Source organism: Mercurialis annua, linkage group LG4, assembly GCF_937616625.2.
Source record: "Mercurialis annua linkage group LG4, ddMerAnnu1.2, whole genome shotgun sequence".
In the NCBI taxonomy this organism is placed as follows: domain Eukaryota; kingdom Viridiplantae; phylum Streptophyta; class Magnoliopsida; order Malpighiales; family Euphorbiaceae; genus Mercurialis; species Mercurialis annua.
In genome coordinates this window covers 14,287,342-14,359,430 of record NC_065573.1, presented here as the reverse complement: position 1 = coordinate 14,359,430, position 72,089 = coordinate 14,287,342, and the positions used below count along the sequence as shown (strand labels likewise).

Below are 72,089 nucleotides of genomic sequence, written 5' to 3'. Positions count from 1 at the left end.
TTCTGCTGTTGTTAGAAGATGGGAGAAGCCTTCTGCACACAACACAAATAAAAGTGGAGATAAGGGGTCTCCTTGTCTAATTCCTCTGGAAGGTTTGAAGTAATCATGGGGCATGCCATTGATTTTTATTGAGTAGCTGACTGTTGTGACACATTCCATTATCCATTGAATAAATTTGTTTTCAAAGCCCCATGCAACCATGATGTTTTGTAGATATCCCCATTCAACTCTGTCATATGCCTTACTGATGTCTAGTTTAAGCGCCAAGTACTCATCCTGTCCTGTTCTCTTGTTTTTGAGAAAGTGGAACATTTCATGTGCTATTAGAATATTGTCTGAGATTGATCGTCCTTTTATGAATGCATTCTGAGAATCATTCATAATTTTTGGTAGCAGCTTTTGTAATCTGTTTGCCAATATTTTTGCTATAATCTTATAGAAAATAGAGCACAAACTAATTGGCCGAAGATCAGATACCTGTGCTGGGTTTTTGACTTTCGGAATCAAGGCAATCAAAGTATGATTCATGCTTTTAAGTAGCTTGCCACTTCTGAAAAAATCTTTGACAGCTGCGCAGACGTCTCGCTGAATTATATTCCAATAGTTTTGTAGAAAAAAACCAGTAAAACCATCATATCCTGGTGCTTTTGAGGGGTGTATTGAGAAGACTGCTTCTTTGATTTCTGGATCAGTGATTGCAGTTGTAAGGTATGTGTTCATTGTATCTGTGACCTTTACTGGAAAATATTGTAGGGCCTCGGTGTTGGATTGAGGATGTGTTGTGGTGTACAGCTCCCTAAAATAGGAACAGATAACAGTATTAACCTCTCTTGGTGCTGTACACCAACTGTGGTCATTTGAGTAGATTCCTGAGATTGTATTCTGTCTCTGTCTCTGTTTTGTTGTGGCATGGAAGAACCTGGTGTTTCGATCCCCCCATTTTAGCCAATCTTGTCTTGCTTTTTGAGACCAATATATCTCCTCTTCAGTATAGGCTGTCGATAATTGATGTTCAAGCTCTCGTATTTTATCCCAGTCCCTGTCTTCATCTGATGCTTCTTTTTGCTTGATGAGTTTTGCTGTCAGATTTTCTATCTGAATTTTGGAATTTGTTTTGTGGTGTCTATTCCAGTTTTTGAGCTCTTGTCGTATCTTTTTCATCTTCTGATGAAGTTGATACATGGTGGTTCCGTGGAAGTCCATATCCCATATTGCCTTAATCATATCTGTCACCTGTTGATTTGTTGCCCACCGTTTGTCAAAAGAGAACTGTCGACTTGCTTTATTTCCTGGTTGGCCAAAGCTGAGCAGTATTGGTTTATGGTCCGACCCTATATCTATTAAATGTTCTACTGTTGCTGTGGGGAAGCCCAGACTCCACTCTAAATGTGCAAGGGCTCTATCCAATCTTATTTGTATCATTTTTGGAGCTGCTCTTCTGTTACACCAGGTAAATGGTTGTCCTATGTGACCCAAATCTATAAGGTTCATGGTGTTTATGAAATATACGAAATCCATGTTGTGTCTAAAAGAGTATTATGCTCCTCCTTGTTTTTCAGAAGGGTCTATTGTTGCATTGAAATCACCACAAAACAAGTACGAACGAAGAAGATTCTTTTTATTCTGGATAATAAACTTCAGTTGTTTTTTCCTTACATAGGAGTTTGGACTTAGATAACAAAATACACAATCAAAAGCTTCTGTTCTAGGCATTTCTACTGAAGCTATAATGAAGAAAGTACCATAGTACTGAATTTGTAGCTGACATTCCTTCTTCCAAAATAAGGCTAGACCTCCTGATGTGCCTTCTGGATTTACAACAAAATGATTTTCAAAGTCCAGTTTTCTTGTTAGCTTAGAAACTCTCTGCTCCGTGTTCTTAGTCTCCATTAAGAAAAGAATCTCCGGGGAATTAAAGGTGCATACCTTTTTTAGGTAATGGACTGTCAGGGGTGACCCCAAACCCTGGCAGTTCCATGACAGAATTCTCATTCTGTAGGGGGGGGCCTTTTGGGGTCGGCCTCCTGAACCCTCAGATATTGTGTATTGTCCGCTGTCTCTTCCTTTCCTTGAGATATTGTGTATTGTCCGCTGTCTCTTCCTTTCCTTTGCTTGTGCCAGCCTCTTCTATGTTCTCCTTGTTGTGCTCAGGTTGGACATTTCCGGTTGCATCATCTGCCATAAATATGTAATCCACAAATTTGGACTTTGGTCTGTCCTTGGAGTTCCTTGTGGTGTTCAGGTCGAAACCGTTGTCTGGGCTCTTTCTTTTCCTCTCAGTTTGGTCTGTGGCTGCTTTGCTGGCTTGTTGTTGTTCAGTGGCCGTATCGCTGGTTTGCCCCGCCTTCCTCCATGAGCCTTGATAAGATTGCTGTTCATTGATGGTGTTGATTGTATTATACTGCAGTTGGTTATAGTCCGTGAGTGATGACGGGAGGGAAATGTTCCCTGGATTGATGTCCTCTAGGAGAGCTCGTATCTCATCTCTATCAGTTTGAGAGAGATAGTGGTCTTCTTGACTATTTTCTTGGAATGTTGGGTTGACCAAGTTAACTGCCAATTCATATTGTTCCTCCATTGATAGATCATGATCTCTGCCCTTCTTTTTGTATTTCTCTTGCAGTCTTGGATTGAGCAGCCTCAGGATACCCGGTGGAAGGCAGCAGGATGGATGGTTAGCCGTTTGGTGTGTGTTCTGATGATATGTTGTATTGTGTCCTCCTTCTAGTGAATTGCCTTGTGCCACTGCTGATACCAAATTTGGGGATTCCACGTAGCCTGCTTGGAAGAAGCTTGTGGCAAGACCTCTTGAAGACATAAGAAGGCCATTTCTCTCTGTGGCAGTGATGTTGAGGTTAATCTCTTCTCTAGCAGCTTGCCCTCGAAGAATATTCTGTGAGCTGTGACCCACGATATCATCAATATAGACTGATTCCAAGATTCTCATGTCACTATTGAATGTAGCAGTTGTGGTTTGTTGATCCGATACTGTTGTTCCCTGATGTGTTTGCATCTGACTATTACTTTGTTGTTGTTGATTGGTCGTTGCCAGTGGACTGCTTGCCTGTTTGGTTCTCAGTTGCACCAAAGAGAGTTGGCTGCTGTGTAGTAATTTAGTCGCTCTCATCTTCAGACTATAGTTTGGTATGCCAGTATATGGGATCCCTGCTTCTTCCTGTTCAACTTTTGTCTGGCATCTGTGAATGGAATGTCCGAACATACCACAATAATAGCACAAATCTGGTAGTTTTTCATATTTGAAATCCACCCATTCCTTGATACCATTGTCTGAGGTGTTAGAGAATCCTCGTGGTAGTGGTAAGTGAATATTAACTTCAGCACGGAACCGGAGTATATGTTGTCTCCAGAGAGGAACATGAACATTGATGTCAGCTTCCACATAGGCATGGAAGAGGCTCCCTATACTCCTTGCATTTTCCTCCGTTATGTCGTCTGGAGGAAGGTTGATCGCTTGAATCCAGAAGGGGTTGGAATCAAAGCGCACACGAGCTAGAGGTATGTTACCGGGCCATTCTTTTATCAAAATCAGCTGGTTCTGTATGTTCCATGGCCTCTCAGCCAGAATGTAGTCGTAGTCTTCCTTTTTAGTGAGTTTCATTGTGAAGACATTTTCTGGATATCTAGCTATGGTGATGTCGCCTCGTAGTTTCCATGCGTCTTCTATCATGTTTTGGATTGCAAATGTGCCATACTTTTTGTTTTCAGTTATGATTTTTGCAGCCAGCATCAGTCTTTCTTCTTGAGCAACAAGTTGTTGGTTTCGCTTGAGGGTCAAGCAGGGTTCAGTGATATGTATTTGTTGTGTTCGGTTGATGAGTTCCATTATTGGCCCCTGGTGCGCCAAATTAGATCCTGCCCGGATGTTTTGCCCTCTTGTATTGATTTCTGACTGGTTCATAGGCTGCTGAGGGGCCTTTGGTGGTTGGTTTAAAACCTTGTGGGCTGGGGCAACTCCTGTTGTGTTTCTATTGGAGCTTTCTCCTCTGAACAATGGTGGTCTTCCCACCATCGCTGCATAAGTTATCTTTTCTTCTGAGCCTCGTGGGAGGGCCACGCTGTTTGGGACTGCTGTTGTTTGGTGTTGTTTAGCTCCGCTTTCTTCATTGGCATTCTTGGTCCTCCTTGGTGTTGTATTTCTGGGTTTTGGTGGAGCTCTTGGTTTACTGTCTGTTTTTGGGGTAGTCTTCCTTGTTGGTCTGCCCTTCTTGGGTTGCTGAGTGCCTGGAATCTGTATAGCATAGAAGGTGGTTACGGGGATTTGTTGCCTCATTTCAGTTGTCTGGTTTGGATTGTTTAAAGGGATTTCTGTGGTTGCTGCGTTCAGTTGAGTGATGGTGATGGTATTTGGATCAGTAGGTGTTTGATTTGGGTTAAAACTGTTTTTCACATCTGCTGGTGGTGAATCGTTTCTGGGTATAGGAAAAGGTGGAGCCATATTAGATGTATTGTTGATCTTGTGGGTGTTGTGATTTGTTTTTGGTTTGTGGGTTATGGCTTTTATACTTGAGGCGATTAGGATGAAGAACAGAAGGGATAATTGTCTTTGAAATTTGTTCAGGTGTTTGAGTATAATCTGAGATTTCCATGATTGAAAAATTTGTTCATGCAGAAGGCTAGCCGTAATTTGTTGAATCGATATGCCATACATCTTCCCTTGATTTAAATGTAGCTTGCACGAGTTGATCTTTCCGATGCCCAAGGTCTGATGATTAAGTGCCTAGGTTATCTAGAATTAGGGGAATAATTAGAAAGATACTGGATGTGGATCTTTTGTTCCTTCGGTTTCTGGTAGTGTAATTAAGATACCTGCACTGCTGTAGATTTACCCCCCTCGACTGGATCCAGGTGTAATTGCCGCACCTTTTCCAAATTTGGGAAGATAAACAGTGTAAGATAGGTAATAATTGCTTTATTAGATGATGATGCCTGGAGATAGACTCATTGAGTGTGGGTGGGTGGATCTTTAATTGTTGAAGGCGGTGGTGGATGGCGGATATTGATCTGAAGAGAAATTTCCTTTCCGGCGATAAACCCTAATTTTTAGGGAGAGAATTTTTCCTTCCATCCGCCTGTGTAGCTTGCTATTAAAAAACAATTCACTTTTTTTATTTAATTTACATGATTGAGGAAATATTAGTTGTAAGATTGATTCCTGTTTTTCACTTTTTCACAACAAAATAATTTTTTTGAAGTTCCATGTGAATTGGCGAAGTTTGGTCTCATGAGGGTAGAGTTGAGTAAAATAACAGCAATTGTAAGAAAGAATAAAGAGAGTTATAGGCAAGCTAAACAAAGTCGGGTTAGAACAACTTCCCTTATGAGCATCTCCAAAGTTCTCTTTAAAATTGTCAAACTCTTTAATTTAAAGAGTTTGACAATAAATTAATAGTCCGATGGACTACTCCATTATTTAAATTTAGAAAGAGTCGTTTTCACTCTTTCATTTCTTGAAGGATAAAATTTCAAATTTTAAATTAAGTAGGTTACTTTATCTTTTAAAATATAATACTATCTCTTTTAATGTAAAAATTGAATAAATAAATAAGTTAAAAACGAAAATAAATTAATAATATTAATATTTACTATTTATTATTATTATTTATAAAAATAAAATAAAATAAAATAAAGAGTCAATATTAGAGAGTCCATTGGACTAAAATCAAAAACATTACTCTTTCTTTGTACGATGCTCTTTATTTTACATAATCTTTAAATTAAAGAGCACTATTGGAGATGCTCTATGAAGATATAATGTACGGCAAATTGGCTATTGTTAGAATAGGATTGAATAGAAGAAATATGTACCTTAAGAATGGAAACTTAGTAATGTAATCAAATTAAATATATGATTGGTGTAGTCTATTAGGTTTCTAAGAAGATTGGAGACATAGCAATCTTTAAAAATAGTAAATAAATCTACTTATTTTCTAGGAAAATGCTGCAAATTTTGTGATCTGCCGTTCGGATAAAGAGAATGGATAACTCTTTTTCGATCAAAGTGAAAACTTAGACATGTTTTGAATTTGTTTTCTAAGGTTGCAAATGTTTTATGATGTCTTCTTCTTTCTTGTCTTGTGCAAATTGCAATGGGTATTTGGTTTCATAAATATGCAGTTTTAGAGTTGATGAATATGCTACTTAATATTTTGATTTGGTCAGGCATTTCTCTAAAACAAACCAGCTTTTGGAGCAAATGGGAATTCCTCCCATAGATTGGCAGCTATGATTTTTGACAATTGGCCATGGCTCCATTTTCTCGCTCTAGCAGATGTCATTTCTGTAAATTTTGCTACCTTACCCTTGTACTCTTGTTAACGTTCAATTTTATTTTTACCCTTACAAATTTATAATTAAATGGGTTCAGTGTGTAAAAGATGCTTTGGATGACTAATTAATTGTAATCAATACTAATTATTTTTCGTTAAATTAATATGCAAGTTTAAACAAATTGACTCAAGATTGGTTGAATTGACTATGATTAAATTAATTATAAACCATAGGAATTAAAGATACAAGAAAAGAGCTGTAAAGTTTTTATATGTTTGAAAAGTTCTAAATAGGGAAAAGGTGCAAAGACATTAGGCAACCCTAATGTTATGCTCACTTATGTTTTTTTTGGGTGTTTTTACACGAAACTAGAAAACTAGAAAATATTTATAGAAAAACTACCTCAAATTTCATTTTACAAACAATATTATTTTTTAAAAGATATTTACAAAAATACTATTTTTTTGTATATAAAAATTTGATTTTGTATACAAAAATACAATTTTATATGTATATAGTACAAATTTTATATATAAAACAGATAATATATATACACAATTTTGTTGTATATAATACGAATTATATATGAATGATATATGTTTTTTTTTAAATCAGATCTGAGATATTAGATTTGAAATTTCAAATCTGACATATCAAATCGAACAAGCAGCGTCGATGTAGTGGCAGACTAGCGGCGACGAAGTGAAAAGAATGGCGAGAGGCGACGTGGAGGAGCAGCAGGCACAGTGACTGCATGGAGGAGCAGTTAACGGCGACGGTATGGAGGAACAACGAGCAGCGACGACAGCGTGGAGGAGGTGACGAGTGGCGGCGGCGTGGAGAAGCAGCGGAAAAGATTATAGGTGAAAGTTGATGGTGGTGGTGGATATTAATGGAGAAAGAGAAAGAAATTAGGAGTTAAAAAAAATAAGTGATGATGAAGATGAAGAGATGAAGAAGAGATAGTACTTTTATAAATGATTTTAAAAAGTAATATTATTTATAGAGAAAAATAAAATAGTAATTTTGTAAATATTTTGCCTTTTGTAGTATGGGGTGTAAATTTCCCATGTTTTCTTGGCTAAAAAATAACTCTAATGTTTGATGGAATAAGCGAATAAAATAACAAACTAGGGGTGAGCGCGGATCCTAAATATCTCCAAAACCGAACCAAAAAACGAACTAGAAATATCCAGGACCGAAAAATATCCGTTGACCATTGACTTTCTCCGAAGATAACCGTACCGAAAATTTTATTGGTACGGTTTTGGATCTTAGGTAGATAACCGTACCGAGAACCGTACCGAACCGAGGAACCGAACTTATAACCTAAGAACCGAAATAATATATATACTATTTTATTTTATTTTTAATTTAATTATATATTCATATTACATTTAAATTATTGAACATTATAATTGTTTTGTAAGCTTAAAGAATATAAGTCAATCTACTTGTAATCTATGTCTATATAATTATATATTTGAAAGGGCCAGAAGAATATTCTTATGAATTTTCAATTTAAATAAAATACTTTATTTTATTTTTTAAGATTATTATTAATAGATAATTTTTATTAGTGTCTTAATTTGAAAAAAATATTTATACTAAAACAACATTTTTTATGGCTTTGAAATTGAACTATCCAATATCTATAAGCTAATTTATCCAAAAATACAAGTTACTATAAGCTAATGACAAAAATAAAATTGTATTATTAAATTTAAATGAAGTTCGTAGTATAAATATTATTTTAAGATAATTATTTAATAACTATAAATAAATGTTATTGATATTATTTAATTTTAAAATTTTGTAAATTAAAGTACTATATATATTTCTAACAAAAACGATTACTAACTTGAAATTGACTATAAATAAAATATTGATATAATTATAGTCAATTTAATAAATAAATAAATTGATGAGTCACGTGTGTAGCACATTAATACGAAATTAATTTGATAAAAAGAATGGAAAAATAAAATACATATTAGTATAATTCATTCAATGGTTAGTAGTTTTGCTTTTCTTGCTGGGAACTGAGCAGATTTATTGTTGTCCTTGGATGATGAAACAAGTGCTATTTCTTTCAATTTTTTGTCATTGTTAAGGAGCTGAAATGATTCTGCATTTTAATGAAATGTGATGACGGAATATTTAGATCATAAAAAATAGTGTTGAAATTGAATAAAAAATAAAAAAAAACAAAAAAGAACTATATTGTAGATAAATTAATATCCGTGGTTCTAACGATAACCGTACCGTACCGAACCGTTAGGACCGAATTCCCGCACCGAACCGTACCGAAAAATAAAATCACCTGACCAAACCGAACCGACTATTGGTACGGATCCGGAGACTCCATTTTTGATATCCCCGGTTTTTGGTTTGGTTCCGGAGATTTGCCGATCCCCGGACTCCCCTGAAATCGTGCTCACCCCTAAACAAAACATATAACATATATACTTTTCAAATCATAGATATCGTATACATTGCAAACATGTTAATATTCATATAGTCGTCCGTATATAAAAATACGCGGTTTTATGAATATTAGTGAGCAATTAAAGTGTACTCGCCACTTGCTTTTTATTTACTCTTAATCAAACGAAGCGATGGTCTCAATCCACAAATCCTGAGTCCCGTTGATAGTCGCTTCACCGGGTCTACGCAATTATGATAATAGCAAGAATTAATATAATTCAAGCTATAACTATTTATTTACAACGTTGGTTTTCTAGCCAACTTTGGCTATTTAAAATGCATACTTAAAATAGTCCGACCTCTAAAAAAAATTGGCATTCTGATAGTTTGGAATGTCATCTACAATATTCATTTAGGTCTCAGACTAAAACTATCACCCTAAGGTGTCAGAATCTTGCCCAGAAGTAAGACCTTAGGCTGTCCTAAATGCAGAACTATTCTGAACAGTTTTGTGTTCTGCTAAATATAAACATCCTAGAGACAGAATTAGAAAAAACCAAAAGTTATACAATTGTTGAGGACACTTTCAGGTTTCTGTACCAACAAATAGAACCTGATTCGGAGTTATACAACTCCAGATATTGCCCTTGCAATATTACTATTCTGCATAACAGCTTTCTGGAAATTGTCAAACAATGTTCATCATTCAAACTCATTATAATTCAGGTCTAACAACTTCTTTTCAAGCTCACAATCAGAAATTTAATCTTCTCTTATAAATCCCTAACCATGGCCGAACCTATCCTCTCAATTGCATATCCAATTTCAACAATCACTTAAACATAACAATCAATTCTATAACTATAAACATCATCAAGCATCAAACACCTTATTCCTTATGCAATTGCTGAATATATTGATCAAGTCATCATCCAAAAATCAAATAATTTCAGCAAGCATCCTTACCTTAGTTGAAGTTCCAAAGCCGAAGGTCTTACCATCCAATCTATCATCAAAAATCATCAATAGAAGCTTAGAAACACCTAAGAACACCATTCAAACACAACCCCCAACTTTAGCTTATAAACCCTAGGATTTCAAATCATGAAATCAGCCAATTAGACCATGAAATCCATCAATTAAGAGCCTTACCTTGATTACCTTAAGGAATTGTAATGATTAGCATCGAAATTTGCAAGAATTGGTGAAAAAATCATGGAGTTATGAAGAGAGGGTGGGGTTCGGCAAAAAATGAGAGAAAACGAGAGGAAATGGAGTCTTTAGCTTATGATAAGGTAAAGGGATATTCATTCCCATATAAGGGAATTTTTGGCAAAAAGGCCACTTTGACTCGAAACGGCTAATTTTCACTTTAACTCAAATTCTTAATTAATCGTCAAACTTACTTCTAAAACAGTTTCGTATACTTACGAAACTTTGACGATCATTTATTAATAATATTTCACGGACCTTGGCGTGAAAATTATTAATTCGGCTTTCCAATTTATTTATTTCCTTTCCTAGTTTTCACGATTGTGTCTCGTGGCACCATATGTAATACTTTAAAATTCAGGTTATTACGTTAGCTTCGTATAGGTACTTATCTAAAAACGCCACAAGACTAATATGGGCCCAAATTGTGCACATAACAATACCCTTTCTTTAAAGAACCTTGCTCACAAGGATAACCTGTGATACCCCTGATGTATATCTCTTAAGGTATCTTCCTATATCATTGAAGAAAAACTTTGATAGTTGACTGGTTCCATCCTTTCACCATCTACTATCCATAATAGTCGTAGGCACTGTAGAAACTTGATGTAACTCGGACAATTCATTCACAACTAATGTAGAAGCTAGAATAAACTTCTTGAGCTGGAAGACAAGAATACTGGGTAGATAATGGATTGTGGAGGTAGCCTGAGCTTGTATGTTGTTGATCCAATCTTATCTTTGATGCAGTAAGGCCCATAAAAATGAGGAGATAGCTTCATATTATGTCTTGAGACCACACTATGTTGCTATGAGCGGAACGGGGTTCGGGGGCCGCTCGCCCAGACTTATGGCTGACTTCTTGATCTAAAAATGGTTTAAAAATGGAGTCGCCATCTAGTTAAACTAGGAAATGCCTTTTATACCGACTAGATAACCTTACTCGCTTATGGGTAAGATTATCGTTCATCGGACCAAAAGACCGGGTTCGTGGACCTCCCCGAGACTCGTGTGCTTGACTTATCTATTACTGGCCTTATTTATCGGACATATTCATTTTGTTCTCATCTCAACATACAATATTTGTCCATTGGATATAGTGCTGGAAATAAACAAGATTGGAAAAGCAATAAACACGTGTAACGCGCATATGATTCGATCTGGACTGGTCATGCAAAGTAACTAGCACTACTAGAATACAAGCTTTTAGCGACGGTATTTAGCGACGGACTCCGTTTCCGTCGCTAAATAGCACTATTAGCGACGAACTTAGTGACATACACAGAATCTGTCGCTAATATATTTTAGCGACGGCCAAACTGTCGCTAATCCGTCGCTATGTTGGTGGGAGCTTGGCGGGAAGAAATGGCGCTGTTTTTTGCCAAATTTAGCGACGGAAATAACATTCCGTCGCTAAATTGAAGGGTGATGAAAATAATTCATGGAAGATTCTCGGTTAGCGACAGATTTATTCTATCCGTCGCTAAACTTAGCGACAGATAATATAGTCCGTCGCTAACCAACTTAAATGAAACGAACCGTTTTCAATTAAGTTGATTTTAGCGACGGATTAGCGACGGATGCTAATCCGCCGCTAAAATTGATTAAAATTTCACCCAGAACCCTTTCTTCCTCATTTCAGTTTTTACTCTCCAAAATTTTAAGAAACCGCGGTTCCCCCTTCTTCTCCATTGCAGTCCGCCGTTTCCCGTTTAATTCTCCGATGCGTTCACTAGTACATGTTATTTCCCCTACTATATTGCTTTACATCAGTTTTATTACATTTCATTTATGTTTATTTGTTTTTTTATTTTAGGAGGCTAAACCGCTGCCACCGCTGCCCATTCCGCCGCCGCTGCTGAAGTCCTCCGCCGCCGTTCATTTTCTACTGTTGCCATCCATTTAAAGGTTAGGGTTTCTAAAATTTATTTTTTTATTTAATTTTCATTAATATTAATTAGTTTTACATAATTAAATTAGGTTAATAATTATTGTTATATTAATTTATAAATTAATTAAGTTAGGTTTAGGTTGTTAAATGTTAATTCTGAATTACATAATTAAATTAGGTTATTTATTTAAATTGTTATATAATCATATTATTATTTTAGGTTAATTAGCTTAATTAGATTAAGATATTAACTAAATTAAATTAAGGTTAGGTTATTTAATTAGGTTGAATTTTCTGTTTTTGAAATACATTTTAATTAGGCTAAAAAATTATAATTAGAATTTTTTTTTATTAGTAAAATTATAAATTAATAATTGTTCAAATGAAGAAAATTAGTTAATTGATTGTATTTAAAATATTAATTAATTAATGTTTATTGTAGGTGAATTAGGTTATAATTTAGGCTTTGTTAGTTTAATTTTAAATTATAATTATTTAATAAAGTTAAAATTCAATAATTATATTATAATTATTTAATAAAGTTAAAATTCAATTTAATGATTAAATTGTTAGAATAATTTTTAGGTTCACTATTATTGTTTTTAATTTATTAGGTCGAAGTTTATAATTAGTTGATTAAAGTATATAATTAGTTGGTAGAGGTATATAATTAGTTGATTAAAGTATTTATTAGTGTTAACTTGTTAGATTTTTAATTATTAGGTTAATTGTGAACTAAATTATTTATTGATTAGGTTTATTGTTAAGTTAATTATTAATTTTTGTATAGTTTAAATTAGTAAATTAAGTTAGGTTATTAGTTTATCTTAATTCTATAATTAAATTGAATTTTAGTAGTATGTTGGTTTGTGTATTGTAATATGGTGGTTTGTGTATTGTACATTACTTGCAGGACTTCCCTGGAAAATGGGTGATACTCATTTTTAGGGGAAGTGCTGCCAAAATTTTAGTAGAAAAGCGAATTTGATGAATATTAACATATAATTAATTTGTTAGGTTTGCATTCGTTGACTGTTGCTGGTAGCCGTTTATTGCCGCTCACAGTTGTTCAGTTTTATCCTACTGTTTCTTTGATCTTTTGCGGTTCTGCGCGTCAACAAGTAGGTGCTTATTGTTTTTTATGTACGGTACATTGAATTATATCATTCAACCTAAATGGACTTCAATTTTATTCCCACCGAATAAAATAGTAAACCTAGCCGTAGATTTTCCGTCCCGTGTGTTCAAGAGATTGAACAACACGGTATTGTACAGTTTGTACAGTTAGCAAAACTGGTCCTCCCGTAACTCGATTACAAAAGCCATATATGTCATATTGGGTAGTTTTCCAGCGATTGTTCTCTGGGTGGATGTATAGTATAAGTTTTGTAACGCTTATTCCTCGCGGAATATATAATTAGCGTTACAGCGCATATATTAAATATCGCACTTAAGGAGAACAAAGCCAGAAGGCTACCGAATATTTTTCTCCATTGCTAGGCATATATCGTGGCCAAGTTAAGGGGCGCCAGTTTTGGAAATGGGATATGTACATACCTTTAAAGCAGTCAATTATATTGAATTTGCTATTTTCGAGCGAAAACCTCTCCTAATTATCCGTGGTACAGAAATGGATACAAACCGAAATTTGATGTATATGCGGCTCGAGGGCGGGTTGATGTACCCAAGTTTTGACGAGAGCGTACAAGAGTTTGTGAATTTTGCTTTACGCCATCTAGCGTGTATTAGTGTGCCCGAGATTAAATGCCCTTGTCCTAGGACGGGATGTAAAAATACGAGTTACCGAGATGTCGAAACGGTGAAGCTGCACATTTTGCATAAAGAGTTTGTGAAAGATTATCAAGTCTGAGTTTTTCATGGGGAGGGAAATGTTTTAAATTCTCGTCCCGTTGCACAGCTTCCGGAGTATGATGTTGGCATGGAATATGAGGGAGGGTAACTAGGGGTGAGCACGGTTCCTGGATATCTCCAAAACCGAACCGAAAACCGGACTGAAAATATCCAGGACCGAAAAATATCCATTGACCATTGACTTTCCCCGAACCGAACCGTACCGAAAATTTTATTGGTACGTTCTGGATCTTCTATAAATAACCGTACCGAGAACCGAACCGTACCGAACCGAAGTACCGAACTTATACCCGAAGAACCGGAATTATATATATATATATATATATATATATATATATATATTATTTTAATTTTCATTTGATTATTATATTTATATTAACTTTGAATTACTAAAAATTAAAATTGTTTTATAAAATTAAATAATATATATTAAAAATATTAGTCTATATATAAAAAAAAATTTATTAATTTACATAAAAAAAATACTTATATATTTCAATAAAATTTATATGAATTTATCAAATATTTAATAATTATTAAAAGTATTTTTTATAAATTAATATGAACAACACATTCATTATTTTCTATCATTTACCAAATTACATAATTTTAACAAAAATGATATAATTTTAGACTTGAGAATATTTAAAAGTACCCTTATCAAATAATCAAAAAATTAATATTAAATCGAACGATAATATACATGTTGTGCCTTTTTATTTTATTGATGATTATTTACTTGTGATAGTTGAAAATATAAAAAAAAAGAATGAATGAGTAGCTAATTTTAAAAGTCAAAATAATATATTATAATATACTAGTAGAGATCACATTTTAAATAAAATAATATCCGTGGTTTTAGTGATATCCGTACCGAACCGTACCGAACCATTAGGACCGAATCCCCGTATCGAACCGTACTGAAAAATAAAATCTCCGAACCGAACCGAACCGATTATTGGTACGGATCCGGATATCCAATTTTTGATATCCCCGACTTTTGGTTTGGTTCCGGAGATTTGTCAATCCCCGGACTCTCCCGAACCGTGCTCACCCCTAAGGGTAACGAGTTCAGCTTCGTTCAGAGAATGGTTAACAAGTTCAGCTTCGTTCACGGAGGAAGAATCGAATAATGAAGTTAAACATTTTTATGATATGATGCGTGCGGCCGAAGAACCTGTATGCCCCGGTAATAGCAAACAGTCTCCCTGGTCTGCAGCTGCTAAAATGTTGGACATCAAATGTCGACATAGTGGGTCAGTAGCTTTAGTAGATGGTGTGACCGAATTTATACAAGAGCTGCTCCGAGAGGACAACGAGATGCTAAAGAACTTTGCTGAAATAAAGAAAATGGTTAAGAGGTCTTGGGTTGCCGATTGAAGTTATTGATTGCAGTTTCCGCAAGTACATGATTTGCTGGGGGTCAGACGCGGAGTTAACGCGATGCAAAATTTGCGATCACGAACGGTGGAAACCGCCCCTAAGGAAATTCTGTGAAAAGACGAGTTAACGTCCCTTATAGGAAAATGTTTTATTTTCCTATAACTCCGAGACTGCAGAGGTTGTATGCTTCTAAAGCCACCGCCAAGCATATGGCGGGGCACGCAGAACACGAGATGGTTGATGGTAAGATGTGTCACCCGTCAGACTCGCCAGCGTGGAAACATTTCAGTGAATTGCATACAGAGTTTGCGGAAGAAGTTCGAAATATAAGATTAGGCCTGTGTACTGATGGGTTTCAACCATTTGGGGCATTCGGGCAGCAATATTCATCATGGCCAGTAATTTAGACATCCTATAATCCCCCCCCTAGGGATGTGTATGAAAGATGAGTTCATGTTTTTAACTGTTATTGTCCCTGGGCCTCGAAATCGTAAACACCAAATGGATATTTTCCTGCAGCCGTTGATAGCTGAGTTGAACCAATTGTGGGAATTTAGAGTCCATACATTCGTCGTTCATAGGCGACAGAATTTCCAAATGAAAGCGGCAGTTATGTGGACAATTAATGATTTCCCCGCTTATTCCATATTGTATGGCTGGAGCACATCTGGGAGACTGGCTTGCCCACATTCCATGGAAAATACGGATGCTTTGACGCTTAAAAGGAGTAGAAAACAGTCGTGGTTTGATTGCCACATAAAGTTCTTGCCTCGTGGTCACCTGTACCGTCATAATACTACTGATTTTCGAAAAGGAAAAAGAGTAAATAAAGTATTCGGACAGCCGAAAACCGGAGAAGAACTGTTGGCAGAGGTGGAGCGTCTGGGGTTTATGAAAGGATATGAAATTGGAGCTTAGACAAATAATGCGATGAAATCGACAGATTATGGTTGGAATAAAAAAAGCATCTTTTGGGATTTGCCGTATTGGAAAATGAATCTCATTCGTCACAATCTCGATGTCATACACATTGAGAAAAAGATATTCGACAACATTTTCAATATTGTACTAAATGTTCCCGAGAAAACAAAGACCATACAAAATCTAGAGAAGAGTTGAATGACATATGTGATAGGCCTGAATTAGCAAAAGATCTGGTTACTGGGAGATTTCCTAAAGCGAAATTTGATTTGGACAGGGACGAAAAAAAGGCTTTTCTTGAGTGGATTAAGTTAATAAAGTTTCCAGATGGCTACGCGTCCAACTTGTCCAGATGTGTCGATACAATCGGTCTGAAAATGCATGGAATGAAAAGTCGCGACTGCCACATTTTTATGCAAAGACTTCCGCCAATTGCTCTCCGTGAGCTATTACCGAAGGAATTGTGGGAGCCTTTAACAGAGCTGAGTATCTTCTTTCGGGAGTTAACCTCCACGTCTCTAATAGAGAAAAATCTAGATCGTATGAGGCTGGAAATCCTAGAGATATTGTGCAAGTTGGAATGTATTTTTTCGCCCAGCTTTTTTGACTCAATGGAACATTTACCCGTATGTAATATCCCGAAAGATTTAATTATTTAATTGGACCACGTGTCCAGTTTCGAGTCGCCGAAGTGGCGATATCGGAAAATTTTTCGAGAAATTTAATTAAATAAAATTTAGTAGGTCGGTTTCGGAAAGTTTCTTGCGAGAAATTTAATATTATATTTCAGTTCTAAAGTTAGAATTGAAATTAAAAAGAAGAAATGTCAAGAAAAGTTCCAAATAAAGTTCAGGGACTAAAGTGGTAATTTAGCCAATGACGTCTCAAAAATGGAAATTTTAAGTTTTGACGGGAAAATATAAATTCTCGGGATGTATTATTTATTGGATATAAATAATACATATAAGTTATAAATTAAAGAATTAATTAATTTAGATATGGACTAAATTGAACAAAAGAAAAGTTTAAAGGATAAATGATAACAAACAAAAAGAACAAGGACCTAAGTGGCATTTTTGCCAAATTATATAAAAAGGAAAATGTGAAGAAGAAGGATCCAGAGGTATTGAGAAACCTATCGACCGATACCGTCATTTTGCTGCTGTTTCTCCGTTCGGTGTCTGATTCAAGCGATTTTTGCGGTGATCTCTTCAGAATTGGAAGCTCTATCGACCTCAAGCTTCGTTTCAAGGAAAATATTCGAGAATTATAGTTGAGATTCTACCTTTTGTCACGACCCGGTTCTCGGATCGAGACCGGCGCTAGGGAATGGGAGTTGTTGCTCCGAAACCCATAGCAATTCTTAAAATAAAATATATTTTTTCCATTTAAAAACAATTGAATCTTTCTTTAAAAGTTTTCTCATCTTGAATTGTTTCAAAATTCACTATAAATTTTTCGCGGAATGAAATAATTCTTTTTCAATATAAAAACATTTCCATTCGGTCAACCATTTCATGGAACCGTCTTTTCATTTTCACAACATGTCAATATCACTACCCTTTACGATACACCTTAAGGTAAGACATGCAATCCACATATATGCCACGTTGGGCCCACATTAGACTTTCCGTCTCGATGCCAAAAGTTTCATTACTGTTTTCCACATTTATCTCAGTATCTCAAATACTCGAGAGGCATCACAAAACAACACTGATAAGCATGCATTCAAATACATAATAATAAAGCGATGAAAATAAACAAAGTTATAACGTGGCAATTCATCGCAAAATAAAAGCATGCTAAAAGTTCCGTCTAACTAGACAATTCTACTACAGCGCTACGATAGGAAAAATATACATAATACCACCGCACCATAATAAAGACTTCACTGATCAAGGAAAATGAAGTCTCGCCAAAAAGACAGTCTACGTACCTGAAAAATTATACAACAACGAGGTCAGATTAACTGGTGAGTTTGCAAGTTACAAACACACATTAAATAATTTAACACGTTATAAAATAGATATATTAGAATATTTACCACCGGTTTAATCACAGAAACGTAATGCTTTAAATGAACATTTCTTTTCCATTTTTCCTCTAAGTCTCCATACAGACATAGGGTAATAAACTAGTCGGCAGAGCCCGTACATTCGCTCGTTACTAGTTTATTTTTCACTATCCTTTACAGCTCTAAGCCGTACTTTAGGCTGTTTCCAACAGTTCTCATAAACTCAACGACCGATAACATTTAATGTTCCATGATGCCGTTAGTCATTAAATCAATCGGCCGAACTCTATCGTTCCATCGTCGTTAACTTGTTCGGGGTTCTAGACCGTCGTCTTAGAAGCTCTCCCGCTCTGGGCCGTCGTCTCATACTTACCACTTTACGCATAAAAATAAATATGCATGATTTAACTAGTGATTACATAGTCCTATTATAGCCCAAATAGGATGGCACGTTTCGTAGACTCATTCCATAATAATTTTATTTACTCAAAATAAATATACGATATATTTAAAATGCTTTATGACATTAATTTTCACATTAAAGTAATGATAGTAATTTTATTACTTTAATGTATGCATGTAAAAATGCAAACTCACAGACTATCGTTCCACAAATAATTTTACGTCACGCTATTCCACTTTTAGCTCCTCGGCGTTTATTCACTCAACACCCGTGGATGCATCTCATCCAAGATTGACATTTCGTCAAATCCTTTAACGTTCGATAATTTCAACGTTTCTCACGTTCTACCTTCAATTCTTACGATAAATATCGTAGTTCGTACATACGGAAAATCTTTCTACGTATCGGGTTCAATCTTAGGAATCCAATTTAAATTTAAAGTTTAGTCCATTCTACATTCTTATGTAATTTTACCATTTTACCCTTTCGGAAAGATTTTCCATAATCAAAAATATAATCGGAATCCTCAATTTCCGTATTATAAAATACTATTATTTTTAAATCTATTTTATAAAAAAAATATTCTTTAATTAAAATTCTCCAAATTTTAATTAAATAAATAATTAATTAGTTACTAATTAATACTAACCCATTTAAAATATAAATCTTTTGGATATAAGCCCAAATTAAAAGTTTAAAACTTAAATTTTTTTAACTAAAACAATTTAAGGCCCTACATGCCTTCCAAGTCCTTCAAAATTCTATTTAGAACATATTAGTCCTTATACTTTTAAATTTCCCGTTTTAATCCTTTTAACCAAATTTTAATTTATTAACTTACCTATTAAATTAACTTTGGGTCCAAACTTATTTAGTTGTCTAGGTCAAATGGTCCAATTCTAATTTCCGGGATCTATTTACACGGTTTTGGTCCCACTTGACCCCGGGTCCTTAGAGGTTTAGGTTTTAACCTAACCGAGTCCCGGCTCGGTAAAATAGAGCCACCGTGCTCCGTTTACCGGCCGGTAGTGGTTCGCCGACCACTACCCCCACTCTCTACTACCTATACACCAAAAGTTTGATTAATAAAAATTTACACAAATTAATTCTACATAATTCAATTGTCATAGATCACAATAATATATAGGCACCAAAAATACCATTAATCAAATTTTAATCTATACATGTATAACTAACTCATGCATGTATTCAAATCATTTATCAACCTACTAAATTTATCTCAATTATATTCGGCCAACACATAAAATTATCACTTGACTAATCTTTTTATCAAATAAACATCACCAAAGCATTCTTATAACAATTGAATCAAATTAATTCTAATTTCATGCTTAATAACTCAACATTAAGCAAAGCAACTAAAAAATATATCTTTTACTCTAACCTTTAAACTAATTCGGTTTATAGCTCAAAATTAACATTTAAACATTTAATCCATACAACATACAATCATGCTTTTCAATTAACATTTAACCATCAATTAAATCATACAACATTATACATCATCACTCCTAATAAAAAATTTCATTAAAATTTCCTAATACATTCGGTTTTATTTAAATTAAATAAGTCATGCTTTTAAATTTCTTACATCATCAACATTCTAACATATCACACAACACAATTTAGATAGCATGAAAATTTCTATAAAATGTGCCATAATAACAATGGAAAAATCGTAAACATAATTCGGCATTTTCAAACAAAATACCAAATAATTTCTATTTTAAAATCTCAATTAAATTTCACAAATTTTAGCTCATATATTTTGATCTCAACACATAATTCCACCCTTTTAAACCAAATCATAGTTTAACAAAAATTAATTTCTCCCCTAATTAATTCGGTATCTCTTTTTAAATACCCAAAATTCAATCTTTTTTCCGTTTTACAATTTCATAGTCAAAATTTGTTTAATTTGTGACTATCCTTAATTTATTATTTTCGGCCTCATAAAAATGCAAATTTTCAAATTTTAAACTTTTAAATCATAAAATTTTCTTAAGAAATTTACCAAAATTAAAACATAAATTTCAAGTTCTACTCCTTGAATATTTTGTGAAAATATTCGGTTTTTAATCTCAAATTTTTTTACCTCTTAATTCATTTTTCAAAATACTTCATCTTTCTCAAAATCATCTTTTAATGCCCCAAAAATACCCATTTTCAGCTTTTATTTTAACTACTAAAAATTTATTCAAATTATAAAAAATTTAGAACACAACCTCATAAAAGATTTTAAATTTTCCAAAAATACCTTCTACCCAAGTTTTATCTTACTTTCTAAAATCATAATCCACAATTGCATGTAAATTTGAAACCATAAAACCACATTTTTATTTTAAATCCGATAACTCCCCAAATTAATTAACACCCATAATTTTGATCATCTTAAAAACTCTTATTTTGTAAGAAAATCATATTTTTAACTATGTTTAGAAATCACCCACACAATCAAAAAGTTTCAAAAGAGAATACCCTAAATTAAAAAATCTACTAAAAACACACTTAAAGTAATCTTTATTCTTACTTAAAAAGCTTGAGTTTTTAATAAAAATGAGGTTTGTTCTTTAGGTTTGGTTTTGCTAGAATAAAGGAAGAAGAAAAAGACTTTTTATTTTTTTGGCTAATTTTTTTACTCCAAGGAAAAAGAGAGAATAGAAATTTTCAATAATAGAAAATTATGATAAGAAAATGAGATTTAGTTTTCCTTTTTTGTCTAATCATTAATGAGACTCTTAGTCACATGACATCACATTGCATGAATATTGACATGTGTCTACTTAGGTGTCCTATTCATGAATGTTCCTTTTATCTCAAGTCAACAATTAACATATTTCCATTATTATTTTTACGGTTTTCGAGGTTCCGCAAAATCTTTCTCGAAAAATATTTCCGCATTAATTTAATCTCTTACAAGGTCAAATCTCGTATAAATATGTTTATAATTTATTTTTTTAACATTTTAATAATTTAAAACGATTTTATTCTTTTATGGCCAAAAATTACGAAATTGTCACTCATGCAAAAATTAATCAAATCACGTAGCCATGCACATGTAAAATTTAATAATTAAAATCTAACATTATGAATAAAGCAATCACACGAAATTAACAATTAAAAATTAATTTCTAGGTCGGTATTCCACCGCTACTAATTTCTGATTCATTGCATTTCCAAAAATTCTACGTTTTAAAAATTAGGGATATTACAGATTCGAGTTTAGTGGGCTGTTTTATAATTGTTAAGTTAAAGAATTGGAATTGTCGTATTTAGCTCGAATTTAGCGTGTTTGAAGAAACGGAGATATAGATTTTGTGTATAAGGATGTGTTAGCATGTCGGGAAGATCGGAAACCCCGAAAATCGAATTTCTGAGGCTGTGCACGTGGTGCACAACCGTGCACCCTCCAAGGTGCACGAACATGCACTAGAGGTGCACGACCGTGCACCAGGGTTGCACAATCGTGCACCCGCCGAGGCACACGAACGCGACCCCCGACTCGCACGAATGTGCATATGGACCATATATCGACCTAGGTATTTGATGTTTTCGAACATTTGACCCTAAAAATGAATTTCGGACCCAAGAATCATGAGTTTCGAGATCAGCTCGACATGTTGAACAATTAATGATAATAGAAATCATTAAGTAAAATCTACGATTCTTAAATATGAGAAGCGAAGTTCGATATGTCGTAAGTACGACTAGGAGTTATCAAATACAAGAATAATAATTAGAATGAAACCAAAACCTAAGCTTTGAAAGTATTATACATATAAACATAAAATCTACATCTAACAATTAAACGTTAATTATTTTGTATCAGACGCGTCAACGAGCAGTGAGGACACCAGACGTGGTCTAACACAGGGATATTATCATAATGACCTCATTATAGAGTTGATAGCGGTCACTGTGAGTTGCACTTTACTTTCGTGTATTATATAATAAAGTTATTTAATATTATATTTTATGTACACGTGTATTGTTTATACGCATCGCATTATATATGATTTGATTAAATGTTATATGTTTCTATCAAGTTTATATCTGAGGAACTAGTATGCGATCCGAAGAAACCAGGTACCTTTTGGGTATCAATAGATTGTGTGATCACCAGTATCGAGTCCGTCTAGTGAGTTGGACTCACACTTTGGGATTAAGAGATTGGTCGCGATCGACGTGGTAGAGTGTGAACACTCCCGGGTCGGACCATTTGGATCAGCATGATTTGAATATTCGTAAGATGTTTCACATGCTAGGATATTAGTTTCGAACGGATCAAATACTTATTTATATGTATTAGTTTTGTATTATTGTTTTATTTGAAATGCGATGCTATGTTTTTATATTAATACCGTTAGTAAAATGCAAACTCACTCAGTACTTTCCCAAATACTGACCCCTCACTTTGATGTCTTTCAGGTGCTTAGTGTCTGGACCTAGCTAGAAGCCAGTTTTGGGATCCGGAAGTCAGCTACATATGTGTAGTTCTTTGACTTCCGTGGTGCTGCAGTAGTGGTCCTGCGTCGACAGAGTCATAGCCTAGACAGCAGTATATTTTGATTATATATATTACTTGCTGTCTTGTTTATATTTTTGTAGGCTACGTATATTATGTTTTCTTCACGGCACCAGATGCCATTCACATACATGTTTGATTCACTAACTTATGTATATAGTACCGCGAGGCCAGTTCGTACAGGGTACGGTAACTAGAGCCCGCGAGGTTATCCGAACAGTTTGTGTAAATATTTGATTATATATTATATATGTATATTAGCTTTCGTATGTGAATGTATTGTATTATATTTGCGAAAAATTGATAGTGATTTTAGGCTTGCTACGGGTTCCGGAGCTACCACTCCCGTTCCCTAGCGCCAGTTGCGGCTCAATAATTTGGGTCGTGGCACCGTACATCTACCGTACGAAGCTTTGATGGCAGGGCCGGTTCAGTATCGCTGAATGTATCCATTTGAAAGGTAATATTACTGAAGTTTCTCAATTCTGTGTATCAGTATATTCACATGTAATGTTTACTAACTGTGGCATGTGGAATCAGATATTTGAGAAAACCGGAAAAAAAAGCCAGCAATAAAGGTAGGGTGGAAGGAAGCATCAGTAGCGGATACTTGAATGAAGAAACCGCAAAATTTGCAGCTTATTACTTTTCAGAAGGTGACCCAATGATACCTAAGCGGCTGCAAAGGAATGACGTTTGTGACATTGAGGTCGACGACAATGTTGACAGACTATCTATTTTACAGCCGCACGACCAATCAGTGGGAGCTTGCCGCAAAAGATATCTTGAAGATGCTGAGATTGTTGCTGCCCGGACATATGTTTTGTTAATTGTTCAGAAATTTAAAATTACAGAGAGTAAGCTTTAATATAGTTGTCCATGTAATTAACAATAATGATTTAGCTTCCAATTATTGTTTTCTTCTTAACTAAAGGGTTTTCGAAGGCGAGTTGCACAGAGGAAACCCTGAAATCAGCACCTCGCAAATTGAAGCGAAGTTCGAGAGTGACTTTGCCTACTGGTTTCAACAATATGTAAGTATTTTACAAAATATATTTCGATTCTTTCAATAAAAAGTTCCGATTTATAATACACTTTTACGCTACAGGTTCAAGATCCAACTGTCTGTACCAATCCCTTCATTCTTAGACTCGCTAAAGGACCTCTTAGATCAGTCAGAACATTTAAGGGGTGCCGTGTAAACGGATTCAAGTTTCAGACTCAAGCTTATGGGGACGAACAGCTTACAATGAATAGCGGAGTCTGCATGAAGGGAACTTAATATGTCGATAGCGAAAATGACTTTTATGGAGTTCTGACATATAATTGAATTAGAGTATCGGACGCTTCCAATGAAGACGACTGTCTTATTTAAATGCGAGTGATTCTGTCACGACCCAAATTATTGAGCCGAGACCGGCGCTAGGGAATGGGAGTGGTAGCTCCGAAACCCGTAGCAAGCCTAAAACCACTATTAATTTTTCGCATTTAAAATTATAATATCATATATAAACCTTTTTAGAAAACTCTTTTACATAATATAATTGTAGATATTAAAATATCATATTACAGTTTACATTCAAAACTAACTATTTGAAATCCAGATGTCTATCTAATACTGACATCTACTGACTACTGCAGCTCTAGGAACTCATGCCTGTGCAAGTCCAATGACTTCTGGCACAATGGAGATGGTTTGTCTGATCCGACTCTGCTTACCTGCAAACATCAGAGTGAGGGGTCAGTATTTGGGAAAATACTGAGTGAGTTTGCAAGTTACTTATAGTATTATTAAAACATAGCGTTACACGCTAAATACATATATAAATTTATGATTTAAACAAACATTATTAATTTTCAAAGTGTGAGTCCAACTCACTAGATACGGGGACTTCCAGACTACACCGTAGCCGAGTTCACTCTGCGTATCTAAATCATAAAGTGTGAGTCCAACTCACTGGTGGCCCAGCCACTGGTGGGCCCAGCCCACTAGATACGGGGACTTCCAGGCTACACCGTAGCCGAGTTCACTCTGCGTATCTAAATCATAACATATTATACATAGACATATTTTAATTCTTAATCATAAAGTCAGATACTTTAGACTGACTCACCAATGATCATGCAGCCTATTGACACCCAATAGGTAGTTGGTCTCTTCGGACCGCACATTAGACACTTATCTCCAAAACAACGAGTACAACAACATTCATATAATCAAATCTATTAAACAAACAGCTTATACGAGCAGATCGTATAGATACGAGATATTTAATGACAATACTCATAATATAAGAAAATAACTTTCATAACAATAATACGCGAAAGTAAATTGCCACTCACAGTGACCGCTATCCAAAATTGCGCTATTATAATCCCGCAAGCGTAAGCTCCATGCGTCGTTCTATCCCTTAGCTATTCTGGCCCGTCGATCCGGTATTTCCCCGATACGCCAGTTACTTATTCGGGTGACCTATACGTTAAATCCGTAAACGTAGGTTTAGTATCAAAACCCTAAGTTATAAACTTAGGTTATCACGATCGTATCTCAAATACGACTCTCAACTTTATCTTAATCACACCTCTCTTTTAAACGTCCTAGTTTATGTTTTGATATTCAATCAAATCGTGATTGTTTATGCGACTTGCAACTGTCTGAAATCAAGTTTCCGCGTCGCGTCAGGGTCCAGAAGGCCCGATTCGAAAATCCCCCTTTGGCGAAGGACTGCACGTTCGTGCAGCAGTGTACTGCACGTTCGTGCAGTCGTGCAGTACGCTGCACGATCGTGTACTCCACGTTCGTGTAGTGTCCTACACGAACGTGTGCTACACGTTCGTGCAGTCTGCTACACGAACGTGTACTGCACGTTCGTGCAGTCTGCTACACGAACGTGTACTGCACGTTCGTGCAGTCTGCTACACGAACGTGTACTGCACGTTCGTGCAGCAAACGGCTGCCGATGTGCAGCTCCGGGGTTCATTCCCCGGGCCATTTTCGACGTGCTTAAACGTCCTAACTCGATCCCGCAACGTTTAATAACATCAAAACTCAAGATTTAAACTTAAAACGTCGAATTCAAACTCAAAATCATTAAAACGGTAAAACCGCTCAAAACCCAAAATCAAAACGTCAAGCTTACCTCAATTTGAAGCTTAAAGATGATAGAGAATTGAATTCTTAATCCATCGGCGCGAGAATCACTCGATTTGGACGAGAAACGGCGAAACCGCGACGGATCGAATCCATCGTCATCTTCCTTCTCTCTTTCTCTGGATCATCTGATCCTTCTTTCTTTCCTTCTTAAGAAACATATATATATCTTGGCTAATGTACCATTTTGATCCTCCATTTCTTTAACATAAACCAATTCCCTTTTAAACTTTCTAATTTAACTAAACGGTTAAATTATTCTTTTATACGTATTATTTATATCCAATTAAATAATACTTGGCCCGAAATTATTATTTTCCGTCAATACTCTTTGAATTGCTATTCTTGAGACTTACTTGGCTAATTTACGTTTTGGCCCTAGAACTTTTCAAAAGTTACAATTTAGCCCAAAACGTATCCGCGTCCAAATTTTAAAAGGTCTCCGATTGACCCGAAACTTTTACCACATATACTATAAAACGTTTCGCGGACCTTGGCGAAATAATTTCCATTTTAAGTCATAGTGGCTAAATTACCACTTCAGTCCCTGTACTTTATTTTGCAACTTTCTTAACATACTTCCTTTCTAATTCCAATTCCACTCTAGAATTGAAATATAATGTTAAATTCTTTGCTATAATCTCTTTTAATACCGATCTACTAAAACTTATTTATCTTACTTTTATCGGAAGGCTTTCCGATATCGCCACTCTGGCGACTCAAAACTGGACACGTGGTCCAATTAGATAATTAAATATTTTGGGGTATTACAGATTCGACCCAACGTAAAATTCTGGCACAATTAGTAACAAAAAATACAACATGGTGGATATTAATAACTGTTGGACTATTGTCCTTTCAAACTCATTTGTTTTGACTTTGACAATCAACTATGAGTGTTCTAATATTATTTATTAGTGTATAGGAACTCATAGAAACAATCGAAAGTCGATTCGGAGCCTTCTAGCGAGAATCGAGTTTTTTTTGAACTCAAACAAATTTCAAACGGATAGACTAGCAGACAGATAGCACACAGATGACCGTCTATCTCACAGACGATAGTCTGTGAGAACAGACGATCGTCTATGCTGAAGACTTTGAATGAGATGCTAGCCGTTGGAGATGGACGATCGTTTGCCTGCTTTAGACGATCGTCTGTCGGGTTTTGCTGAGTAGATTTTGAGTTGCTTGAAGCCAAAATAACGAGAATATTCATCATTGGACCAATGGGACTTATCCACCTCAGCAAGAAGACTCTATATGTGAGTTCTATCTTCTTTGGGAAAGATAGAAAAAATATAGCAAAATGGAAAAAGCTCTCTACAACATTCCTTTTGTCATTTCCTATTTTAATTGTGCATCAATTGTGTTAATCATTGATTGCTTTCATTTGTTTCTCTTGTGGGTTCTTGATTAGCCTTGAAAAATCAAGTGTAAGTTAGAGTTTAGCTTTGAGAAAACTCAACCTCTGTAAGTTAGAGATTAGCTTTGGAAAATCTCAAGTTGGTGCTTAGCTATAAAGCACTAAGTTTGAAGTTAGCTTAGAAAACTTCTTGTGAATCTCAATTAATGGATTCTAAATCTCAATCCTTGATTGAGTAGTGGAGTAGGATCGTTTTGTGATCCGAACCACTCTAAAAATCTCTCGTGTCATCTTCTAAACCCTTAACTCTTTTTAAATTCTTATTTCTGCTTTAAAGAATTTTAATCTTTCGATTTACATTAAAAAACAATGGTTTTCCATACCCCAAAGGGTCTTTCATTTGGTATCAGAGCAAGGTGCTCTTCTTTTCGCTTAATTGCTAGAGTTCTCGATCAAAAATGGCAACCGAAATTTTTTCATCACTCTCAAACCTTTGCTTGATGGGTCAAATTACAAAGTTTGGAAATATATGATGGAAAATTATCTTGATATGCAAGGGGTTGATCAATGAAGTGTTTTTCTAAGGGGATGGACACCTCCATGTGACAAGAATGGAGTCCTTTTGAAGAGAGTAGAATGGTCTAAAGAGCAAGAGAAGGAAAATGGCATGAATAGAAAAGTCATTACTACTCTCCTCTCCTCAATCTCTAGAGAAGAACAAGGTAGAATTCAACACTTGAATTGTGCTAAGCAAATGTGGGAGACTCTAGAGAGCTACTATAAAGGTACACAACAAGCCATGGGTAAGAAGTTTGAGTTGCTTCTTGGAGAATATGAAGGCTTCAAGGGCTTGCCAAATGAAGATGTAGGTATGATGACCTCAAGATTTCTTAAGATTGCTCATAGTCTTAAGCAACTTGGAAAATTCTTCAAGCTCAATGAAATCAATGGTAAAATTCTAAGATCCCTTCCTACTCTTCTATGGCAACCTAAGACTACCGCCATCACTGAAACTCATGATTTGTCCACCTTGAGGACGGATGAGTTGATTGGGAAACTTCTTCTCCATGAGATGTCTTACATCAAGCTTATTCAAGCCGAAATGGCAAAGGAGAAAAGTATTGCTTTCAAGGCTTCAACAATTACTCTTGTAGAAGAGAACAAGAAGGAAAGCAATAAGGAAGAACTCTTGAGGCTCACAAAGAGAGTGAATAGGCTCAAGATGAAGGGAAATGGCAATCATGGTAGATCCTCCTCTTCAAGGAAGAGCTCAAAGGGGGGTTCCAAGACTTTTTGGGATGGTGATTCTCAATCGGATGGTGATAGCCACCATGATACCAACTTGTGCCTCATGTCTTTTGAGGAGAAACCAACACTAGAGGTAAACCCCCAATCTTTTATATCTTGGGATGGTATTGGTGTTGAATCACATGATGCATGCTTAAATATTAAAAATGATATTGTTGTTGATAATATTGTTGATGATATTGTTGTTGATGATGATAATGATGATATGTATAGCATGCTTGATGAACTAGTAATTAAATATGGTGATTATAAAGCCAAGATGCTATTTTTCAAAAATGAAGCTTCTAAAGCTAAAGATGAAATGCTTGTTTTAACGAAAGAATTTCATGAGCTAAAATTATCTAATGAAGCTCTCAAGTTATCGTTAGAATCTATCCCTAAGCAAGGCTTGAATGTTGATAACTTGCTTAAGGAAAATGATCAACTAAAGAATAAAATTCTTGAATTAAAAGACTCACTTTCAAGATTTCAAAAAGGGAAGGCTACTTTGGATACAATTCTTGTATCTCAAAGATGCCCAACCATAAAATTTGAACTTGGCTATAATCAAAATGCTTCTAGTTCCAATGGGACTAAATTTGTGAAGTCCACTTTGCCTCAAACTTCTTATATAGAAGTTCCTCCTAAATTGGTCAAACCAATTGAGGCAAAGAAGGTGCATGCTCAAACTCCTAGACCTAAGCCATTCTTGGATCAAAAGGCTAAGAGCAACAAGGGTTCAAAACCTTTAAGGCATGGCTATGCTTCCAAATATAGCCAAAAATGGAACAAGAAAATTAGAAAGAACTCATATGTTCATGCATCTTGTCATGTTCAATCTTGTTCCCATGCTTGTGCTTATTCTCATAAGACCTTTAGAGGCAAGCTACCTCAAATGAAATCAAATGTGAACCATAGTACTCAATGTTTTTATTGCATAAAATATGGTCACACTAATAATTGCTATGTGAGAAAAGTTCAATTAAGGTTAATTCCTTTGAACTACTCAAGCATTAACTTTCAAGGACCCAAAGTTATTTGGGTACCTAAGTGATTTTCTTTGTAGGTGCAATTGATGTCCACTAAACCAATCTCAAATCATAAGGTGGATGATCAATGGAAGCTTTTAGAAAATGGCAACATAGGTAAAATTGTATCAATCTCTGTGTTTTTCAAAATTGTTGTTTTGAGGGGGAGAATCAATTTTTCAAATCTTATTCTCCTAAAAAGTTTTGATATGCTTTAAAACTTTTTTTAATGATTGGACTTTGTCTTGGTATAATTCAATTAAGGAATTATTGCATATTTTTGATCATTTAAATAAAATTAGTTCAATCAATTGAGTTTTTAGACTTGATGATATCAAATTAATGTCTAAGCGCCTCAATTGAAGGAGAAACTTAGATTCATTTAAATTTGATTTCAAGATCTCTTTCAATTAGCTCTTTTGTCCATGTTTTAAACATGCTTTGATTCTTTTTGTGCTTGACAAAGGGGAAGAAGTTTCTATGCTAAAATTGCTAAGTATTTTCAATAATTTCTTGCTTATGCCTTACATATTGCTTTTATCTTTTGTGCATAAAGTGAGGGGGAGCCAAAATCCATTTGACTCTTACTTAGCCATTTTAGCATGTTGATTGTCAAACTCAAAAAGGGGGAGATTGTTGGACTATTGTCCTTTCAAACTCCTTTGTTTTGACTTTGACAATCAACTATGAGTGTTCTAATATTGTTTATTAGTGTACAAGAACTCATAGAAACAATCTAAAGTCGATTCGGAGCCTTCTAGTGAGAATCAAGTTTTTTTTTTTGAACTCAAACAAATTTCAGACGGATAGACTAGCAGACAGACAACACACAGACGACCGTCTATCTCACAGACGATAGTCTATGAGGACAGACGATCGTCTATGCTGAAGACTTTGAATGAGATGCTAGCCGTTGGAGATGGACGATCGTCTGCCTGCTTTAGATTATCGTCTGTCGGGTTTTGCTGAGTAGATTTTGAGTTGCTTGAAGCCAAAATAACGAGAATATTCATCATTGGACTAATGGGACTTATCCACCTCAGCAAGAAGACTCTATATATGAGTCCTATATTCTTTGGGAAAGATAAAACAAATATAGCAAAAAGCAAAAAGCTCTCTACAACATTTCTTTTATCAATTCCTATTTTAATTGTGCATCAATTGTGTTAATCATTGATTGCTTTCATTTGTTTCTCTTGTGGATTCTTGATTAGCCTTGAAAAATCAAGTGTAAGTTAGAGTTTAGCTTTGAGAAAACTCAACCTTTGTAAGTTAGAGATTAGCTTTGGAAAATCTCAAATTGGTGTTTAGCTATAAAGCACTAAGTTTGAAATTAGCTTAGAAAACTTCTTGTTAATCTCAATTAGTGGATTCTAAATCTCAATCCTTGATTGAGTAGTGGAGTATGATCGTTTTGTGATCCGAACCACTCTAAAAATCTCTTGTGTCATCTTCTAAACCCTTAACTCTTTTTAAATTCTTATTTCCGCTTTAAAGAATTTTAATCTTTCAATTTACATTAAAAAACAACGGTTTGCCATACCCCAAAGGATCTTTCAATAATAGAAATAGATACAATAAGTATGAACCGTTCATCTTAGCCGAACAGGCCAACCAAGTTCATTACCTGCCATATCCGAGTAAAAGAAGGGATAAATTAAATTGGTGGGCAGTTTGTAGGATAAAGGCGCGATCAGAACTTGATATGCGCGAGGGGATTATCCCGGCCTTTTAAGATGAGATAGAAGAAAATCCTCTCGTTGTTGCAACGGAAGACAATCCGACATATTTGGCTGATCAAAATGGAGAAGCTAAGAAGATGCGTTGTTCGTGTCTCCTGAACAAGAAACAGAAGATGAGTTCATCGCATCCTCATCGGACGAAGATGAAAGCGAAGAACTTTAGTAGTTTAGTAAATTTTATGTATTAGAATTTTTGCAACTATAATCAATTGTAAAAGATGATATATTAATGCTGAAATTATGTTACTTAATTATATTATTCAAGTGTATACTTGTTGAATTTGAATTTATATTTCTTAGTTTTATGTTTCACAAAAGACTGTATAATTTTATTAATATAATGTGTTGGCTATTTGTGGAACATTTAAATTGTCGTATGTGCAGGTATGAGGGGTCGAGGATCAGGCACAGGCCGAGGATCAACCACAGGCCGAGGACGGGGAGACCTTATTCCTGGCGATGACGACGTTGCAGAGGAGCAGCAGCAGTCGGAGGCCGGAGGACCTGTTCAACCTAGGCAGCAGCGTGAGCCTGGCGAGCCCCCAGCTGTTCTGGATGACCAGGGCAGGACGAGGGTTCACCGGACCCTAGCAGGTATGATTACAATTTAGTTCTTAATGTGCGTATTGTAATATGTATATATATTAAACTATGTTTATAAAATCACAAGACGATATTGATCGACTCTGGGCCTCTTTCACGGGCTATGCGGGAAATTTTTAAGAAATGCTGGCTCAATAATGGAACAGCATGGCTCTTTCTAACAGCGGAGCAGAGAGAGTTCTATTTCCAAGAGTTCCAGGTAAATAAATTTGCAGTTTAATACTTGTAAGTTATGATTTTTTTTGAAAAAACTAACTCACAACACATGTTTTTACTGTTTGCAGAAGGAGTTCTGGTGGGATAGGTCAGCCTACAGCGAGGAGGTCATCAGACAAGTTTTCATGGCCCACACAGCCAACCGCTACAAAGACAACATCCACAAAATGAGAAAGACAAAACAAAAGCATACCTCTGTGACCCAGGATATGTGAGATGCTTGAAACGCGTTCTGGGACCCAGAGAAGGACATGAAGAGGTCAGAAGTCGCCCGAGAAAATCGGATGAGCGAGCCAGCGGACGCCGGTACTGGACCTGTCCGCCATACTGGTGGATCTCGCTCTGCTCTCAAGCATATGAATGTGATGGTTTGTTTTAAAATTCAGTAATTAAAATACTTAAATAACGTATTTGGTTTATTTTGATACTAATTAAATTCTATTTTTTTATCGGAAAGGGAGCTGGCCAGAGACCGAGTGCAATGGAGCTGTACACTCGCCTTCACTCCACGAAGGCTGACAAGAAGCCGGTAGACAAGCGGGCTCAGGATATGACTGTAAGTCCTTATTAAACTTATAATTTTCTAAGTTGAATTTAACAATTCGGAAATAATATATTAGATTGAAAATGCTTGTCTGTTATATGTTAAATATGTTAGGGTAGATTGTTTATTTGAATTTAACAAGTTAGAAATGCTAGATTATATAGAACATGTTTATTGGTTGGATTATATATTGTAATTTGCTTGCAGCATTTCCCTGAAAAATGGGTGATGCTCATATTATAAAAAAAATGTTGTCGAAATTTCGTTAGAAATTAGGTTTACTTTTTAATATGTTATGCATTTTTAGTTGTTTTAAAACTAAACTGATATGTTTTTTGTTGTTTTGTAGGACGCCATCACTGAGAGGCTTGCTGCTGCGACACAGTCTCCGACCGGAGAGGGTAGCTCCTCGAGTCCAACGGCAGTGGACGAGACCTAGGTGTTTCTGGACATCGAGGGCATCAACAAGAAGAAACATGTGTACGGCTTGGGATCCGCGAGCAGCAGGTACGCGGGGACAAGTAGCATGGTGCAGCGAGGCATCTCCTCTAGGTCGTCGCAGCAGACGGACGAGGAGGTCGAGCGCCGTATGCAGGCCGACAATCAAGAGGGTCTGCGACTGGCTCAGGAGCATAATGGCGGAGCAGCAGCGTCAACAGGCGGCGACCATGGCCCAACTGATCCGTGAGGAGATCGCCAGGATGATGCCTAACCTTCCTTCAGAGTTTCGGCTACAGCCCCCACCCACTCCACCAGACGATGACGACACTATAGATTTGCAGTGTCGTGTTAGCTTATCTTATTACAAACATAATATGTTTTTTTTCTTTTTGACGTTTATATGTATACTTTGATATATATATATATATATATATATATATATATATATATATATATATATAAAACAGGTTTGAAACGATAGGGAAAAACAGAAAAAATAGCGGAAAACGGCAGAAATCTGCCGAAAAAAGGTTAATTTTGCGACAGAACTATCTGTCGCAAAGCCCTTCCATTTGGAGTCAAATGGTGAGGCATTTGTGACGGATGAAGTTCGTCGCTAATTAGCGACAGAATAATGCCTCACCAGTTGACACCAAAAAGCAAGGGATTTGCGACGAATAGTTCCGTAGCAAAGTATCATTTTCCGTCGCAAAATCGTCTCCCATTTCGTCTTGTTTGGAGACATTTTTGCGACGGAATTTGGAATTTTGCGATGGAATTATCCGTCGCAAAATTTGCAACGGATTTGGTTTTTGGTCTCTAACACCGTCTGCGACCGAAAATGTTATGACAGATTGAGTCCGTCACAATTCCGTCGCAAACAGTGTTTAGCGACAGAATATAGGGCTTTAGCGACGGAAAATTCCGTCGCTAAAGCCCTGTTTTCTAGTAGTATAGCAAGTACTCCTAAGCATACATCTAAACCTGGCGGTTTCTAGCAGAAGTCTAAGTTTGATTGATTTTATTAGGTTATCTTGAATGCCCGATACAACCGTTACTACATTTTCATGTTAGTCCTAAGATGTCTAAGCGACTAGCTAGAATTGATTTGATTAGCTAAATTAAAGTGGTTAGTCCTTTAGCCTGTTAATATTGGCATGCTTTTGGAAAGCGGTAAACATTGCAAACGAGCCCATATTAGCTTGGTATGCATACAAGGTGAGAAATACTTTTAAACCTCGTTGACTTTTGAATACCCGGTACTCGGGCAGGTTTGACTGTCGGTATGGTCAGAACTGGTTCTTGGTCATAACACGGGAATTTTCCGTCTTGTTAATATGGTTCTATCAGTTTGAACCGCAGTCAATTCCGAGTTCGATGAACCCGGAATCCGGTCTGGAAGTTGTTGAGTTTACTGGCCTCGGGCTCGTGGACCCGGTTTATACTTTATGTTACATCAGTGGACTTCAAGGTCCGGATTACATCAGGTCTAACCCGTTACAGTGCACAAAATTAAAGTACATGAAAATCCTACGTCTGGATTCTTTATGGGCATAATTCCTAGCCCAAACGAGCCCAGAAATCTAAATTGTAGTTTGGATCGAAGTTTCAAAAATCTAGAAAAAATAGTTATGGGGAGGGGGAAGAACACGACAGTGACGCCACCTTTAGTGCCAGCGGTGGCACCGTAAACTGTCAGCACCAACAGTGTACCATGTCGGCGCCACCGTATATTGTCGGCACCAGTAGTAGGGATAAAAGCTTGTTTTCAGCTACGTTCTCACTCGTTTTAGATCCGTTTTTTGTGCAAAAGCAGTCAAAACACATAAAAAGAACAAGGAAAACATATATAATAGTCTGGAAGTGTTTAAAAGCAATTAAACACCAAACACATTGATTTACAGCAGATTTGAGGAGTAAAAAGTTGATGGTAAATAAGCTAAAAATACAATAAACATGCTCTCTAGGTGTTCTAATTAAATTCTGAATTTAGGCATACAAAACATATTAATCAGCTATTAACATGTTTTTTCATCGAATCCATAACAATTTGATAAAAATATTAATTTTAGCTAATATGACAATTTTATGGCAAAATTAACAAATAGTCTAAACATACACCTAATTCATACAAATTCAGCAAGTATGATAATCATGGCATACAAATTGATATGAGATATACAGAGAGTCCTCACAATTACCGGTCTGAGTCCTTGGCTCGTTTGCTGGCGAAATGGATGCAAAATTCAGCTTCGAATCTGTGCAGGGCTGTGCCCCCGAAGTCCTCTCCGCCCACACTAGTGTATTTACACCATAAAAGTACTACAAGTACACCATAAATACACTTTAAAAATACACTATTAAGAACTCCACCAAAAATATAAAAATTAAATAAAAATTTAAGACGTTAAACAAAGAATGTAAAAGAAAGTATTTTTGAAATTAGAAAACTAAGAAAGGTCATTTAGATAATTAAAAACGGTATAGGATGTAAAGTTATCACAATAATGAATACCGCTGTAAATAAAGTTGAAAAGAAGGTAACTCAAGAGATTTCATTAAATAATTAATTTTTATAATAATTTTTAAAAAATAAGCGTAATGTATTAAAAGTTAAAGCAACGCTTATTCAATTTTGCTAGTAAGGAATCTAAGCGGAAACTGGAAATTCAATTATGATATAAATTTGTAAAGTTGAGAGACATTTGGTATAAATTGTAAAGCTATGGGACTATTAATGAAATTTACCCCGAACCAAAGAGCTTAATTTAGATCCAATTTTATTAACTTAATTTTGAGCTATGAAAAGGAAATCGAAGTCCGCTGGTGAAAAGCCCTAGTTTTATTGGAAAGAATCGTTTAGGATCAAATTCATTCCTTTTCCTTAAACCCTAGAATTTGGGACAGACATCACTGGTTGGTTCTTTTACTTGCTTATCGTCTTTTAACAAACTAGTTTTTGCTGTCTGATGTCTGATTCTGAGATGTGAATTTTAGCTGATTTTTTGCTGAGCTGACCTAATTTCATTATTTTGTGTAGAACTGAGCTAGTGGCAATTTGATGAAATTGGAGCACGATGGCAAGCAGCTATTCTAATGGGTCTGTCTATGTTTGTAATTTGCCTGAGGGCACTGACGACAATATGTTGGCTGAATATTTTGGCACCATTGGCTTGCTTAAGGTATATTTACATTTCTTACTCTTTGCTTTAGTTTATCCAGTTTCTGTATTGTTCACTCTTATTCTGGTCATCTTTGATAGAAAGATAAGCGGACCGGCCGACCCAAGATATGGCTGTACCGAGACAAAACCACAAATGAGCCTAAGGGGGATGCTACTGTCACCTACGAGGATCCACATGCTGCTCGAGCTGCTATTGAATGGTTTAACAACAAGGATTTTCATGGTAATATAATCCAAGTTTTCATGGCGGAGTCCAAAAATAAAGATGACAACACCTATAATTCTGGGGCTGATGCTATTTCCGGTGCTGATTTTGGTGGCTTGGAGGAAACTGCTTTGGATACGAATGACGATGCTGTTGGAAGAGGTAGAGGCAAAGGTGATGCTTCAGGGAAAGCATGGCAGCAAGAGGGAGATTGGCTGTGTCCAAATACAAGGTCTGTGATGTGAGATCGGTGAGCAGCTCTTTCTTGCTCTTATAAACATGGTTTCAATGTTGGTTATGATGGTTGTTGTGTTAAACGCTTCTCATGCACCGCTCTTGTAGCAGTTGTACCAATGTAAATTTTGCCTTTCGTGGTGTGTGCAACCGTTGTGGAAGTGCTCGACCTTCTGGTGCCTCTGGCGGAAGTGCAGGAGCTGGTCGAGGGAGGGGTCGTGGTGCCCAGAGTGTTGGGGCCCCTGGTCGGGCAGTTACTGGTTCTACAGGGCTTTTTGGCCCTAATGATTGGCCTTGTCCAATGTGAGATTTTCCTTTCCTTGTTTCCATTTTCTGTGTGCTTGTGATCCACAATGACATATTGAATGTGACTAAATGCTTGGATGCATAATTGCTAGAGTATTTTTGCTGCTTGCTTCACAATCAAATTATTTGTCAGTTCTCGTGTATCTTATTTTGCAATAGCATTACAGTTAATTTTTTTATCTAATTGTAATTTAGAGACACTGGTGAACCAATCATGGGGTTTCAATGGCTTAATGAGTCTATATAGAGAGGGACATGGACTTGTCAAGGTGTAATTAAACATGAGTTTTGAATAGATTAATGTTGAATCAAGGCTAGTTGATCCTCAAAGTGGCGCAAGAGAGTTCTTTTTCCTTTTTCTAACTTTCTTGTTTAGATGAAACAACATATTACAAAGCATTAAGTGTTTCCTGACCTAGTATAAAGAAATTATAATCGAAAATACTCCACAAATCAAGTTTTATGCAAATACTGATCGAACTCTGACGAGCATTAAAAGTTCTTGGAGTCCAAATTTATAGATCTAATGAAATTGATTGCCTTCCTGGAAATCTTATTGTTTCCCTCTGAGCTGCCAATAAATAGTAGGGTCAAGTTGTAACTTCTCTTATTCTCAGTAAAGGAATGGAACCTCTTATTGCCTTTACCTGAATGTCCATTTTTCTCACCTCATCTTTTAAACACATGCTCTCAGCCCAAACATCCTTTCATTCCTGGAAACAGTATCCTTTCATTCCTGGAAACACTAATGGTTCGCATTTATTAATTTTACTGGCAATCTTCTGCTATTATTACCGGTCATCAGTTCTGATGCTTTGTTCTGTCACAGTTATATTATATTTTTTGTTTGTTGCATGTTCTTGCATAAAAGAAAAAGATGATATGTATGCTTTTTCTCATCCGTCCTCCGCCTAGTTCCTTAGTTTTTTGATCTAATTCATAGTACATGTTCGACAAGTTGGAAATCTCATAATACACATGAGAAATAATAGAATGAGAATTGTGTAGCCTGAACAAAAATGAATTTCTAAAGGAAAGCCTGGTCGACAAGTGGGTTTCTGTGCTGGGTAAGTAGCGATTGCCAGAAATAAAAAGAAATAAGCTTGCAAGTCTAGCTTGTCTTTGATGAACTGGGTTTTTGGGAAGAACATGTCAGAGGCAGACTGAGCCCTGGTTACTTAAACTAGAAAGGGAAAAGGTGCAAAAATGACCCTCATGTATACCTCATGTATCTTATTGGCACTTCATGTATTTCGGATCTCAAATATGACCCTAACGTTGCGAAAAAGTATCAAAAAAACACAAAACATGGACGACGTTAAACATATGTGTACGGCCTTAAACGGAAATGTTAACGGAAGGGTCATTTTTGACACTTTTTCAAGACGTTAGGGTCCTTTTTGAGATCCGAAATACATGAGGTGCCAACATGAGACACGGGCTGTACATTAGGGTCATTTTTGCACCTTTTCCCAACTAGAAAAGGTGGAAAACTAGCGCCTTAGGCTGGGAAACAATAATTAATTAATGATTGCCTTAGGCAAAGTTAGGGTGTACATTCCTCTAAGTTTACGTTCGTTTTTCCCCTCCTCCATAATTATTTTTTCATCCGTAATTATCCAGTGTACATAAGGAACATTATGGAGATCCCTTGAATACCATGTTACATATAAATTAGCCAATTCGCATCTTTACTGCTTTTGGCATGGCATCATGTTGTTAAGTGCATATCTATTCCTTGCACCCTGTGCCTAGTTTGTACAAATCTTTTGCGCCTTGCATCTTTGATCACTATGATGTGCAACTCTACATGAGATCTAATAAAATACTGATTGTCGTAGAAAAGAAAAAGATGTTTGGCAAGTGACTTGTGAGATTGAAGAAAACCGACGCTTTTAGGAGGCTGGTTAATTTCCCTTTTGGATAATGATAAAAAGTTTCAGTGTTTAAAATAGAATTTTGGTGAAACTCTACCAAGTACCAAGTACCAAGTACCAAGACTCTTGAGTGAGGTGATATTTATCCTCTGATCAAATTCTGGTAATGAACTGCCACAGTTTATTTACTGGGTTCTTGGAAACCTTGGAAAATTATTCTGTCATGCCATGGTTGGTTTGCTGAAGTTTGTCAGCAGCTTTAATAGCTGCTGGAATTATGTTACCTTTTATATTAGGAATAAAAGTTGAGGTTGGAATGACGGCTTATGCGAAGGAACAATGTTTCTTTTTAATGTTTTGTTGTACGGGAATATAAGTCAAAAGCAGATTCATTGGTGGTGTTTGTAGTTATATTCGCTATTTGACAAGCTATGTTGTTTGTAGGTGGAAAATTAGTTTGATTTTACTAGTTAAAAGTTTTTGGAATTGAATAGTAAAATCGGTTACCACATTTTAATTTTCAAATCTTATATTCTTATTGCCTTCTATTTATGTAATTTTCAGGTGCGGCAATATTAACTGGGCAAAACGCTCGAAGTGCAACATTTGCAATACCAATAAACCAGGTCATAATGAGGGTGGTGTAAGGTTTGTATTGTTTTTGCCTGTTTTTAAATCTATTCAGTAATCTTATTTGTAAGTTTTAGCAAATTATTTGGAGTAGTAAGTACTGAAGTGTCTTTGTATATCTTAAATTCATTTGTTGACTTGGGATAGCTAACAGTTTATGTGGCTAAGAACTTGGACTTCCCCTCAATTCGGATTTGGTTGTACGAAAAGTAAAGAAGATAAAGTAATTAAGATTTTGAGCATCACAACCCTAACTGTTTAGGCATCACACAAGTTAGAATTGCATCACACAGAGTCAAAGATGAAGCAACTGCTCAAATCTTATTAACCGATGTTTACTTTTGAAATTACGGAGCGAGATTTTGGGATTTTCAGTCATTCTAAGCTGTTATTTTCCCCATATCTGGAGGTAGATGTATTAATACGTTTTGGCATGCTTTTTAAAGAACAAAAATCGTTAAAATCCTGAATGAGCTCATCATTTTTAAAACACGTTTTTGTCTGATTCTAGACTGTTGCACTTCACTCTGTTCTTTTTTTTTGTTCTTGGTAACTAATACATCACCAATCTGATTGTTGTCAGCTGAATAATACTACCCATTTAAGGTTTTTTCCTCATTTTCTTGATCCTCTATAAATCTTGGTTATAATCTTGTATTTTTGGATGTGGTCAACCTTGGATGTGCTTTGTCTTATTAGCTTCACTCATGTGACTTAGATGTGCTCACCCCTGTATTTTTGGTATTCCTAGTCTTAATTTCACTACAAAAGTACAAAAAATGAGAAGAATTCTAACTGCTTTTTCATAAAAATTACCAAGTCATACGAGAGAAATTATAAGTACCAAAATATCTTAATCCAGTTATTCCCTCCGTTGCGTTTAGGAAGTCCCTTTGACATTTTTAATTGTGCCATTTAAGAAATCTCATTGTACCTTTTTTATATATTTTTCCTTTTTTTATCCTTGTTTTATCTTAATAGTAGAACACATTCAGAAGATAATTAATGATATGTATAATTTCAAAGCACAATTAATAAGGGCAAAATAAGAAAATAATATATATTTTACGTCTTCTTAATATATGTGTAAAACACAAAGGGATTTTTCTAAATGGGACGAAGGGAGTACATGACTCTTTGACAAGGATCCCAATCATCTGAATGGACTGATTCAAAAGGATCGTTTATCGAGTCTCAGCCTCAAACTAGTATGATAGTGTTTAGCAAACTGACATGAGTTGCAAATTAATGAAGTAAAGCTACGAAAATGATGACCAAGTTGCTTTATTAGGGGAAGAGAAGGATGACCCGACGATGTGCATTAAAAGGAGTTACTATTCCTAAGCAAGCTACGGTCTTCTTTGTGTCAAGGATATAGACCTCCAAATTCATGTACTTTATCAATAATCTGCTTCGTCATAAGATCCCAAGAAACACAATAATCAGAAAACAAATAAGATATAAGGTTTCTTACAAAGATAAGATTTTAAAAAAAAAATCTAGACCAACTTAAAACATATAACAATGGGATTAAAGGAGTTGGAATTATTGTGCCAGGAAAAGCTGAGGTGCAGACTAATTGTGATAGAAATTTTAAATTGTTACGCTGTATCCACTCCTTGATATATGCTAATCTTTTTTAAGGCTCTAATATTTCTTCTTAGTAGTTGTAGATATTCTTGAAAACTTACTTTTGGTCATTAATTAAAATGCTTTCTTGATATTGGACAATAGAAAGAGTCAAAGAGATATAGACAAGTAAATCCTTTATGATATGAAATCTTAAATACTAAAAATTTCTCTATCAAAAGGAAGTAGACTACTCGAGAATTTCACATTTTATTTAGCCACAACATAATATAAAGGAACTGAGTGATGCTTTGGTTACCAATGAATGATTCAGAATGCAACCTTTCAATTTTCGGCCTCTACTACATCGCATTTTTGCACATGCGTAGGTGATAGTGAGATTCTTGGCCAAAGGCTTAACCCCTAGTTTTTTTGGCTTTCCGCTCACTTGGACTTCATGTGATACAACCAAATTAAGGCATGACTAGTGCTCAAGAATTTGAGTAACTTGCTCTACATATGTTTCAGTAGCAAAATAGTGGGAGTGAACCTCAAATCAGAATTTCAGGTCTGGAAGAGAACAAGAAAAAGAAAGATGAATGTTCTAAGATTCACATCTAGAAGGGTTAATGCAATCTTATCTAAAAGGGGGGCAATAGCACCTTGTAGTGTTTCATTTTCATAGATTCGGAGAATTAATAAAAGTTTCAGCTTCATGCCCTTATGCAATCTTATCTAAAAGAGGTCTAAGGCCATATAGCTTCATGCACCTAAGGTTGTGAATTGAATCAGCACAATTGAAAAGGGCATGAAGCTGAAATTTTAATTAATTATCCGAATCTATGAAAATAAAACAGTACAAGGTTAAGTATCTACGAGCCGAAAATTATAGAATACCCTTTGTTGAAGTGGGATAATCCCACATTGGTTGGTGTGGAAAGGTTACAGCAAATTGTATGCTATCTAGCACAAAAAAAATCACTTAGGTGACGTTTATTCCACCTCACTACTAATCTAATCTTACTAATCATCTAATATCCACATATATCTTTAGTTTCTTTTAGCTACTTTTCGGTTTTTCCCCTTTGCTAGAGTTTTATTGTAAAATATGCTTATGCTGCTTATGTCTCCCATTGCATAGAGGAGGACGTGGTGGAGGTTACAAAGAGCTTGATGAAGAGGAAATAGAAGAAACTAGACGACGAAGGAAAGAAGCTGAAGAAGTAAGATCTACTTGTACTGACTTGACATTGGATTTACTTTAGGCTTTACGATTTTGTTGTTTTTGAAATCCAAAATCAGGACGATGATGAGTTATATGATGAGTTTGGGAACCTGAAAAAAAAATTCCGTGCCAAAACTCAGCAAGCTGAATCTGGACGGGTGCTTCCAGGTGCTGGCCGTGCAGGATGGGAGGTTGAGGAACTAGGTTAGTGAGCATTGCCCTGACTCTGTTTCCTTTCTGTTTTCGAACTCCGGCTCTGTTTTTATCTTGTATATGTTTAAGGTAATTTTCATTCTGAATTTATAGTTGGAACCATGATATTCATATGCATGTCCCCTTATATCTTGAACTACAGACATTTGTTTAAAGACTCGAATTTAATGCATTTAATAGCATGTGTGGGAGGTTGAGGAACTAGGTTTGTGAGCATTGCCTAACTCTGTTTTCCTTTTTGTTTTTGAACTCCAGCTTTGTTGTATCTTGTAAATGTTAAAAGGTAATTTTTCGTTCTGAATTTATAGTTGGAACCCTGATAGTTATATGCACGTCTCTTTATATCATGAACTACGGACATCTGTTTTAGAACTAATTGCATAATGATAGCATGCATGTAGCAATCTGGCTGTCAATATGTTCTTTCTATCACTTGGACATGTCTCAGTACAGGACTAATATTCCATCTGCTGTCACATGATGTTGATAATGGTGGTGCTAGAAACTTTAATTGGAGGGTGTTTAGGGGGATATAATATTTATGTTCAGTAGTTGATAAATTTTATGCTTCACCAATAATGAAAAATACAGAACTTTCACCATTTTTTAGTTGTCACAAACTTCAAAATTTATCAATTACATCACATGCATAAACTTGCATATCATTTGAATGTCACCAGCTGCTGACTGGTGAAATTGTAATTGCTTAATGAGGAAAAACAGACTATTACCCAGAATTCAGATAATACATTTTTTTTTTTGTAAATATCAATCCTTTGGGTTAGAAAAAACTTTCTACTTCTTCGGGAGCGCCTTCATTTCCCTTATTGATTTCTTGCCCTATCCAACATTTTTCTCATTTGGAAACCATGTTACTGGATCAATGTTTAATCTTTATGCCATGGCTGCATTTCTAAAGACTCCTCTCTTTTCCTGAAGTTTATTTTTGAAATCAATAATGTTTAATAACTCTTCTTTAGAATATCTTATTACTTATACATTAGTCTCAATCCTGAGAGAAAGCCCCCACCCCAAAACCCAAACACACAACTTCTCGTCTTTCTCATCTTAAGAAAAGAATTTCAGTTTTCAACACAATAATCTCATTGCTTATAAAATGTGTTGGACTTGCGCAACTGTTTATGTAATAAACCCAAATCTGTTATGGTCGAGCAGCGTATAGACACATTTGCTTCTAGGAGTCTTGAAAGGCAATTTAGCCATGATGAGGGACAGGTATACCTATTCTTAGTACAATGGACATTGCAATATATCATTTATATTTTAATTTTTTGAACATTTTAAAAAATAGTCTCTTAAGAAATTCATGGTTTTTAAGAAAATTATGTTATAAATATGTAGTTCAGTTTTTTTTATTTTTTAAAATTTAAAACTAAACCAAACTGAAAATCAATCGAATTGTATTGATTGTTTTTAGTAAGGAATTGGTAATGGTATTTTACAGCCACAGAATTCAGTTTTTTTATTATTTCCTTTTTGAGGGTAAAAATCATATTTCTGGTATTACTGTCCATCGGTATTCAATCCACTTTTGTATTCTTGATTTTGAACTTCACTGGGAACCTGGTAAGTTATAAACTTATAATAAAGGCTGTAAGTTTGAGAGGTAAAATGAAGTTTATGCCTATTACTTCGAAAATGTTACAACATCATATGATTAATAAATTGTAATACTTAATTTTTCTACTAGACAACGACCATTTGTGTTAGTTATTCTGTCGCCACCAATGCTGTACATGAGTTTTATTTGATTAATATTTCGTAATGCTAACATCTGCTTTTATACTATAGGGCATTATAGTATCGAGGTATAAATATTAAGATGAATGAGCTTAAAGATTTTCTCAGATTGATATTGAATATTTGCGTTCTTCTATTTTTAGTGTTCATTCTGTTCTGAATCTGTGTTATTTTTTTAATATAATTATGTGTTTGCTTCAGAAAATTGAATTGTATTGTACTGCACCCTATAGGTTGACTTGTTGCGGAGTTTGTTATTATGTTGATGAGAATTTTTTTTTATAATGGCAGGATGTATTTTTGGTTAGACTTGGATGGTTATTATCTAGGTTGATGCTAGTTGTTGGAGGAGTGATTTACTATGCTAATGAAAATATACACTTACAGGTGTGGTTGACAGAGATGGCAGAGACAGAGGGAGAGAGAGGGATGATAGGGAAGGCTGTAAACATGATGGCAGGGAAAGACGCAGAAGTCGAAGTAGAGAGAGGGATCGAGAACGGGGTTATGATTATGATCGAGATAGAGATTATGGTCGTGACCGGGACCGAGATCGAGACAGGGTTCGGTACCGTTTTTAAGGATGGGAAGGATGTTCCAGTAGAACTGGTTTTGATTTTTCGTTTTTGTTTATTTTGAAGTTGTGGTTTTTGGCTTGTCTAAAATTCAGATGTTTGAGCTGCAATGCAACCTGTAACAGAGAAGTCGTTTTTATATTTCAATTACTTATTTAATTTATTGCCCAATGAATTTAACATGATGTTAAACACAATCATTTCTTGTGCATTTGTTATGTTGGGCTTTGGGTGGAATTATTATTGACAGGATTTTATATCTTTTTTCTAAAAAATTGGTTATTATTTTGTAGCATCCATTAATTGATATTTAAAAAGTGTTCGTAATATGGCAATTTAATGGAGTTTTAATATGCTTTATGAGATTTAAAAATTATATTTGTATTAATTTGCATATAATTTTAGAAGTACACTATATTTGATAGACCAATAATTTTGTATTAATTTTGATATAGTTAATCAAAGTTTATCAATAACTTAGTGGTTAATAGTGAAATCCAATATACAAGGTTTTAGCTTAAATTTTTGGGCTTTTTACATATATACTTTAGGGTGATTTACAAAAATATCAAAACTATAAATATTTGTCAGAAATACCTCAAAAACTGAAAATTTATTAACGTACCTAAAGATTTTAAATATTTATTTTTTTACCCCTTAGTTGCAAACAGTTTCAAAAAACACAATTTGAAACTGTTTTACGAAACGTTTCAAATACGGTTTCTAATAGAGTTTCGAATACGGTTTCTAATTGGGTTTCAAACGGTTAATAATTGTTTTTTAAAAAATAAGTTGAAATTATTTTACAAAACGTTTCATATACAGTTTCTAATAGTTTCAAACGGTTTCAGAAAATAAAATAAAATTTGAAACATTTATAAACCGTTTCAAAGACGGTTTTTAATTGGGTTTCAAACGGTTTATAACCGGTTCTTAAAAAATAATTTGAAACCGTTTTAAAAAACAGTTTCAATTACAGTTTCAAAAGGTTTCAATTTTTTTTAAAGTAGACATCTTTGAAACTGTTTATAATACAGTTTCAAACAGTTTAAAAAAGAGTATTTTTACAAAAAAATTCAGAGTAAAAAAAAAATTCGGAGTAAAAAATAAATTTTCAAAAAAAGGTAAAAAAAATAATTTTTTAAAAAATGGAGTATTTTTGCAAATGTTTTTAAAAAGGAATATTTTGTGCAAATTTCTCTATATTTTATTTAAACTAAGTGCTTGCATTTATCTCTGTGAAATAAAAGTTTGCAAAAATGATCTTTTTATTTCTTTGTATATTCAAATATACCTTCTTTTTCTAACAAAGGTACAACTGTTTTATCCAATCTCTCCACCATTGAATAAAATTCATTTTAAAAAGTCATATAAAAAAATTAAGCAATTGTAATGACAAGTGTTTATTTTAAAGACAAGTGTCTAAACATTGATAACAAATGTAATAGTAAGATTAATCAAATTTTATTATTCCAATTCATTTTAAAAAGTCATATAAAAAAATTAAGCAATTGTAATGACAAGTGTTTATTTTAAAGACAAGTGTCTAAACATTGATAACAAATGTAATAGTAAGATTAATCAAATTTTATTATTCCAATTTTTCAGAATTAATGACATTTTTATCTTTAAAATGGGAGTTAATGAAAGTTTTCATATTTTGAAAATATGAAAAATTTCACATGGCATTGAGCTAGTAACACGGCTGCTCGGCATTATAGTGGTTGCATTGACACCGGCCTGCAACTCAATATAATAAAAGCTACGGTATTTGTGATTCTATACTCAATATAATAAAAGCAAAAAAATAATAAAAAAGCGGTGCGAAATCATGAATCTTGATTATCAGTAAGGAGTCAGCATCTTAGAATATACTCTTCACAACATCAGTTAACAAAGAAATTTGTGTTTAGCAAAGAAGTTAAAGAACACGTATATGTGCAAATCCAACTTTAAAAGGAGCACGCTTGAATATGAAAAAGTTGGAAGAGTATTTTCATAAATAATTTAAAAAAAGACATAGAGGGAGTAATCTCCTCTTAAATCTTGCTAAAGATAAGTTAAGGAATTAAAAAAAGATTATTGAAAAAATGAAGGCTATTTGAGGAATGAAAACTAGTGTGATATTATTGTAACATTGCTTGTGTTCGAAAAGAAATTATTTTCTAGTTTGAAGTTTTGAATTTATGATTGGATCTCATGCCGTTACGATTAGGGGTGAGCACGGTTCGGTTCGGTTCGGTGTGCGAAATGCTCGAACCAAACCACCCCTATTAAATTAAAAACCAAAACAACATAGATCGGTTGGCGGTTTTTTCGGTTCGGTTAACCGAAATGTCGGTTTTTTCTAGTTCGGTTCGGACGGTTAACCGTATAAAAAAACATAAAATTTATTTACAACTCTAAATAAGAAAATATATAAAAAATAAACAAAAATAAACAAAAATATGGTTTTAATACATTAATTCAATTTACATTACATTTACACTTTAATCTACCATCTCTAGCTAAAATAATAAACCAACACAAAACTTGGTAAGAAAGAAGTCCAAACAAACCTCCTGCAGAAATAAAAAAACAAAAATTAATTAGTCATTCATTAAACAGAATAACAAATAAATAAAAGAAATTAAATAATTGATAAATTTTACAAATAACCTTAAATTAAAATCCAAACAAATTAACCAAAATTTACCTTATTATTTCGAATCTCCTGCAAAAATTAAATCAAGAAAATAACTATAAATCTATAACCAGTCTGCAAAAATGGAAGAAATAAATAAATATTAAAAGACCAAGAAATTAACAAATTTTCATAGATTTACCATAACGATTTCAAAAAATTAACCAAAATTTACCTCGTAATCTCGTCTTTTTGTTGCAATACCACATCTGCAACGACAAATCAAGAACAAAAATTAGATCTATGAAAAAAATAACTATATGTAACAATAGAGCGAATCTATGAATCTTAAAAATTCGAACAACCAAAAGCAAAACGCAAAAAAAAAATAGCACGCTCAACTACTAACCTTTAAACATGTGAAGTCTCACAAATCGATCAATAAGGGAAGAAGAAAATCAAAGATTTTGAGAAACACAGAATAGGATGCAGAGTAGAAAGGAGAAATAAAGAAATAAATACTTTTGAAGTTAAATTTGATGAATAATTGAGTAAATAGAAGAGGAAGGAGAGGAGTTTAGGGTTTGGGTAACTGAGTGATAAGAGAGAAACGACAGAAAATAAAGAAGATTAGAGTTGGGAGTTTTAAAGAGGCTATATATAGTATGTATAAAAATTATCAAAACACTGTCGTTTTATCAATTTGGTTTTCGGTTCGGTTCGGTTAACCGAGCCTAAAAACCAAATCGTAACCGAAAACTGTGATTTTCAGAATTTAAAAACCAAACCACTCCATAGAAACCATTTTAACCACTCCATATTTATTTTCAACTCGGTTCGGTTCGATTTTCTAGTTTGGTTCGGTTTTTGGTCCCCCCTAGTTACGATGCTGTAACCGATTCAAGCCTGAAAATAAACAGAGTTTTGATTTAACTAACAACTAAACTAATATCTACAAGAATTAAAATTAAAATTAAAAAAATTTAAATTAGGTTAATATTATTGTTATTCCTAAATTAAATTTCAATCAGGATACTGAAAGATAAAATCTTATCTTTATTTTTTGATTGATTAACTTGTTAATATAAAATAATGAGAAATCCTAACTATTTATGGGGAATGGATCTTAATAAAAAAAAATTATATTCTAATGAAATACAATCTCTTATTCTAGATATAAACAAGTAAAAAAAAAAAAACACAAAAAATCAATAACTAAATGACTCTTGGGGTATACATCGATGTTTTCTATGGTTTATCCCTCTCTCTCTTCTTGAGTTTTATTCAGCTCCTTAAGACCACCTAACCCTAAAGCCATTAATATACCAACAATCACCTCCGAAACTCATTTATTCTACTGTATCTCTCTTTACTTCTCAACTGTCCATCCTCTTTTCTAACTTTTATTTTCCTTTCAAACATAACTACCTTGACCCAACATTATTACACCTCTCAACCACATCACGAGCCAACAACCAATCAGTATATAAGAGCTTACGACGTCAATCTTGACGTGACTAAACCTATAAGGAAAGGCTTCAACTGCCCCACTAAAGATGGCCAAAAGAAATGGACTAGCTTCATGTATGAAAGAATGCCGAACATTTTCTTCCGATGCGGGATTATTGGCCACTCTGCTTACTCATGTACCACCACAGTAATAGTTAGTGACAACCCAGATGAACCAGCCTTTGGAGCTGATATGAGGGTAGGTTACAAGAAGTCACAACCAACTGCAAGGAATGTGTCACGACCCAAATTATTGAGCCGAGACCGGCGCTAGGAAATGGGAGTGGTAGCTCCGAAACCTGTAGCAAGCCTAAAACCACTAATAATTTTTCGCATTTAAAAGTATAATATTATATATAAAACGTCTTCGGAAAAACTCTTTTAAATACTATACTTATAGATACTAAAATATCATATTAGAGTTTACATTAAGAATTAACTATTTGAAATCAATTCACAAGTTTTCTATTGACGCCTACTGACTACTGCAGCTCTAGGAATTCATACTTGTGAAAGTCCATCGACTTCTGGCAAAACGAAGGTGGTTTGTCTGATCCGACTCCGTCTACCTGCAAACATCAGAGTGAGGGGTAAGTATTTGGGAAAATACTGAGTGAGTTTGCAAGTTACTAACGGTATTATTAAAAACATGACATCGCATATGATAAAAACTCGTATATACAAAATCAATATTCGATATCAAAATATCATATAACATGCTATTATATTATCCAGGTATTAGATCCGGTTGAAACCCTAATTACGATACTTAATACGATCTATAACTTATTTACGATCCATAGCAATAATAATCAATTCGATCGATCCGATGGGTAGGGTCCCGAGATAGTTCAACCGAGTTAAACCACTACCGTCTCTTAATCCCAAGGTGTGGGTCCCGAGATAGTTCAACCGAGTTAAACCCACTGGATACGGGTCCCGAGATAATTCAACCGAGTTAAACCTCGTATCCCATTCGATATACAATTTCCAACTTCGATACGATTCGATAAACGATGTTAGATATTCGATATAATTCCATGACACGATGAAAATCTAGACACGCTAGACTAACACACTTACCGGTGATCACACAATCCTATTGACTCAATAGGTAGCACAATTTCTCGGATCACACACTCGTTTCAAAACTATAATAATTCAATAATAACAATAAACGACAATCGATAAAAGCAATTCGATATGCTACATATCAAATCATATACTATGCGATGTGTTTAATCATAATATATCAAATATTAACTTTTAAATAACAATACGCAAAAGTAAAGTGCCACTCACAGTGACCGCTATTCCTTATATCCGAACGTAAGCTCTAGGAGACTGGTCCGTCAATCCTCGTCGAGCTTCTTGGTTCGTCATACTCGTAGCTCGATAGTCCGTCATATCTATCACAGGATTCTATCGTTAAAACACATACTTAGAGAATCCTGTTCTTGAAACTGCACTAGATACCTAACACGACAAAAGCACGAAACATAACCGTCGTGCTCTAAACGTATCTTTCTCTATAGATCTCTATTCATATCTTGATTACTCATCATGCTAATGTTCATTGCTATAATGTCTTATTAATATTCATTTTAAGACATTTGTCAGAGTTCTACACCCGTATCATGCCATCGGAAGCCAATTTTCTCTCCCGGAAGTCCCCCGGAGGTCACGATCGAAGTAGGGTACGTCGTGCTAGCTTGGCACGTTGTGCCCTTCAATTTTCATGAAGGGCACGTCGTGCCATTCCTTGTGCACGTCGTGCCCCCCTGGTGGGGCACGTCGTGCACCCTTGTGGCGCACGTTGTCCACCTCTGGTGGCGCACGTCGTGAACCTCTGGTGGCGCACGTCGTGCACCTCTGGTGGCGCACGTCGTGCACCCTTGTAGTGCACGTCGTGCCCACTCCGAGTACGACGTTTCCGACGTATACGGACCGTTTCCGAGGCTCCAAATCACTCATACCCAACTCATACCAATTCATACCCAATTCATCTAAACATGTTATAAACACTTTAATCACTTCGAAATCAACCGTAACCGCCTCAATTCCGATGTATACGAATCTAAAGTAGGTTTTTGTCAAAACAGCCCCTATTTCTTCACTTTTCGTCACAAAAACATGGAACTCACCTTGTTTTGATTCTTGGGAGAGGTAGAGGCTTGAATTCCGAAGAGATCGACACGAAAATCGTCCGAAACGGACGCCGAACGGAGAAACGGCGAAGTGACGATGTTTCGATCGGTAAGAACGAATGATTTCTGGATCCTTCTTCTGATCCTTACTTCATAATCATTTTCTTATATATAACATGGCTAAAGGTTAATTTTGATCTTTATTTTCTTCCTTTATTACAATTTATCCTTTGAACTTTTCTTTTATTCAATTTAATCTCTCGCTTAACTATTTAACACTTTAATCATAACGTATACGTATTATTTATATCCAATAAACAATACGAATCCCAATATTAATATTTTCCGGCAATAATCTTCTAATTACTATTCTCGATATTTAATTGGCAAATTTGCACTTTGGTCCTTGAACTTTTCAAAAGTTGCAATTTAGCCCAAAACGCATCCGCGTCCAATTTTTAAAAGGTCTCCAATTGACCTGAAACTTTTACCACTATTACTATAAAATATTTCGCGGACCTTGGCGAAATAATTTTCCTTTTCGGGACTTAACTGGTTAAATTACCACTTTAGTCCTTGAATTCTAGTTTGGACTTTTCTTGACATTTTTCCTTTTAATTCAAATTCCAACTTTAGAATTGGAATATGATATTAAATTCCGCATAATTACTTTAATTTCTTGGAAATTATTTTCGATATCGCCACCCTGGCGAATCAGAACTGGACACTTGGTCCAGTTAGATACTTAAACATTTTGGGGTATTACAGAATGTCTCCACATGCAACCGAAGGCACATCATCTCTACTACTACCGGGGCCTCATCAGGAGAATGGTCTAGAACTTCTCAATCGCCAGAGTTAACCGGAAACCATAACAATCCGACGTTTCCTCAAGCTCAGATGGGAAGGGGACTGCTGGCTCTTGGCCACTAGATAGATAGTGTTAGTAGTATGTATTAGGGCCATTTGATCGTGTATATGTGTAGAACTAATCCCAATGCCAAAAGATATATATGTTTTATTTGAACAAAGTGTCTCATCAACTAAATGTTCATTTATTACGTATTGTCCTTATCACGTTGTGATAGAATCTATTTTTAAGGTGTTAAGAATATGAGTGACATATTCTATTATACAAGTGATCTAAATAGTGAGCCATTTCAAATAAAACATAAGTGCTCTAAAAAGAAAGAACTAAGAAGAATTTGCCTCACAAGGCATTTATTAAAAAAAAAAGTTAGCCAGCTAGAAACAAAGGCCTAAAAAGCCTAAGAACCATACCCCATCAGAGGGATTAACATCCATCTACATTGTAGTAGAATCCCAGGCAACCTCGGAACCAGATACCCCCTTTGGCACAGAATTAAAACCCTTATCTTCAAGGGCAGGAACTTCAACATAATCATCAATAATGAGATTTCCTTCATCTTCCTATTATGATTTGGTCTCTTCTCCATGATTAGCAGCCGTAAAAACATGAATCTCTAAAAAGAAGCTAAACCACCTCCAGAGTTAGAAGTGGTAGCCGCAAATTGAAAAACAGGGCCGTAGACTTGGGCTCTTTTGCTCTCTCTTGGCCACATGTAGACCCCACATCAGTTCCTTTCTTCGCAGCTATCTTAGCCACCACTCTCTAACCAAGAGCCTTAAGATCTATAGACAAGAACTTGGCAATATCGAAGTTAGATGGTCTTGACAAATAATGCCAATAGTAGTGTCGCAGAAGTCAGTCAGACATCCTGATATATGGGCATTTGTGTCCCTTCTGCTCTCCCTCTTCTCAATGAGGAGTTTCTCTCGCACACTCCAAAGCTCGTCAATCGTAGTATCATGACCAACAACCTTTTTCTCTAGAATTTAATTTTTATCCACATAAGCCAGCAAGGTACCCTTCAGCTTGTTTACTTCCGCTGCCGCAAAACGTTGCAAAGAAGTCACCTCTCGCTCGTGATTTTTCTACTTGAGAACGGAGGTGTTCCTCTACTGACGAAGGACAGAGATACCTTGAACAACTTGCAAGGCACAATCTAATCAAGAAGTAGTAAAGAAGATAAGAGAAAAAATAGAAGTACGTAGACATAAGATACCTGGAGCAATGTGGCATCCATCTTGCCGAAGAGATCATCTGAAGAGATGGACTTCCAGGCATCTATATCATCTGATAACTGAAGAAACTGGAGTAGAGCCTAGACACTTCAGAGGATTGAACAGTGGCAATGTCAAAATTCTCTTCAATCCAGCCACGAGGGTCTAGACAAGAATCAACATTAAGCTTGGCTCACTTTGCAGAACTGGACTTTGGACGAGATCGTGAATCAGAGATTTCCTTGGAGGAGGAGTCAATTCTCTTCGTTGGAGGCTTAGAAGCAGAGAAAGGAGGAATAGAGAGAGTCTGCTGTAATATCCCGTATTTTTAATTTTTTTTTACTTTAATTATAAATTTTTGCATTCCGTCAAGTTTTAAGTAATTTATTATTATTATTATTATTATATATTTATTTAAATTTATTTTAGTCGATCGTTGATTCGATCGTGGTTTGATTCGTGTTTAGTGTGTGTTATTAAATTTTATTTTTAAAAGAAAAGGAAAAAAAGAAAAGAAAAAGAAAAGTGTATATAATTTTATTATGCATTAAAGCCCATGCATTGCTTTTCTTTTTTTTCAAAAAGCGTGGCCCATTCTTTTCTAAGAATGAAAAGCCCACACTTTTGTACTACATGAATAATCCATATTCATGTTGCATGAATATTGCAGCAGAAACCTTTCTTTCCTTTCTATAAACATAACTTGTATCACGTCTCTTATCTAAACCTAATGTTTCATTCGACTTATAACAAAAAACTCAGCCGCCATTCCTCACTTTGATAATTTGAAACTTCATCATCATTCATCATCTCTTTTCATCTGTTAGCTTCGGTAAGTAATCGTTTAACTTATTGCTTTGTTTCGATATCGTCAATTACGGTTCTTGATTCCTATCTCTTTGTATTAGTTGTAATCTGATTGTTCTTTGACGATTCATATCGACTCAGCGATCTATTCGATCCTTACGTATTGGAATCAATAAAGGTACGTAAAAATCCCTCCGTTTGTCGCCGTTTCGATGTCGACTTGTTTTAGTTATATAACTGCCGATATTTTGGATTTGCTGCTACGTTTCTTTGTTTGTTCTTTGCTGCCATCATACCTTTGTATCATATCATAGTCGTACAAAGAACCCTTTTGCTTGAACTTGAAATCGTTTCGTCGCTGTTTCGATCGCCGCCATAATTCTTGAGTTTTGCCAAATGTTTTGTTGCCGTATATAATTTTTCTCTTAAGCTGAGGTTATTCTTGGAGTTTATACGTTATTGTTGTGATATCAAATTAGGGTTAGTATTGATTATGGTAATGATTTGGTTTAATTAATATACTTGGTTTCCATTGATTTCTGTAACTTAGTTATGAGTAACATATTGTGTGTTCATGGCAAACATGGAGTTGTTATTTGTTTGAAGGTGATGGCTAATTGGCCAAAATGGTCACCAAATTGTTTTACTTAAATCAATTGAACTATTCAAGTTAGTTTTACATATTAATCTTGTTTTGATAATAACTTGAACTCATTTGATTTTAAATAGACAAATTGAATACGTTAAATATTTTATATCTTAAATTATATAATTACTCAGGTAATTATATTTAATTTTAATTAAAATGCCAATTTGGCTAATTTACGATTTAGCCCCTAAAGTTTCTAAATATTTATTCAAGTTAAGTTTTATCTATAGGATAACTTTTGGATTGTTATTTGTTTTTTAAATTACTAAATTGAAGAAGAGTAATTAAATTTAATTTCGAAAATCAATTTTGGCTAAATTACAGTTTAGTCCTTACACTTTTATAAACTTAAAATGGCTAAGTTTTAGTTGTAACTTGGGTTACTTGGATTTGAAGTTAATGAATTCTATTTTAAAAATAGGATAATTATTTTATCAAATATTTTAATTTATAAACTCAGGTTTATAAATTTAATAAACTTTTGGACCGGATTAGACTTTGGTCGCCCAGCAAGTGGGAAGAAGCTTGGTAGTTTTTATTAACTCGGCTGACTCACTGATATTGATTTTAAATTGGGTTTATTTAAATTATTTTAAGAATCATGCTAAATATATTTATATGATTTGTACTCTATAACTTGGGTTATTTTTGGAATGCATTTAATATAAGTGTTTATTAAATGTCGATTGGTATTGTGTTGTGCTAGTCCTATGTGGTGTCTAATACTCTTTAGAGTTAGGGTTTTAATTATGATTATAATATTTTTTTTAGACCCGTCGACTGTTCGTACTTTAGAGGCGAACCAGAGTTAGGTGCTTGTCAGGATCACGTGGATTTAGCAAGCAGTGAGTTTATATCTCTATTTACCTCTTTATTAAGCAAATGTTATATTTTGTATATATATATATATATATATATATATATATATATATATATATATGTATGAACAGCTTTTGAACTGTTTTCGGCATTGTGGATTTGATTTGGAACGTGCTACTCGATAGGCATCATCGGGGCTGCGTGCGCACCGGTAATGATTATGGTATTGAGGTAGGTTTGAGATACGTCTCACCTTAGTGAGGGCACCGGTAAGAAGATACGTCTCCTGGGCTCACTATTTATTAAGTGATGGTCGGGGATCGGTTATTGAGATACGTCTCACCGACACGACAATGGATTTAGAATTGTGGTTTAGGGTTTCATTGATAATCCATAATGAAAATGTTTTATTAAACGTTTTAAAGGTTTTTAACTTAGTAAATGTAAATGGTTATATAAACTCTACTCAGTAAATCTAACCCCGTTGTTTTCCCAAATTTTCCAGGTTTATGATTTGAGCATTGGTCGATCTCCGTTTCTTCATTCTCGGAGGTTCTTTATTTATTTCAGAATAAAAGAGTCGAACTATTTTAACTCTTAGACCGCAGTAGTAGTGTTAGTTGTTTTATGACTTAGTCTTATGCTTATTGTTTTAGACTATTGTTTGTTGGTTTAGTCCAACTATGAATTTTCAGCTTTGGCATGATTACAGTAACTTTCGTTTTATATATTGATTTGCCATGTTATTACAGTTTGGATTGAGATTAAGTATACTTTGAATACCTATTGCTTAAATGTACTGTTAGACTAGGTTGGAGTCTCGGTTGCCCCCGAGCATGTGGTTTTCTGAAGGTACATTGTTTTAAATGTTATAAATTGGTTATCCGCAAGGCTAACTACGGGTTTTGGTACAACCATACCCATACCCTAGCGCCGGTCACGATTCATGAAAATGGGTCGTGACAAACTTGGTATCAGAGCTTTGGTTTCAAACCAAGGCCTTTAAAATGTTTAATGTTTAATTATTTTGGCATGTTAAGTGGTTTACTTGCCGTAGGGACTACTACGGAATTAGGACTCGAGTCTTGTCTTTGAAACGTCATCTTTTGTTTTCAAAACTTTCTGCCTACACCTATAGGAATGTCGTGAGTCAATTATGTCTGTTAATTGCTGTATTACTATTTTCACTTGGGTGAATAAATTTTTATCGTTGTTGATTTCTCGGGAAATCTTAATTGGTGCTTGTTCTATTTCATGCTTGGGTATGAAATTTGTTGTGTTATTTAAAATTTTTCTTGTTTCATTCTTAGGAATGAATACTCGTACTCGTGCTGCGGCTCAGCAAAATGCTGAGGCTGATGACGCGATCTCTATGGAGGTGGATCAGAATGAACCAGAGGTTCATGCTGGTAGAGGACTAGCAGGCAGAGGCCCAGCTGGTCGGGGTCGAGCTGGTCGAGGTCGTGGTGGCCGAGGCCAAGCTGGCAGAGGTAGAGGCAGAGGCGTAGGACGCGGTGCTGCAGGGGGTGCTCAAGCACCAGGTGCGGCACAACCTGAGTTGGACGATTTCGACTTCAACACGTTTTTGGCTGGAGTCGCTGCGTTACAACTCAACCAGGTTCAGCTGCAAGCGGGACAGGTCGCTTTGCAGGATCAGTATGCGGTTTTGGGTCAGATTGCTCAACAACAGCAACCACAGGCTGGTGGTGCAGTAGTTGGTGGTGTCGGAACCACTGACAGGGATCTGGTATTGGCTTACATGAGGCTGAAACCAACTGAGTTTAACGGTTCTGGAGACGTGCTGGATTTTCTCGAGGAGGTTGAGCAGAATGCTCGGCGACTTCAGGCTACTGAGCGTCAGACCGTCGTTCTAGTCGAGATATCCGTGAAGGGTTCAGCTGGGGACTGGTTTCGTGGCTATGTTCATGCTGACACGGCTACCATCTCTTGGGCTCAGTTTGTGGCGAGATTCAGAGCTTTCTTCTTGCCGTTTTCAGTGACAGAGGGTCACAGAGACAGGTTGCTTTCACATATTAGGGATGATAGGTCAGTATCTGAGTACACGACAGAGTTTGTGAGGTTGGGTCGGTTCGCTCCGGACTTGCAGACAGATCAACAAAGGGTGAACAACAGATACGTAAAAGGTTTAGGGCGCGATTTTGTGAGTTTGCTGACTGAGACGCGCAGAGACTTTACAGACGTAGTAGACAGTGCTTGGCGTATGGAGAGCTCGTTATTGCAGTTTGGGGATATTTCTGGTCCTTCTCAGACCAAGAAGTCTTCTGGCCCTGGACAGCAGAGTGGTGGTAGTAGCTACCAATCGGCACCTTCTCAGTACAAGAGCAAGAAGAGGGGTGTCAAGAAGAGTTATCATCCATACACCTACAGTTCGGGAAACAGCGGTAGCAGCCGCAGTTTTGGGCGTGGTAACGGTGGAGGTGCTAGTTTTCCTTTCTGCCAGAATTGCAGACGTCGACATCCGAGCGAGTGTCGTTTAGCACCAGGAGGTTGTTTTACTTGTGGCCAGCCGGGTCACTTTGCTAGAGAGTATCAGGCATCTGGGCAGCAGATGTCGGCATCTAGTGTCGCTCAGCCATCCTATCAGAGCCAGAGACCAGCGTTCTCTGCACCAGCAAGGTTTTCTCAACCTGCTGCTTCTTTTGGTGGCCAGCGGGGCCGAGGTTCTGGAGGGCGTGGTTTTGGAGGCCGTGGCAACGGTGGTAGAGGTTCTAGCAGCTATGGTACCGGGCAGAGCTCTCAGCAGCAGAGTCAGGGTCAGGCCAGAGTTTTCGCCTTGACTCCTCAGGATGCTCATGCATCTAACGCAGTGGTGCAAGGTACTCTTCAAATTTCTTTTGTAGATGCTCTTGTTTTATTTGATGCGGGTGCAACCCACTCTTTTGTGTCTACGTGTTTTGCTGCTAAGTTGGGTGTAACACCAACAAGTCTGTGTGAACCTTTATCTGTTTCTACTCCCTTGTCTGACTGTGTGGTTGTGGACGTTGTGTATCCATCGTGTTCCGTGGTTTTCCATGGAAGAGACTTGCGTGCTGATTTGGTTGTTTTGGATGTTCTTTCGTTTGACGTAATTTTGGGGATGGATTGGCTGGCACGCCATTATGCTTCGATCGACTGTCGAGGGAAGTCGGTTGAGTTTCGGATTCCAGGTGATCTACCCTTTTCTTTTCAAGGGGAAAAGGCAGAGACACCGAAGAATCTGATTTCTGCGATCAAGGCAAAGCGAATGATGAGTAAGGGTTGTCAAGCTTTCTTAGCTGTGGTTCGAGACATGGATGCTGAGGTGGGCAGTATGAACACTGTCCCTATAGTGAATGAGTTCACTGACGTTTTTCCAGAGGAGTTGCCTGGATTACCACCTGATCGGGATATCGAGTTCTGCATTGACGTTGTTCCTGGAACTGGTCCTATTTCGATACCGCCGTATCGGATGGCTCCTGCTGAGCTGAAGGAGTTGAAGGAGCAGTTGCAAGAACTGTTAGACAGTGGTTTTATCAGACCGAGTACTTCTCCGTGGGATGCTCCAGTTCTGTGTGTTAAGAAGAAAGATGGTTTCTTTCGGCTTTGTATCGACTACAGGCAGTTGAATAAGGCTACCATCAAGAATAGATATCCCCTTCCTCGCATCGACGCCTTGTTTGATCAGTTGCAGGGTGCGAAGTGCTTTTCCAAGATTGACTTGAGATCCGGGCATCATCAACTTCGGATTCGGGACGTCGATGTGCCTAAGACTGCTTTCAGAACGCGTTATGGGCATTTCGAGTTTCTAGTCATGTCGTTTGGGTTGACTAACGCATCAGCAGCGTTTATGGACATGATGAATCGGGTCTTCAAGCCGTTTTTAGATCAGTTTGTTATCGTCTTCATTGATGACATCCTGATTTTATTCTCGGAATGAGGAGGAGCATGCTTATCACTTGAGGACTATACTACAGACCTTGCGAGAGAATCAGTTGTATGCTAAGTTCTCAAAGTGCGAGTTTTGGCTGGAACAGGTTACCTTCTTAGGACACGTGGTGTCGAAGGATGGGATCAAGGTTGATCCGAAGAAGATTGAGGCGGTTATGGATTGGCAGAGGCCGAGGTCAGTTACCGAGATTAGGAGTTTTCTTGGATTAGCTGGCTACTACCGTCGGTTCGTGCAGGATTTCTCTCGAAAATCTGCACCTTTGACTAAGCTGACACAGAAAGGTGTTAAGTTTGAGTGGACCGACAAGTGTGAGGCAAGTTTCGAGAAGCTGAAGGAGATTCTGACTACAGCCCCTGTTTTGGCGTTGCCTTCTGTCATTGAGGGCTTTACTGTGTACTGCGATGCTTCTCGGATTGGCTTAGGTTGCGTGTTGATGTAACATGGACAGGTAATCGCCTATGCTTCTCGTCAGCTGAAGAAGCATGAGGTGAATTACCCTACTCATGACTTGGAGTTAGCTGCTGTGGTTTTTGCTCTGAAGATCTGGAGGCACTACTTGTACGGTGCGACTTGCGAGATCTTCACTGATCACAAGAGTCTGAAGTACATCTTTGATCAGTGAGAGTTGAATCTGAGACAGAGGAGGTGGCTAGAGTTGCTGAAAGATTACGGCTGTACTATTCAGTACCATCCTGGTAAGGCTAATGTGGTAGCCGATGCATTGAGTCGCAAGTCTTCGGGCAGTATGGCCCATATTTTTGAGGTTGGACGTAGACCCATGGTTAGAGAGTGGCATGGTTTGATAGCTTCGGGCTACGGTTTTCAGGTTTCTCAGAATGGTAGTCTGTTGGCACAACTGCAGGTGCAGCCAATTTTGATTAATAGGATTAAAGCTTTACAAGCTGAGGATCCACAATTGAAACGGATTATGGATGAGACCCATCTGGATGGGAATTCCGAGTTTGTTTTTGTTGACGGAGTTCTCAGGTTGGTTCTAGACTGTGCATTCCGGATTTGGATGGTTTGAGAGACCAGATTTTGGAAAAAGCGCATAGGTCAGCTTACAGTGTTCATCCGGGATCTACCAAGATGTACCATGACCTCAAGGGTACGTATTGGTGGAGCAGAATGAAGAAAGATGTTGCAGAGTACGTTTCCAAGAGTCTGACTTGCCAGCAAGTGAAGCTGGAACATCAGAGGCCTTTTGGCTATCAGCAGCCACCACCTATTCCAGAGTGGAAGTGGGAGCGGATTGCCATGGACTTTGTTGTTGGTTTACCACGTACTCAACAGGGGTACGATTACATCTGGGTGATAGTTGACCGTATGACCAAGTCAGCTCATTTCCTTCCGATCAAGGTTTCGTATCCTGCTTCGAAGTTGGCTCAGTTGTACATCGACAGAATTGTCAGTTTGCATGGTGTACCGGTTTCGATTGTTTCTGACAGAGGTTCTGTTTTCACTTCGAGGTTCTGGAAAGCGTTAAAGGAATACTTGGGTTCTCGATTGGATTTCAGTACAGCTTTTCATCCTCAGACTGACGGTCAGTCTGAGAGGACTATTCAGACGTTGGAGGATATGCTCAGGATGTGCATTCTTAATTTTCAGGGTAGCTGGGATACTCATCTACCGTTGATCGAGTTTTCTTACAACAACAGTTATCATGCGAGCATCGAGATGGCACCTTATGAGGCTTTGTACGGACGCAAGTGTCGATCTCCTATCTGCTGGGAAGAGGTCGGCGAGCGAAAGTTGTCTGGTGCTGAGATTATTCAGATTACCTCAGAGAAGGTACCGTTGATAAAACGGCGGTTGGAGACAGCTTTTAGTCGGCATAAGAGTTATGCAGATCCGAAGAGGAAAGACATCGAGTTTCAGGTGGGAGACTTTGTGTTTCTTCGGGTTTCGCCTATGAAAGGCGTGGTTCGTTTTGGTGTCAAGGGAAAGTTGGCTCCGAGGTACATTGGTCCCTATGAGATTTCAGAGAGGATTGGAGCTGTGGCTTATCGTCTGGTTCTGCCGCCAGACATGTCGTTAGTGCATCCTGTTTTTCATGTTTCTATGCTGAGGAAGTGCATCTCAGATCCTTCACATGTGATTGTGCCTCAGAGCGTTGAGATTGACCAGGAGTTGTCCTATGAGGAACAGCCAGTAGAGATTGTCGATATGCAAGTGCGTAGGTTACGGAACAAGGACATTCCGATGGTCAAAGTTCTGTGGCGAAATCATTCTGTTGAGGAGTGCACTTGGGAGACGGAGTCCGATATGCGAAAACGTTATCCTCTCCTCTTTCCTTGAGGTACGTGCATCGTTGTTGATGTGTTTTAGTTACTTGTTTGTGTACTTGGTGTGCTGTTATGATTTACTTTGGTTGCGTACTAAATTCGAGGACGAATTTTTAATAAGTTAGGGAGAATGTAATATCCCGTATTTTTAAATTTTTTTTTACTTTAATTATAAATTTTTGCATTCCGTCAAGTTTTAAGTAATTTATTATTATTATTATTGTATATTTATTTAAATTTATTTTAGTCGCTCGTTGATTCGATCGTGGTTTGATTCGTGTTTAGTGTGTGTTATTAAATTTTATTTTTAAAAGAAAAGGAAAAGAAAAAGAAAAAAAAAAAGAAAAGTGTATATAATTTTATTATGCATTAAAGCCCATGCATTGCTTTTCTTTTTTCAAAAAGCGTGGCCCATTCTTTTCTAAGAATGAAAAGCCCACACTTTTGTACTACATGAATAATCCATATTCATGTTGCATGAATATTGCAGCAGAAACCTTTCTTTCCTTTCTATAAACATAACTTGCATCACGTCTCTTATCTAAACCTAATGTTTCATTCGACTTATAACAAAAAACTCAGCCGCCATTCCTCACTTTGATAATTTGAAACTTCATCATCATTCATCATCTCTTTTCATCCGTTAGCTTCGGTAAGTAATCGTTTAACTTATTGCTTTGTTTCGATATCGTCAATTACGGTTCTTGATTCCTATCTCTTTGTATTAGTTGTAATCCGATTGTTCTTTGACGATTCATATCGACTCAGCGATCTCTTCGATCCTTACGTATTGGAATCAATAAAGGTACGTAAAAATCCCTCCGTTTGTCGCCGTTTCGATGTCGACTAGTTTTAGCTATATAACTGCCGATATTTTGGATTTGCTGCTACGTTTCTTTGTTTGTTCTTTGCTGCCATCATACCTTTGTATCATATCATAGTCGTACAAAGAACCCTTTTGCTTGAACTTGAAATCGTTTCGTCGCCGTTTCGATCGCCGCCATAATTCTTGAGTTTTGCCAAATGTTTGGTTGCCGTATATAGTTTTTCTCTTAAGCTGAGGTTATTCTTGGAGTTTATACGTTATTGTTGTGATATCAAATTAGGGTTAGTATTGATTATGGTAATGATTTGGTTTAATTAATATACTTGGTTTCCATTGATTACTGTAACTTAGTTATGAGTAACATATTGTGTGTTCATGGCAAACATGGAGTTGTTATTTGTTTGAAGGTGATGGCTAATTGGCCAAAATGGTCGCCAAATTGTTTTACTTAAATCAATTGAACTATTCAAGTTAGTTTTACATATTAATCTTGTTTTGATAATAACTTGAACTCATTTGATTTTAAATAGACAAATTGAATACGTTAAATATTTTATATCTTAAATTATATAATTAGTCGGGTAATTATATTTAATTTTAATTAAAATGTCAATTTGGCTAATTTACGATTTAGCCCCTAAAGTTTCTAAATATTTATTCAAGTTAAGTTTTATCTATAGGATAACATTTGGATTGTTATTTGTTTTTTAAATTACTAAATTGAAGAAGAGTAATTAAATTTAATTTCGAAAATCAATTTTGGCTAAATTACAGTTTAGTCCTTAAACTTTTATAAACTTAAAATGGCTAAGTTTTAGTTGTAACTTGGGTTACTTGGATTTGAAGTTAATGAATTCTATTTTAAAAATAGGATAATTATTGTATCAAATATTTTAATTTATAAACTCAGGTTTATAAATTTAATAAACTTTTGGACCGGATTAGACTTTGGTCGCCCAGCAAGTGGGAAGAAGCTTGGTAGTTTTTATTAATTCGGCTGACTCACTGATATTGATTTTAAATTGGGTTTATTTAAATTATTTTAAGAATCATGCTAAATATATTTATATGATTTGTACTCTATAACTTGGGTTATTTTTGGAATGCATTTAATATAAGTGTTTATTATTAAATGTCGATTGGTATTGTGTTGTGTTAGTCCTATGTGGTGTCTAGTACTCTTTAGAGTTAGGGTCTGATTTTAATTATGATTATAATATTTTATTTAGACCCGTCGACTGTTCGTACTTCAGAGGCGAACCAGAGTTAGGTGCTTGTCAGGATCACGTGGATTTAGCAAGCAGTGAGTTTATATCTCTATTTACCTCTTTATTAAGCAAATGTTATATTTTGTATATATATATGTATGAACAGCTTTTGAACTGTTTTCGGCACTGTGGATTTGATTTGGAACGTGCTACTCGATGGGCATCATCGGGGCTGCGTGCGCACCGGTAATGATTATGGTATTGAGGTAGGTTTGAGATACGTCTCACCTTAGTGAGGGCACCGGTGGAAGATACGTCTCCTGGGCTCACTATTTATTAAGTGATGGTCGGGGATCGGTTATTGAGATACGTCTCACCGACACGACAATGGATTTAGAATTGTGGTTTAGGGTTTCATTGATAATCCATAATGAAAATGTTTTATTAAACGTTTTTGTCACGACCCGATTCTCGGCGTCGAGACCGGCGCTAGGGAATGGGAGTGGTTGCTCCGAAACCCGTAGCAAGCCTTAAAAATACATTAAAAATCACTTAATTTTTTTTCGCAGAATTCAAATTATTTTCGAACATTTTAAAATCGCAGTTTAAAACGTTCTTATAAAAATTACCATTTAAAACATGCACATATTTTTCTCTTTAATTATTGCATTTTAGTTTCAAAACCATTTCTTTATGGTTTATAATGCATCTCAATATGCATACCATCTTACTATGGTAATTACTGCATTTCACTATGCAGGCCATTTCTCTATGGACTTAACTGCATTTCATTATGCAGATGCGTTCATCGCATTTTATTCAAGTGCAGTCGCTCGGAGTTTCGCACAGCATTCACATATTACATAATATCAGAGTTTAAGCGTTATAAAATATAAAGTATAAATAAGTCCAACGACTACTAAGGTATCATCGTTCATTACTCTAGCTACTGCAACTCTAGACACACAAAGGAAAGTCATTCTCACTTTATTCAAACCAGGGATTTCCGGAATAAGAAATTGGAAATCCACACCTCAAACTACTCGCCTGTAAAAATATTATATTCAACGGGGTCAGTTATAAAAACTGAGTGAATGCGTACAACATGTACTAATAAACATTAATATGAAAGCAATGCATTCCTGATTACCGATTCATATGAAACCCTAAGCATGATTCATGTTCCTATATGCTTTCAAAACAGGAAACATAAATATTCCACTTTTTCCATTCCATTCGGGTTAACCTTTTATTTTCCTTTGGCCGTATTTATTTTCTCTTTTTGTACTTTTAGCCAGTCAAATCTGATTACTCTTATTTTACGTATTTGAAAGTCCCAGACTCTTCTTACAATACAACGGATTTCGGCAGTACATAAATACTGTCGCCAATTTCACTTTTTTAATAAAAGGTTCAACCTCTCAGATCTCGGCAGTTTCTCTACCTGCCTTTGGTCGTCTATATTCCGTTGCCTCTGAAGATCTGTTTCCATATATCTAGGTCGTCGCCTGACTTCCAGACCGTCGTCCAGATTTTCACATACCATTTTCACATGCAAACACATTCTAAATGCAATACCGGTGATCACACAGCACTATTGCCGCCCAATAGTAAGCATGTTTCAATGAATCTAAATCGGTTTTAAAACTATGTATAATAGTTCATGCGATTTAAATTCAAAATAAAATAAAGCATTTGCAAATCATGTAAAGCAGTTCGCAATATTTTTAATACTAATATTTAGCAGTATAAGTTGTAAACACACTCACAATACTCGCTTATTCCAAATTTAAAAATACCACCCGTCGAATATCAAAACCTTTGCTCGCCGGTTTCCGCGACAAAATTCACTGGATCTACTTTAGAGATTAAAACATTAATAAATGTAATAACTCTAAATTCTAGGATATACTCTAGACCGACTCAACCATATAAACCACATAATCACAAACCAAATTTGATTCCGACTATCTCTTTCCGCGTCATCGTATTTCTATACGATACACCACATAGTTTATTTAATTCCATAAATAAACATAGAATTATAATTCCATATAATTCTAACACATATTCAATTCACATAATTTTCTAAAAATACATTTTTAGAAAATCTCAACAAATATACCACAATTCACAAATAACCAAAAATATTTTTGCGTAAAATATTTTTGACCCGGGGCTCGGCCTCCCCTTATTTTCTGCCAAAAATATTTCGGCACTAACTGCTGCCAACTGAGCTTAGGACTGAGCCAACATGCTCTATCCCCTCTGCTCATTTTCCGGTCACCGTATTCCGGTGGTTTTGGCCGGAAAACTCAAAAACGCTAAAAACGCTTAAAAATTCATTTTAAGCCATTTTAACACCGAAATTCACCAAAAATAATTTCAAATACATTTTTAATTTCCATCTTGTAAAAACAGCAGCCCATAATTTTAAAAATAACATTTTCCATTATTTTAACCATTAAAATCGAAATATCAATTAATAATCAAAACTGATTATTAATCCTTCAAAACACTTCACAAAAATCAATTAAACTCCACAAATAATTATCAAACATATTTCACAAATTTTTCATAAATAATTTCTGCCCAGAAATTAAAAATGACAAAAATACCCTCTTTCAACAATTTTAGCCGAATAGAGTTATTAAAAATCAAAACCCGATTATTAAACCGCTAAAAGTTCACCATTATACATTTAATTAACATCAACCACAAATATAACTCATCCATAAATAAAATTATTTCCAGAAAATTAAAAATCCCTTTATTTACCATTTTAAGCTATTTTTAAGCTTTAAAATCATTAAAAATCAAACTCCAAACCGTTAAATTAATACCCGAAATGTTTAACAATTTTAATCCATAAAAATCACACTTTAACACATGTATTAATTCCACCAAATAGATCAGCCCAGAAAATTAAAATAACTAATTTAATTTTCACGGAAAAATTATTTAAAACCGAAACCCATTTAAACAATTACTAAAACCAACTAATTAATCAATTAAACATAATTTTTAACAATCCTAAACATGTTTCTAAACCTCATCAACATCAGCAAATAAAAGTAAGGTTTTGAGCTTTAATTTTCACCTTGATTCAACATGCAATAAGAGATTAACAATCTACACGATATTCCCGTCAATTTTCGTTAACAAATTTTTGAGAGAAAATGAAAGAATAAAGCTTGGTGTTGTGAGTTATGGAGTATTCGGCACCCACAAAATGAAGAAGACAATGAATTGCTTGGGCACCAAGCTTAAGTAGAGAAATATCTAGATATTAGATTAGCTATTTCAATTATTTACAAGTTTGCCATTAGGGCATTCTTGTAAATAATTCGAACTCTAGGGGCAAAATAAATTCAAGTTTCTCAAATATTCAAAAATATTAAATCATAACATATGGGCTGAATTAAAATATTTTTGGGTCTTTAAAAATAATTAAAATAATTATTTTGACGGTTTTTAGTGAAAAATCACAAAATTCACTTTTAACACGTAAAATTGCCAAAAATCAAATTTAAGGCATAACACATACCAAACCACATTTTCACACTTATAAATTCATCACGTGAATTTATTCACTATTTTTGAGGTCCTAATCAATTAAAATCGGACACACACGAAAATAAACACTAATAATTTTACGGGGTATTACAGTTTTAAAGGTTTTTAACTTAATAAATGTAAATGGTTATATAAACTCTACTCAGTAAATCTGACCCCGTTGTTTTCCCAAATTTTCCAGGTTTATGATTTGAGCATTGGTCGATCTCCGTTTCTTCATTCTCGGAGGTTCTTTATTTATTTCAGAATAAAAGAGTCGAACTATTTTAACTCTAAGACCGCAGTAGTAGTGTTAGTTGTTTTATGACTTAGTCTTATGCTTATTGTTTTAGACTATTGTTTGTTGGTTTAGTCCAACTATGAATTTTCAGCTTTGGCATGATTACAGTAACTTTCGTTTTATATATTGATTTGCCATGTTATTACAGTTTGGATTGAGATTAAGTATACTTTGAATACCTGTTGCTTAAATGTACTGTTAGACTAGGTTGGAGTCTCGGTTGCCCCCGAGCATGTGGTTTTCTGCAGGTACATTGTTTTAAATGTTATAAATTGGTTATCCGCAAGGCGAGCTACGGGTTTTGGTACAACCATACCCATACCCTAGCGCCGGTCACGATTCATGAAAATGGGTCGTGACATCTGCGAACCCCCAAACACAGCAGCCACTAGAACAACACCTCCTAACTCCTCAACTCCATTTCTTCAAAGACAACCATACAATCAAACAAAATGAAATATCAACAAGGTCAGGAAGAAATTTTAAACCATACCATTATAGGGAGAATCCAAATTAGTAGGAGATGTAGACTCTAAAAGGTCACAAGTGAAAGATTGACCCTTAACACTAGGGTTGAGTATTTCGTCAGTTCCTACATTAGCAATAGATACATATTAAGGAAATAGGCAAACCAGATAGTTGTTACCTAAATCAAGAGCACGGAAGCACTTAATACGAGAGGCACCAATAAGGTTGTCCAACAAGAGCAAGTCAATTTCAGAAGACTTGGTGATAAGAGCTTTAAATGGTTTATCTAACTAGTTGGATGGAAAGGAAGCAAAGGTTGTTTCATGAACCACCAAAAAGAAAGAATGTTGCCGGTATTTGGTGAGTTTTGGAGGCCAGAAAGTAACCTCTTACCCCTAATGAAAGAAAAATAATGATAGAACTCATTCCACGACGAAAGACAGTAAATACCTCAGCCAATAAACCCAATATGGGGACAACATTCTTAGCACATATAATTTCAAAAAAAGCACACAACAACCGGATAACATTAGGATGAACTTGTCATAGTGAGATTTTATACGAAATAACAAAGTCACGAATAAAGGCATCAAAAGGAAAGCGCAGACCGTCGCGAAACTGCTCTCGATACACACAATCTTACTAGCAGTGGCCATACTATTTGCATTAAAGGGTTATCACACGTGAGAAAAGTATAATCTAAATGGACTCCATATAAATAACAAATTTTGTTAAGCATGTTTTCATCAATTTTAGAGTAAAAATCGCATAAATTCCTATTATAATCAATAGTGGTACCAGAAAAAGGAGTAGCAACATTAGAGAGTACGAGTCATGGATAAGAAAGAAAGTAAATAGTAGGAAAACGGTACCTTGTGAGGAAGAAGAATCACCAAGGATGAAAGTCAGCAAGGAAAGAAGAAAGAAAATCGGGAAATCGGGAAAAAGAAAGCAAAAGAATTTTATAAATGAAGAGGGGAGCACGTGGAAGAAAGTGAGTGAAACCGTTACGAACGTGGAGCGTATAACAAGGTATTTCAAATTTTTGAAATTTTTTAAAAAGTAACTGTTTACACCGGCCCAGGAAATTGCTGGGTAGAACTTCACGCGGGCTTATTAGGGATTCAGGCCCAACAAAAAGCCTTTTTATTATTGCTTTTTCTGTTTTATAGGAATTTGTAGCTCATTAGGAGTGATTTTCTATTAGAGTTTTAGTCTTAGTTGGATTAGGAGTCTTGATTATGAGGAGCTATAAATAGCTCAGAGATTCATTATTTTTGTATCAACAAATCAATCAATCAAAAACCAAGCCCAGTGCTTTTTATCTCGCAATCTCCGGATTGTTTTAATTTAGGAGTAGTTTTCGGTATTAATCTCGCCTGAGTTCATAACTCCCAGATTATTACTCTTTAGATCACGTGGTTAAGTGTTTTTAACCAAACAAGCCCTGCGAATATCTACATAGGTTCGTTAAAGCATCAAACCTCAAACCGATCCCGATTATAAATTCAAAGATTCGAGTCCGGAATATTTCCAGGCGAACATCTTTTGGCGACTCCACTGGGGACCAGTTTATGGTTAGCACAAAAACGGACTTTAAGGACGATTCCAGGCACGCTCGGTCCATACGCCGACAACAACGGAAGGAAGGTGACATAGTAGACGAATCGGATTCGGATAGATCGGAAACCATGGCCAAGGACAAACAGGTGAACCAATCAAACAAGGTGCCGAATACAACGGATACCGAGGGGAACCTGCCTAAGGACAAGAACGACGACGCGACCGATGATATGATAGACTACTCACGTCAGCTTCCTCCCTCTCGCCCTTCTTTATCACAGGCCGATTTCTCGGCCATGAGGGGCGAGATAGCGCAGGAGAACAAGCAGATGTTCGACGGTGCTATGCATCAGATGTCCGAAGTAATGAGGAACATCATGGCCGACCAAACGTCGGTCCAAAGGCAGATCCAACGGAACTTGGACGGCCTCAACAAGGCAATGGAAAACCTGGGGCGATTATTTTCTGGGCAATCCACCGCCGATCAGGGGTACAGAAGGGCCGAACAGAACCAAACACCGAGCCGTTTTGGTCAACCAAGTGGTTCGGCCGAACAACAACCCAACAAGATGGGATATACATATGGTTCCGTTAAGCTCTTGACGAGGAACGAGGCCGAATTCTCAGGAAGGGCCGATCACCCGGGGGCAAGCTTGTCAAATCCACAAGGCGAAGCTAGACCACAAGGGGGAGCTATTGGAGCCAACACCCAGGAGCCTAACGTGGGCGAACGATCATATTCTGAGGGAGGCGATCCAAATATATACAATCAAGGGCAACTCGTGGACATGCTAGAGAGGCTCGGGGTGGACCTGCGACCTATGCCTCGCCCATCGTACATGAAACCATATCCAGACTGGATCGACAAGTTATACCCTTTCCCAAGGGGGTATAAAGTGCCGGAGTTTAGTCTATTTTCAGGCGAGGAGAAGGGGAAATCTACGGTTGAACATGTCGTCCGGTTCTCGGCCCAATGTGGCGAAGCAGCTGCTCACGATTTCTGGAAGCTCCGGCTTTTCGCCAGCTCCTTGACAAAAATGGCGTTTACATGGTACTCTAGATTGTCGCCCAATTCGGTTAACACATGGAAGGACCTCGAAATCCTCTTCCATGAGGAATTTTACAAGGCACCACCTGATGTCACCCTGGCCGACCTCGCCCGAATCTCGCAGCTACCGAGCGAATCGGCAGAAAAGTATATCGGCCGATTTAGAAACCTCGGGACTAGATGCTACACCAAAATGTCTGAGGCCGATTGCGTACCGATGGTGGTAAGAGGGATGAGTTTCGCCATGAGGGAGCATTTCGAGGGCCATAGGTTTCGTGACTTGTTCGAGCTAACGAACAGGGTGACGAGCTACGAAAGACTCATCCAGGAGAAAGAACAGAGGAGAGGCGCATCTAAGGGGACCTATTACAAAGACCATCTTGACGTGGCTGTGGTGTTCGACAGTGAGGATAGCGGTTTCGAAGATGAAGTCAACATGGCCGAATTTTTGGGAACGAAACCCCTGGAATGTTCGGCCTTGCGAAAGCCTGGCTTTGTTAAGAAAAATAAGACTGCGGTGGTACAAAAGGAGTATTCGTTCGATCTGACCAAAGCTGACGATATATTTGATGCCTTGTTGAAGGATGGACAAATCGCCTTAAGCGAAGGTCATACAATTCCACCGTCGGAGGAGCTGGTCGGTAAAGATTATTGCAAGTACCACAATTCCTGGAGGCACAGCACGAACAATTGTGTAAATTTCAGAAACGTGATCCAGAAGGCGATTAACGAAGGAAAACTTCTGTTCCCAACGAAGAAAGAGGCCGATGCTAAATATGTGTCTATTAACACCGTTCGGCCCCACTTTGATAGCTACCTAGAGCAAGGGCAGATACAAAGCAAGTGGAACCCTAGAAGGCCCAAGCCGAGAGTAGAGACCGATGGTTCAAAGTGGCGAGGAGAAAAAGGACGGCCTCAGCAACAGAAGAGGAAGCGATACAGCTCGCCCACTGCAGATATGACTTGTCCATCATGCAGTACGTGTTTTAGGGTCAAGGGAGGCGAGAACACGAGGAAGCATCCTAAGACCTTTAAACCGAAATCGCCCACAGAGCAGTGGCAGAGGCATGAGCCACAGCGGAGGCCTACCACTAACGTATTCAAGAGGATATTTCGGCCAACGGAGGAGACCCCTCGTATGACGAAAACCCAGAAGA

At 36.1% G+C, this 72,089-nt stretch overlaps 2 protein-coding genes and 1 long non-coding RNA gene across 7 annotated transcripts in view; 2 read left to right on the top strand and 1 right to left on the bottom strand.

Moving 5' to 3' along the window:
• Positions 1-6,447, top strand: part of LOC126678809 (uracil-DNA glycosylase, mitochondrial) — an 11,233-nt gene extending 4,786 nt beyond the window's left edge. Inside the window, exon 5 of one of the 2 annotated variants that reach the window (XM_050373716.2) lies at positions 6,181-6,447. In XM_050373716.2, coding sequence (XP_050229673.1) covers positions 6,181-6,247 — 67 coding nt within the window. In that variant the 3' untranslated portion in view covers positions 6,248-6,447. Of the gene's footprint in view, positions 1-2,623; positions 5,184-6,180 lie in introns of those variants that run through there. The other variant, XM_056105471.1, reaches the window with a different exon arrangement.
• Positions 6,448-36,056: 29,609 nt separating this feature from the next.
• LOC126677954 (transcription initiation factor TFIID subunit 15) lies at positions 36,057-45,270 on the top strand. Of its 3 annotated transcripts, none has more exons than XM_050372775.2 (8): positions 36,057-36,252; positions 36,373-36,514; positions 36,595-36,953; positions 37,064-37,258; positions 39,703-39,786; positions 42,479-42,560; positions 42,640-42,766; positions 44,924-45,270. In XM_050372775.2, the coding sequence occupies exons 2-8, from the start codon at positions 36,410-36,412 to the stop codon at positions 45,115-45,117; spliced, it is 1,146 nt and encodes a 381-aa protein (XP_050228732.1). In that variant the 5' UTR covers positions 36,057-36,252; positions 36,373-36,409; the 3' UTR covers positions 45,118-45,270. The 3 variants fall into 3 exon arrangements, with proteins under 3 accessions (XP_050228732.1, XP_050228731.1, XP_050228733.1); XM_050372774.2 differs by having other exon boundaries at positions 36,058-36,248; XM_050372776.2 differs by having other exon boundaries at positions 36,060-36,248; positions 37,067-37,258.
• Positions 45,271-47,592: 2,322 nt separating this feature from the next.
• LOC126678932 (uncharacterized) lies at positions 47,593-48,349 on the bottom strand. 2 transcript variants are annotated; one of them, XR_007640770.2, is made up of 4 exons: positions 48,144-48,349; positions 47,970-48,003; positions 47,770-47,824; positions 47,593-47,672 (listed from the first exon to the last, which is right to left on the bottom strand). It is a non-coding gene; the product is annotated as an uncharacterized LOC126678932 (long non-coding RNA). The 2 variants fall into 2 exon arrangements; XR_007640771.2 differs by lacking the exon at positions 47,770-47,824.
• Between the last annotated feature and the right edge of the window lie 23,740 nt (positions 48,350-72,089).

Coding starts and splice junctions, on each gene's coding strand:
- LOC126677954 (XM_050372775.2), top strand. CDS start 36,410: ATGGCAAGCAGCTATTCTAATGGGTCTGTCTATGTTTGTAATTTGCCT. Junction 36,954..37,063: donor TGGCTGTGTCCAAATACAAG/GTCTGTGATGTG, acceptor CCGCTCTTGTAG/CAGTTGTACCAATGTAAATT. Junction 39,787..42,478: donor CATAATGAGGGTGGTGTAAG/GTTTGTATTGTT, acceptor CCCATTGCATAG/AGGAGGACGTGGTGGAGGTT.